Genomic DNA, 55,141 nt, shown 5'->3' with positions numbered 1-55,141 from the left:
GCGTGGTGAGCGATTTTCCTGGCAAAGCCGGAGCCGCAAAGAGAGAGAGATAGAGAGAGAGAGCCGAACGGCAACCGTCGACCCTGATGTGATTATGAAATCGAGCGCGGGTCCCGCGACGGGCAGGGTACGGTGGGTGGGCCGATGCGAAAAGCCCGCCGCATAAGAACCGAGTGGTTTTTCGGGCGCATTTTTGCGCAAAGGGACACGGCGTGCGGTCCCGTTGCAACGCAGCAGCAGCAGCAGCGAGTTGAGTTTTCCCGTGTTTTACCCTGTGTGATCTGTGCGCGTGACTGTGCGTGTGTGTGTGTGTGTAAGTGTGTCAGTTTTTTCTTGGCTAGTAAGTTCACCACCTTCACTCCCTCCCCCCCCCCCGCATACATTTGAAAAGTCGCCGAGTCTATTTATGCAACCGCTTTACGCAGCCGAAACGAAAGGGCTGTGCGGCACGCATCACACACGGCTGGCGGCGAGAAAGAGATGGCGCAGGCGCTAGCAAAGAATCCACTGTGAGTGGAAGCAAACGAAGAGAGAGCGAGAGAGAGAGGGCGCGCGCGAGCGACTTGGTGCGGGTGGAAAAAGAAAGTGGAAAAACACACACACACACACAATGTTTGAAGTTTTGGGCCCGAAAGACAACCTGCTCTTGAAGGTTGCCTAGTGTGCGTGTGCATGTGTGTTTCTAACGCTGCAGCGTAAAAATTGGGGTGAGCCGACAGTTTTCCACCTGCTCGTTTTGGGGGAAAATTCGGGAAAAAAAAAACGCAACACACAGCCGCGACGTGTGGTCCGTTCGGTTTGACCGGCTGCAGTCGGTCGCTCGTAATCGAACAGGGACCCCCGGGGAACGCTCGAAACCGAAAGATTGTTTGCGCTGTGTGTTGTTGTCATTACCCTGCGTGCGTGTGTGTGTGTGTGTGTTCTTCAAGCGTCAGACGGGTGGAAAAACGTACGCTTTTCCTCTCACACATCACGCGGCGTGCGGACAGTCGTGCGTGTGTATGGTTGGCCGTTCCGATTTTGTGGCCTGCTTGCGATAGGTAATGGGAGCACAGTCGGTGCATCGACCCTTTTTTTTGTTCCATTCCACACACACACACACACACACACAAACACACGCACAAGGACATCATTTTGTGTATGTGTGAATGTGTGCCGTTGAAGTGGCCACGTGATCGTGATTGTAATTAAACGTTTCAATTATTTAAATCCAGCCCCGTAGGGTGGCACCGTGCCCGCTATTGTTTTAAACCCTATTTCCGAGAAGAAGAAGAAGAAGAAGAAGAAAAGGAAGAAGAAAAATCAGAAAACATTCGGAAAAATAGCAATCGAACTGGCGAACCTTTTTGCTCCGGAAAAACATCGAGCCGAGCGTTCAAAAATTTAGTAAAAAAAATATACAAAAACGGGATGCCATGCAAGTGTGTGTGACTGTGTGAGTGTTGTGCAGTGTCAGGTGTGTAGTTATAAGAAGGATTTTGTGCGAAACAACAGAAAAAAAAAAATCGAAGAAGAAAAAAAGCGCACGAAACCACGAACCGTTGGTGGAAAACTTCTATCAAAAACCATAAAACTGAAACAAGAGCAGTGGAATGGGGGGGAGGGGGGAGGAGGTGAATGGAAGGATAATGATTTCTGGCGGTGTCCCTGCTCCATCCCACACGTACCCTGTCGCGCTTTCTCCCTCTCTCGCTCGCTGTTGCTCCATGTTTCTCTCTTCCTCCCCATTCTCGCTCCATCAACCAAGCGAACACAATCAAACGATTAAAAGGTGGAAATGAAGGGAATTTGGCAGGTGAAAACCCGCTTCTCATCCCATTGCTACCCCTCCCCCTCCGGCTACAGTGTTCACGACCTTCCTTGTGTGTGTGTGTGTGTGTTTTTTTGTTTGCTGTCTCGATCGCGTTAAACTTTTTCGCGCAAAAAAGTGTGCTTCACGTGCTGCGTGGGTGAACTGGGGTGGAATGGGGGGGGAGGGGGGGTGGTAGAGGGAGAAGTTTTACATTACCACCGTTCAACGTACGGGTTGCCTGGGCAATGGAAACCCCGAGCCGAAGCGCAGTCAAGCGCTCCCAACGCTGCCGGTCACACCATGCGTGTGTGTGTGTGTGTGTGTGTGGGCAATTTAACGTGTTTCACTCAAGTGGCACTTAGTTGCATTATTGTACGCGCAGCGTTTTTCTCAATTTTTTTGCCTCAAATTCGGGAGGGTTTGGGTGGAGTTTTCCTTTTTTCCCATCGTTTTTAACGTTATTAGTACTCACACACACACACGTTGGATGAATCGATCCCAAAAAAGGCGAAGAAGGTATGGGGTAGGGGGGGGGGGGAGTGAGGACAGACGAAGAGAAGTGAGGACGGAGGAGAGGAACACACAATCGATGATTGACAAACGATCGAACCGTGCGTAGCGCCTGAATGTATGCTATCAGCTGCTACCCGCGGCCATGTGTCCTGGCGAGAGGCGAGCGAGAGAAAGAGAGAGAGAGAGAGAGAAAGAGAAGGATAGAGAGAAAGAAGAAGAGAGAGATAATGTATAAGAGCGTGCGCGCGCGCGCTTCCCTTTCTTCCTCTCCCACAACTCTTCCTTCGGTTTTCCCGTGGACGATTTGGTGCGTGTGTCTCTGTGTGTATGTGTGTGTGTGTGTGCGGACATTTCCATCCGTTTTCCCGACTTCCCGCACCCGACCTTCTCCTGCCCCCCACCCCTTGCTGCCGAGGAGCATTCCGCAATGCAGTTTTGTACGGTTGGTTTTCCGTTTTCCCGAGCTGCGGGGGCCTTTTCCCTCTCATTCCCTTGACCTACTCCTTCTACTTCATCTCCTCCTCCTCCTCCTCCTCTTCGCCCTGGTACCCACGCTGTGTAGTATCGGTTCCAACTAAAATCAACTCACATACACACACACACCAAAAGAAACAGTGTGGTTAAACTTTTACTCGTCCGCCTGTTCGCCCCGTGGTGAAACTCCAACCATTTCCCGCTGCGAAAGGTCCTAAGGGAAACTCTTAAAAGAAAAATAACGAAACAATAAAAATCGTATGAAAGCGCGACACGCTACATCAATCGCACTGTACTGAGAGAATGATAATGCGCGCTCTCTCTCGCTCTCCCTCTCGCTCTCTTGCCCTTATTGCTCAATGTCAGTGGTGCTCAACTCTCTTTCCTTAGTAACGTTTCGGTGATTGTTATTTGTACAGCAATTTGATCTTTGGAGACGTTGCAGCTCTCAGATACAAATGCTGTTACTTGAAGTGATGTATGTAGGTCCCGAAGGTGTTATGACTCTACGTAGGTGGATGGGGAGATTCACTGCACATGAAAATGGAGCTTTGGTTTGGAGCTCTGGCGCTCTCACAGTTCAATTCCTCTCCGTACAGAAGCTACCCAGAGCATGCACGATTTCATTTTCTGATAAGCTTCCCTAGTCGTGTGACATAACGCTGTCATCCAAATGACGGGTGGCGTGGCGGTCAGCGTGCTAAAATTTCATGCTGTACGGAATAAAAACCAAAAATATACCTAAACTTAAGACAGGCTCTTCGACAATACCTTATCGCCGTGTGCTGGGTCTATTCATGTTTTCTGACTTGAATAGCACGAGCGTCGCTCTGCTTGCCCTGGTACAAGCTTGATGCATGATGCAAGAATTGATACACAATTTTGTCTTCAGGTAAAATCAATTCAAGCCAAACGCTATTAGAGCCGCTTTGAATCTCCAATACAACGAATGGTATGGTCATTGCATTGGGGTGAATTGACTCTATAGATTGAAATGTTGATATTATGTTTTTTTTATTAAATAAAAAGAAGTTATAAATTGCCATAGGAAAAAATACTACAAAATAGATAACAAACGCTCATAAATAACCAAGAGTTGAACTTACGCTGCTTTGGTTCGAAACCTAAAACGCTGTCACTGTTCTATTTGGTAGTTACGTCCCGTGCTGCAAAATGTCATGAGCATCGCGAGATATTCACCAAAGGAAACAATGAACATATGCGTGATAGCTTGATGATCATTACTGATATTCCGACTGACAAGCTGAGCTTAATGCCGGCGCAAGCATAATCTTGATGTTTTCTGGCTGTGAACAGTGCTGCCAAAAACCACTGTTTCAGTCACCAACACTCATGACTGAAACGAAGCTCAAATCAAATCACGTACACAACTGTGATGATCGGGGGGTGAGACTCATACAGTTGGTGAATCAATCACATATTGGATGACATTTTGGTTAGCACTCAATTGTTGATCACTCACTTAGTCATGACATTTTCTCCAAATTATAATCAGCGTATGGTCCCAAGCAGCAAATTGAGCATGCTTTCTCGCTCTGTCTGCTTTGATTGTCTGTCGGGTCAAACAGAGCGAGAAACCATGCTCATTTTGTTTTTTGGAGCCACTCGCACGCACCAAATATCTCCTATGACTATTGTGATGATCACCGACAGAAAATGTCGCGACCAAGTGTCACTCACTTGGTCAAGAGTTGGTTGCACACAATGTCACCAAGCATGTGATGGTCGCAACAATTGTTTGAGTATCACCTCTGATCATCACTGTAGAGCTCGTGACGCTGACATGATTTTGTTTCAGTCGGAATTTGTCATAACTATGTCAGTGACATTTTGCAGAATTGATCACAATAAAAAAATCTTGACATAGTGACTTACCAAGCGTTGATCGCAAAAACGTCACGAAGCATGCATTGGTCACACCAATCGGTTTTGAGTATCATCACTGATTATCACAATTGAGTACGTGACGCTGAGATGCATTTTGTTTCAGTCATATATTATTTTTATGATATTGGTGATATTTGGTGGTGATATTGTGCAGCACTGGTTACGTCTGTGTTCGGGCCTGCAAGTCCGTTTAATTCTGATAGGGAAGGATCCGGTACTCTTACATTTCAGGAAGTTTAAGAGAAGGAGACCTGACCGCTTATCATGGTCACACACGGTGGGAAAGAGAATTACCATCAGTGTGATTTGGAATTAAAATTTACTTTAAAACTAAAATGTCCTCAAGCAGTGCGGTAAGATTTAAGACTCTCCTGAGAATTGAAAAACCTTTAAAAAACAAAAAATACCTTAGAAATACGTTTTTGACAGCCCCTGTTTTTGACTGCTTTTCCGATTCCGGCCGCTTTTCACGCTCTCCACGTTCACTCTTGCTTGCGTGCGTGCGCTCTCTCGCAGAACCTTTCTCTCGCTCTCTCGCTCTCTCTCTCCCTCTCTCTTTCTCTCTCTCTCCCTCTCACGCACACACACACAATATCTTGCTTTCCCACGTGGGCCCGTATCCTTGGCGCACACACACATACACACATACGCAAACACACCGTGCTGCAAACAGCCTATAACAGGCCGCTGCCGACGCTCGTAAGGATTCCCGCACAACCCCCCCGCGCGCGCATTTCTATCCGTGTGTGTGTGTCTGCATCGGTGGTACGTGCGCGCGCGAGCTCGCAATGGGGGAAACAGGCACCGACGGCGGTTATTATTTAGTTGGGTCTTAGCAACCGAACCAACGCTCGTGCGAGGCAGAATCTGGCGCGGGTTCCGTTCCCGTGCATTCAGCGGTCGGTCCCATTTTTTTTTCCGCAGACACCTTCACAGCAATCGGAGCCATCGGAGTCATGTGTGTGAGTGTGTGTGTGTGTGTGTGTGTGTTTGTCGTGTATCTGTGTGTGATGTAAGTGTGTTGCCTCCTACACGACACCCCCGGGCCCAGCAAAACGCAACCTTTCGCTCAAGAATAGCTCAAAGTTTTGGAGTTTGAAGACACTAACCCACATCCCTTCGGTCCCAACGATACTGGCGAGTTGGTCCAAAAAAGAGTGGATCAACATAATCACAACCTCCTTAAAAAAATAAATCATAAGAAAGCACACACTCACACAGAGCGAAAAGCAAACAGCGGGCTCTAAAAGTGTTCCCCCACGACAGCAATCGGGTCGCAACACACGCTTGACCGTCCATCGTTTCGGGTGGTCGTCAAACTTTACCAAAAACATCGATTGGGTCTTGGGTTTCCCTCTCTCTCTCTCTCTCTCTCTCTCGGTGCGATGCTCCCACTGTACCGGCCAAGTGGTCCCGTTTTTGTTTTCTAGCCCCAAATCGGGACACTATCAGCGGCAGGGCGTTGGAAAGAAAACACTCGAAATCGATTTCTTCGGCCTGCTGCTTCGGCGGGGTCCCTTCGCTTCCCCACCAACCGACCGCCGACCTTAAGTGCGTTCTTGACGGTGGGGTTTTCACGCCACCTCCCGGGAGGTGGTGGAGGCGGGGGGGGGGGAGGTGAATTGACTCTATAGATATGTGTTTATATTTATATTCGACGCTGACGCGGTTTCGTAGCCCTGACGCGGCTCGCGTGGTTGCGGATCAGCGGCAGCGGGTTTTCGGGAGGAGTAAGTATTTTTAGTGCCCCCACCGCCACCAGAGTAGAGGGACCACTCACTCGCCCTCACCCGTTGCGTTAGGGGGGGTTAAAAATCCCATATCGAGTTCGGAACAGCCGAGATGCCAGAAGTGTATGTTTGTCACTGGCTCTTTTTCTCTTTCTCTCTCTCTCAAACACACACACAGAGGCGTCTTACTTCCTATAGGAGAGGGGAGGGGGGGGGGGGGGGTGAAGCGGCTTCCTGAAGGGTTTCTTTGGCCCTCCGAACGTTGCGCGAGCTACACACACACATTAATGGCGCAGTGCGTGACACCGAGCAGGCGAGAAACCCAAACTCCGTCCAACACATCCCTCAGTGTGTCAGGTGTTAGACGACTCCAACAATGTGTTTGTGTGTGTGTGTGTGACCATCTCCTTCTCCCCCCACTGGTCTCTCCGAGACGCCACATCCGTGTGTAAATTATTAAATTTAAATCCAATCCGCCGTGCAGTCGAGTTGCATGCCAAGTCGTCGCGGCTACGGCGAAGGCGCTGGTCGGTGTTTCGCTCTTGGCCAGGCAAGATAGCAGGCGTCAGCAGTTCGGCGGGGTCTCTATGTGTGTGTGTGTATATATAGTTTATCGTAGCAGTCAGGCCTATACAAAGCTTTCAGCCACAGCACGTCACACCATCGCCGCTGATTATTCAGCAGTTTCAGCAGGGAAAGAGTGGGCATGTTTTGTTCAGCACGATCAGCCATAGCCTTACACCCCCCCATTCTAGCAAGCAGAGCAAGCATAATCGATCCAATCGATAGTGAACGGTTGCGGTGGATATCTTGAACGCGAGACAGCGACGCTGGGGACGCTCGTGACGTCCGGTGCCTGCTCCAGAAGATCTCCCGGTTCTCCGAAGTCTTCTAGCTACAGAGCTTTGTTTACTGCGGCCTCACACAACTCCCACAAAGCAGGTTTGAAGCATTTCGGTTGCATTGCACTGGGGGACAACACATTTTGGAGAAAAAAATGTCCCAAGGCGCAGGACGCCCTCGTGTAGCTCTGTGCCTGTTTGCTGTTGTTGCTGGGGAGACTGAAGCATCGGAAGCATTAGAAGTGTGTACGCTACACAGAGTGCAGTGTGCGAAGGGGGAAAAAAACAACTTCAAAAACACTGCAATTCCCGGGAAACTCGATCAGCCTATCAGGAGTTTCTATCAGCAAAAAAAAAAACCCCTCGGCCCGAAAAAAAGCCGAACCTTCAATAAAACCCTGAACTCTGAGGTACGGCGGCGTCTAACGAGATTTGGAATGTGCTGTAGTTTGCAGGCTCGCGGGGGCGGGAGCACAGGAGGGCTTCGGGTTTCGGAGTTGGGGTGACTGGGAGCAATTGCAGCAAGCGGTTAGGCCTGTTGAGCCTGGGAGAGCACAGCGCTCGTGCACGGCGAGAGTGAGTGCAGTCGTGGACAAAACGGTTTGCTGCCGTGTCGTGTGTTTTCGTGTGTCCACCGTCCGGCTGCACTGGTGTGTTCCTGGTGGTTGTGATGATGTAATGTATCTCTGTGTGCGTGTGTGTTGGTAGAGTCCTTGCGCACCTATAGCGGCGCGATGCAAAAAAAAACCCCAAAAAACAAGGCATTCAATGCTCCCCATATTTCAGCTGATCTGGGATTTCATTGGGACATTTGGAGTAGACGCTGGCCGAAGCTCAACTGGTTGTTGTTGCAAGCTAGCTACGAGTTCCCAGATTTTGAGCAATGCTTGGGGAGCGAAGTCCATTCCCAGAACTAACAGACACTGGGAATTGGGAAGTTCTCAATATTCTGTGATGCTCCATACCAACAAGAATCATCAAAATTTCGCAAACTTTGAACAACTCTTCCTAATGTGAACCTTCTACCTTGCCATTGCAGGATGCCTGAGGACTGATTTGCAGTAAAACCAGACACGACACCACCGGAAGCGAACTCCCCGTGTGCCTAGGTGGTGAACATTCTCGTAAACAAAAACCTGTGCGTGAGTGAACAGTGTGCTCCAAAGAAGACAGCCCCCAATCGTTGTTTTTGGGACAAACAGGTTGAATGGTATTGGAAATTGCCTGTCCAACATCGGTACTAGGGAACGAGAACGTGTGATAATGGCAAATCGCTGGTAGAAGCAGTAGTTGGGAGCCGGGAAAGCAACCACCAGCAGCGGAAAAGTCAAACAGCTGCCCGGAAGATAGTTAGTTGGCGGGTCTGCGAGAGACAAACGAGACAACGAACCTGCGACAACAACCAACCAACAAACCGGGAGGAGGGCGAAGAACCAGAATATCCCAGTGTGATATTGTGTCCCGTGTGTTTGTGTATGTGTGTTCCGTAGTGCTGTGAATGTGACGTGTCTGGGAAGGACCCTTTTTTGCTGGAACCAGGGTTGTGCTACGCAAAACAAGCAGTGCTACGGGGCTAGTGGCGCTAGTGCACCGTTTGGGGTACTCGCGGGCCTCAACTTCAACCACACACACTGCGAGCTGCCTGCCGTCAACCGAGCTTTGCCTCGCAACCGCAACCACCCACACACCCACACTGCCACACCATGCCAGTGAAAAAGCAAGGTAAGTGTCGGAGGACCTCCACTCCCGATCGCTAGGGCGGATGCGTTATTTATTGAAACCCTGCACTCCACCTACACTGGTCGGGTGCGCTTTCTGTTTGCTTTTGTTCTATCACGGGAACCGGGTATGGTGGGTACTTTTATTATGCTGCTCTCTATTCTTTTTGCCCACACACTGCCCCTTTGGTCCGTGGCTCGAAACGGGGTCGTGGAGTTGTCAATGCGCGTTAGTTACCGTTTGCTGTCTGTTCCCGCCGTGCTGCGGGGCGGATAAAGCTGTTAAGGAGCAGGGTGGGAGGGGTCGGCAAAATTAGATTACATCTGATATGGAAATAAAATCAAGTGCTTCATTGTGTACGTGGGTGGGTGTGTGTACATGTCCGTGCTATAACCCCCAATCCGCACTCTTTCTCCGGGAACTGCTCTGGGAGTGCACCGGGCGTGCAAACGGTGGCATTGGGAGGGCAAGGGTTTCGCTAGAAAAAGATCAGAAATTTAATTATGCAGCATCCATCGAGTATCCCCAACACAACCGAAACCACATAACCACACACACACACATACACACACGTGTTGTGGTGTTAAACTTTCTCTACCCCAGAACCGTGTTTTGGACCTACTCCGAAAGCAGACCCCACGATGTCCTGGCTGCTTGTGTACCGATGTATGTATAGTTTTGCTGCTTTGTTTTCATTCGGACGACCAAGTAGGCAAAGTATGGCGCATAGTGCGATGCACGATGGGTAGTGCTGGGGCAGGCCTGGGCAAGTCATCGGTATCCGCTTTTCAAGGGAGTCACCGGATCCAAAGCTTTTAACTACAGTTCAGGCAGCGAGATATCGACACTTCGCAACCCGAAGAGGTGTGGGAATCATGGCAGGATGTTTGTATTGGAGAAAGAGAGAGAGAGAGAAAGAGAGAGAGAGAGAGAGCAAGAGAAAAAGAGAAAGAGTTAAATCCAGTGCAGGCTGTCGGATATCTTGCAGAACCGGTGGTGCATGTGTTACACCCACCTTCCAGCACCATAAGCTGGCTTATAAACGCATACACAAACACACACACACACACATCAGTGCAGTCGCTCGTATGAAGTGTTAGTTAATCCCACTACTGGCTACTGTTATGTAACTTGTCGCTGCCATCATCGTACATCGTTTTACGGGAGTGGACTGTTTTGAGTCCGACGGGGCGGTCCGATGTAGGGTGTGTGTTGTGGGTTGCGAGGGGTGTGCAAATTATACACAATTTTGCTGTTTGAATGCCAACCCACCCATTCCCCTTCAATGACAGTACAGGATAGGTACTATATATGGAGCCCTTTAATGGCCGGAGCCTAGAATCCATTGCTTTGGCACACTCGAAACGATATGGCTTTGTCTGTGCAAAACACCCGTGTATATGAACCCTTTCGAACACATACAAACACACACACACGTATATCCACCAGTGTACGACATCCTTGATCAATTATTACCCGGCTGACAAAGGCTGGGAGTTTGGGGTTATTATCACGGGCTGGCGAGAATAATAAACGCCTTCCGACGCAAACTCGACCGAACCATTTCCCCGTTTATGACCCAGTTTGCTCACTCAAGGATCCACTCGCTCCCTGGTCCCTATTTTTGGAGCGGGGGTTGTTTTTCGGGGAGGTCCTATCAATGCACAAACTGTGGGAATGCGCAGCCAACAAACGAACAAGGTGTGCAGACTCCCTATCCGATACGAAACGCCTCTTTTCGAACTCACTGGAATGTAGAATGATTCGAGAAACGAAACGGCACCATTAGCGGGCAGAAAAACACTTCCCGCGGCGGATAAGCGGCTTGCTGGCAGATATGATACATGAGACTCACGGGCAACGCTATCGAAAATCTGGGCCGTGGTAAATGGGCGTCGCGAACCAATTCCATGTAGGAGGAAGTTGAGTGCTGCCGGGAAGCGATTAACTCCTGCTGATCCCCCGTCAGTCTGATGTCAAAAACTATCTGAGTGTTGGAACTGTTTGAATTGAGGTTATAACACCACTATACGGGAATTCCGATCTGCAGTGAAGCTATCGGATGACTTTAAAATGTCGGGCACGTTAATCCAAAGCTTGTTTGATTGTTTTTTTAATAAGCTTTGTTTGCGTGTACAGAGCACACTAAATGATCTCATCAGTGTACGAAAAGATGTTGATTGTCTTGTGGCAGAAGGTTGGCAGAAGAGAGTTGCTGTTTTTGTCCTCATCTTCAAGGATTAGATTGCAGGAACATATTGATTGCCTAAACATTGTTTCTCGAATACTTCTTAAAATTTTTAACTCAAATGCTTCTAATGTCTTACCGGATTTCAAACGTAAGTGCGTCATCTATGCTAGGCAAACTGCACACCGTCAACTATGTGTAGTTGTCTTATGTCTGCTAGGTAATGTGTAACTGCAGTTGTCATCACGATCTTGATGATGATGATTAGTTTCTCAGTATATATGAATATAAGAATTATAAAAAGAAAAAAAACCTAAGTTTGAGACGCTATAGGTGCAAGACACGCACATGTACAAGTAAACATTAAAATTCTTCTTGGGGAAGTTAAATAAGATACATCAGGTTATCCTGCTGGGGAAGATAGTGCCCTGGAATTACCCGTTGATAACAGTGGAACTGGCCACATGCATGTCGCAGTTGTGTCCTGATAAGTGGTGCGACAGATTAATCAGTTGGTTCTTGGTGAGATCAATGTATTCCTGAATGTAGCTATGTTGGTCGTCTTGGAGGTGTGCACGACTCACTGGGTTCTTCTGAGAGTTATCCAATGCCACTCCTTGCTCGATTTTTGTTTGATAAACCAACCCTTTTTAGTATCACCTTTGTAATACTATCTGCAAAACACTTCCGTCTTTCTCAAACTTCTATTGGGGTAAGAGGTGAGACTTATCATCATCATGTAGGATAAGGGACAAGTGTATTTGTAGCATAAGTCAAATAATCGACAGTTCCTATATCTCAAAGTAGACCCGATACTGTCAGCTTGTGGATTGTTCAGTTGTTCGTGAAACTAGACGTTGAATCCATTCACCAAACTGCAACGCAGACAGGTCTTCTATAACCAAACCCTCTTCTCGACTGCTCAAATTCAGGATTCTTTCTGTAGGAAGTTCTGATGAAAATGATCCATTATATCATACTAAAATTGTAATAAGCTAGTACGTGCAAGGTTCACAGGATGGGCACAACACTCAGCTTAAATTCGACTTAATCGCCGGCGGAGTTACGAGGAGTTCATTTGCAGTGGTACAACAGCACGCACCGTACCGTACTGACACCGTACTGGAAGTTTGCTCTAAAAATGAGCTTGTACTAGGATTGCGCTAAACCCCATCGTCTCCCCCCCCCCCACGTTTGATGTCGAGCAGTGCACCGTACACGAGACTGAAGCGTTCATTCGAGCGTCATCCTTTTTCCATCACACGTTCAAACAGCCTGAACGGTTCTGAATGGGACAACTCTTTTCAGTTCACAGAATCGTTTCGTTTACGCCTCACTTTGAGCATGTGTGTGTGTTTGTGTATGTGCTGGTACATTTTTTTTTCACAACGCAGAAAACTTTACACTCCACAGAGAGTGAACATTGCTTTTATGAGACACTTCAAACCATGCACTGCGCTTCCCGGCTGTCACAAAGTGCCCACATCGGGCGATCAAACGGGCCGTACAGAGCTTCTCCCATGGAACGTTGCACAAAGCCAAAGCCAAAAACAATCACCCCGACAGGACACCAGCGATACTGGCGACACTCTGTTTGCCAAGCGGGGTGGCAAACTGGGACAAGAACACTATCGATAGGTGTACAAACGAACACACGCCTTTTATATCCATCGATCCTACCGACAGCACGTCAGCCGTATCGTCGTATTGTGCTGCCGACGGATACGATGTCGGGGGAAGGAAGCTGGAATGGCAACGTCATGCAGCCCCGAGTAATCAATGACCACCACAGCCCGCGAACGTCCATCTGCCGCGGGTCGTCGTGCAACACTCTACAGGGTGAAGCGCACGGGAAGCGCCACACCACTACCACTGCACCTGCTGCACAGTAGCGCCCCCTGTGCGAGAGTGTGCTTGAAAAGCTGCGAAGCTAAAAAGTTGTCACGTTTCGCTGCCGGTACGCCGGTACGTACAGTGTGCTCGCTGGCGTAGCGTAACTGCTTCCTGTGCAGTTCGTCGTCGTTCGGTCGTCGTACCCCAGTGTCTGTTTTATATTATTATTATTTTTTATTATCATCTTGCACTGGTTGCAGGTTTTACCGTGCACCGTGCAGGCGGAGATGCAGAGCACATTGGTTGTGCGGGCGACCATGATGGTTCTAATTTTAAGTTTAACGAAACCACACCACACCTCCGGGAGCGGGTTAGCACCTGCACACCTGTTGTGGCCGGTGGGAGATATTGATCCCGGGCAAAAGGGATCCGTGGCGGCTGCAGCGTGTCCCTTGTCAGCCTACTCCTAGTGACAGATTCGGACAGGTTGGGTGGAGTCAGGATGTGAGGGTAGACGAGTTTGTTTGTTTCGGCAGAGTCGCCTCACCTCAGACCTTTGCTTGGATCGATATCTGCCATCCATCCGTTGGGAATGCCCAAAAACTTTACTCGCCCTTTCACATGTCCCAGCAGCCGCAGGATTGCTCGGGATGTGTGGCTGCCAGTTTGTCACGCTACGTGTTGCTTTGTAGCGCGAAAGGTTCAGGTCCTTTCCTTTGGCAAAAGTGAAACCGAAAAAATGCCCCCATTAACCTTACGAAAGCGACACTAGCGCACTGCATCTCGGCTCGCTTTCTCTCTTCTTCTTTTCACGTTGGATTAGTTCCCAGCGTGCTATATACGTCGGACATGTTTGCGCTCCTTTGCCTAGACGTTCGTGTGCCGAACCTTAAACTTGGCTAACGGATAAAAATAAATCTCTCTATCTCTCTCTCTCTCTGTCCCCCTAAATGACCGCATTTTCGTTATGTCCAAGACATGCGGTAACTTCCTCCACATACACACACGTAAGAGTGTATTGACGTCTGCGCCGTCCCGCTGCGGCGTTGCGTGCGCTCGTGTAGGTGTAGAGTGTCCAACACTAACGCTAACGTGAATGCGTTGCTATTTTTGGGTCCTCTTCGCTCCCCCCTTAATACTCAAAAGGGACCACAGGGAGTGGACACAAGAACATGACCAGCATTAACCAGTAAAACGGTGGACGAGGTGGTGCGGACGCAATGCAAGCCCGGATTACAGCGTGTGTTGTGCACCGAACAATAGGTAATAACGTTGAGCTCTCGGGAGGGGAGGGCAGGCCGACGAAGGACTAACACAGAAAAACTTCAACAAAAATCCACTCGCTGCTCGATTCCTTCCCGGCCTTGAGTGATAGGTTTGTGGGTGAGAGAGATTGAAAGAGAGCTAAAGAGGAGTGCGAGCGTCCAACGCCAAAAATAGAACCTCCCTCCTCCGCCTTTGCAACCGTACCGTACACACAGCGAGCAGAGGCGGGCAGAGCTCTAGACAGGTGGCGTGTATGGGCGGCCTTCGTGTTAATTGAGCGCATTAGCTACGTCACTCGATTCGCTTTTTCGTTCTATTTACTGTTCATGTTCTCTCTGGTTTCACGCGTCTTTCCCCCGTCTTATCGGCTACATTTTGGAGGCAGTTTTGTGTAACCGATTTCTTTCCCGTTTTCGTTCCGCAGAGGCACACCGGGCACTGGAGCTGCTGGAGGACTACCATTCCCGTCTGTCGACGCCGCAGGACCGGGCCCTGCGCAGCGCGATCGAGCGCGTTATCCGGATATTCAAATCGCGCCTATTCCAGGCGCTGCTCGGTAAGTGGTGTTGCGCACGTTGCCTACCTTGCAGGCGGCAGCAGGCAGCAGCCGCAGCGTGCAAGCTGTTCAATTCCATCTAGCTGGCTGTCGGTGTTGGAGCAGGGAAAGTCACACTAGATAATGGAATGCACATGTCGTGGAAACGGCCGTTGGAGTTGTTCCGAGCTGCACAACAATCGGTCCTATTTATAGCCCTGCAATTAGCCTGATAGAAAGAGAGATGTACTCGGCCATGGCAATATAGGCGTGCGGAAATGGACATCACTGTTGGAGTCTCACACAAACACATAGCCTGGTCAAGCCAATTGAGGCCATCGTCGGGGCCGGAAATTGGGTAGAAGCATCGTGTCATGTGAAGCTGCAGCATCAGCATCCTCCCCCACCTCCTCGAACGGACAACGGTACATGGGACTTCATTTGCGTCATTAAAAATAGCCCGTAATGTTGGTCCAATTTCTTCGAACCTTCGACACACAAACGGCGTCGTGCTTTATCATGTCGTGGGAGGAAAATGCATTACAAAAAAAAAAGAAAAACTATACCAAAACTCCTACTTCCTCATTCGTGCGATGGTTCCCTCTTCATCTCAACCAACGTGAAATGAGATGCAAAAAAAGAGCACAGATTGAGGCGCTCCGAGCATCGGGGACTAGCACATCCGAGATGCCATCCGGTTGTTTGTGATCGATTTTTTTTTCTCTACCCCATCTAAGGGCTGTGAAGGATCGAATGGCGAACGCGCAAACACTGCACTGGATGCTGCCCGGTGTCCTAGATACCGAGCGGAAACCGGAAAGCAAGCGCAACCAAGCAAGACTCCTAAAAAGAAGAACGACAACGACTCACAATGTGGAGCCTGCCATTCGACATTGTGCTACTGGAGGGAACTTCTGCCTCAATCCTATTACCCACACGCACACATGGGCCGCCTGCCTAGTGAGGGAGATAAAACTTTCTCGGAACATCCATCCGGTCCCAGCCTTCAACTGACAGATGCAAACTCTGCCGTCGCTGAAACAGTCGTCCGAACACACGGAACTAAGTGGATGCCGCATTGTGTCTGTGATGATGTAGTACAACTGCTACCTGCTGCTAAGTGTTCGGTGAATGAATTCATATTTCCCATGCAACGCGAAAGAGACATCAATCCATCCTGCGCCAGTGCCTGCTGTCGGCTTCGTCTTGACGTTTGCTCCACTGTTCTGCTACTACTGCTACTACTGCGACAGTCGAACTTTCACGCTGTTTTTTTTTTGTGTCTCTTTTCTGTTTTTACCTCCACGCAGATATACAAGAGTTCTACGAGCTGACGCTGCTGGACGAATCGAAAACGGTGCAGCAGAAAACCGCAGAGACGCTGCTGATTGCCAGCAAGTGGGAGCAGGACAATGCCATCAAAGCGAACGAAGTAAGTAGTGGTGGTGCTAGCAGTCATATAGCAGAGTTCAGTCAAGGAGTGCGCTGTTGCACACGCAAAACAAAAAAAATGGGGACACCCGACCAGCTCGATCAGAACTCGAATGTGTTTGCTTTTATCTCGAGCAAAACCGAACCAGAAAGGTCGCCAAGCAATTGTTATAAAATTAGAACCGTGTTGGCCAACAAATGGAGCATGGTGGTGGTGTGGCTTCCCATTTGCTGGCTGGCTGGCTAGCTGGTGCGCGGGCACGGGACGGAGTGTGGGCCAATGCTTGGTGCGCTAGCTCGTCTGCTACCGATCATTATTTAAGCCCGTGTGTGCTGTGTGTTTGCGCTGCAAATTAATAACAAGCTCATATGTCTGTCCGTACTTCTGCACCGTTTCGCTCTCCGTCTGCGTTCTACCCGGCTGCCGTTTCAATTTCAGCCCAGCCCCAACCCAGATTGGGGAGCAGTGAGCGGTAGTTTTTGAGGGCGATATTCTAGCCGAACAGTTTCGCTAGCTAGCAGGCCGACCCGACCCGAGAGCGAGCCGCAGTCGCCCATTGCACTCGCCGCGGGGTTGCTTACGGGCAGCGCAACACAAACAAATCACGCTGCCGCCTCTTTGACAGCAGGGCTTGGCAAACCGTTCTGCCTGTAGAATTATTCAATGCAGCTGCTCTGCTAGATTTCTACCAAAAATGTGTTGAATGATATTTTAACATTCTTTTTACAACAATTTACTTGCAGTCAGATGGACAAAAATTGCATAAATGCATTAAAAAAAGAAAAACAAATAATTTTGAGCATAACTTCAGGCGCTCAGAAAGGCTGATTAGTTGGTATCCGTTGGTTTTACACTCTTTTGTTGCCTGAATACTATGAAGAGGATAGAAAAGGTGCTGGGCGGGAGGAAATACGACATCTAGGAGGAGAGCCTAGCTTTTTTTATAATAAATATTATTGTATAGTTTTGAGTTGACATTCGCGCCATGCAAATATTCATTTGGGACTTGTTAGTCTAATGACACCATAAGATTTCATTTTATGAAATCTAATACTTATGCAAGCGGAAACATATAGACTTATTTTAGACTTTATCTGGAACTTTTTCTTGATGATTATAATTTCTTGATAACTAGAAGTTTTTGAACAAATAAAAAATGCTCCATTCATTCTTCTGTTCCTTCTAAAGCATTCTAATTGATATGAAATAGCATCGAATGCTTTTAACATGGTTGCTTAGCGTTTAACGACAGGGTTGTCTATCCTGCTTTAAAAATCTGTATTCTATATCTATATTTAAATATCTATACAGATTGAACCAACTCACTGATAGCCAAAGATCATTAGTGAATATGTGTATAAATGAGAAAAAAATATTGAAGCTGCACTTGCCACGTGAGCCAAACTCCCTGTAGCTACTACGACTAAGAAACAACGACATGTAGACTAAAATTGTAATGTGACTTTATCATCATCAAAGGGTTATCAATGCTATAATCATATCAAGGTGAATTAATTCTCCAATCTAAATATCTTGTCTTTTCTGTGAAGCTTCAACGTGAAGCCCAGTAAAGGTTTGAACAATTTCACTACACAGACGTTCCGGGCATTGTTTTGAATGTTAAGACATTAGCAAACTGTCGCAACTTGCTATGCGAATAGGTATCAATAAACCTTTACGTCGTAAAGCATCCTCTCAGGCACTCCCTCAATTGTGCGTGTTGCTGTTGTTTGCGCCCAAATGGTAGCAATAATGCTCTTATCTTACTCTGCTTACCAAATAGTAGTAGCTTGCCAAACCCTGCCCGCTCGCCCGCTCGCTTCACGAGTAGTACGCGTTTCAGGTTCGGATGCGCACCAAAAATGCCAGCCGCTATCTCTCTGTGCGGCAGGCGCATTTTATGATGAACCTGCGCTGCTCGTCGCACCGCGCAGCAGGGGCAGAAGACGAAACACGCGGGCCGACGGCAGAGCAGTACGGTTTGCAGAAATGTTTGGCGTGAAATATGAGCACATTAGTGCGCCGCTAGGAGCGGTCTAGGCACCGGCTAGCTGGGATCGTAAACGCACACCGGCTAACGCTGGGCGGGAGAGGGAAGGGACGTGTGTATGATCGCGCAACGCAGTATCGTTTCCTGACCCTGCCGGAGACGTGGTGTGTAGGTAGCCGATGGTTATATTAAGCGGAGTAGAATAATAGTGGCACCGACAGTAGATGACAACCGAAAGAAAGAAAGAAAAAACGGCACAGCACAACCACTCGACACTTGCGCCACCGGCAGGGGACGCGCGCGCCGCCATCTTGCCCGCCCGTGATGGCACCTACCGCTGTCAGGTACAAGGTTTACGAGCGTACGGGATACACTTTGGTGGTCTCTCGCTCTCTCTCTCTCTCTCTCTTTCTCTCTCTTTCTACCTCACTCAGTCTCTCGGTTTGGTACGTTTAGCAACGCTTTAACTTAATTTCGGACGAAGGCAAAGGAAATCCCCCCAAAATCACCACATTCAAGCAGCTCAGCCATGTTTGCCCCGACCCCGGCAGAGTCAGTGGCATTTTCGCTCGATTTTCTCTTTGTGTGTTTGGGCGAGGTTTGGGTGGTGGTTGGATCCACTGGGTGGTATCGGTCTCGCTCGGATATTCGCTTTTTTTGCTCCTTGCACACTTCCTTGCTTTCTTCGCTTGGTATCATGTGCATGGTGGGGTGTTATTTTTTTACCTCTTCTGTCGGGACCCGCATGCTCCCGCAGCTGCTGCAGGTAGCGCGTCCCGGGATCCACATACACAAGCGCGCACCCCGTTCAGAGCGCCCCCTGGCGGACGCCAAAATGGTTTGCGCGACTCTCCGCGCCACTCTGGGCGGGACACGGGACTAGTTGAGATTGATTTGTTTTGGACCGCGGACGCGTGTGTGTAGTCGGATGTTTGTTTTGTGACCGTTGTTTTTTTGACGCATCGCGTTGTCGGGTTGTCATTACTGTCATTAGATTCGTACTGTTAGTTTCCATACTCGCTGGTACTGAGCTGCATTCGAGTTTTGGTGTGGTGCCCGGTGCCTAGCGACGCTAAATCTTCTCTGCGCTGTGCCATCCCCCCCCCCCCCACAAACCATACCATCTTTTGGGTTCGAGAGCTGGTGTCGGTGGCCTACAAAGTATTGATCTTTTTTGAAGCCACCTGCCGGCACGTGGTTTGCCTGCCGAGTAAAGCTACAAGCGTGTCCTTCTTTTTAACCCAAAGTCCTAGCAGCAGAGCGTTCGTACGCGTTCCGTTTTTCCGAAACCAGGCAGACATCAGAAGTTGTCGTTTGGTTTGTTTTTGTGTGTGTGTGTGTGTTTTTTTTTGCCGCCTCAAGGCGACTAGTTTTATTTTTATTTTATTAATCCCATAAAGTTCACCAGTGGGGAGTGCTGCCCTCAACGCCACACACGCACACCTATATCTGTCAGCGCGACACGGCCCCTTTCCACGTGCTTCTAATGCTGCGTGTCTAGCGCGTGCCTTTTGGTGGGTGGGTTTAAACATGATGAAATTATGCTGTCCGAAATGAAGTGGATGGCAGTTTGAAGGTCTCCCTTAGCATTGATTAGATGGTGCAAGGGTATGGGGATGTCTGGGAAGAGTGGCAAACCCTGTTCAGAATACTACCACACAGGAATTACAGCTGAAGATGTCTCGTCTGAAAACCCTGCAGGATCTTTCAACATTCTGAATTATTGACTGATCTGATATCTGCTCTGATCTGACAAACGATCTTGAACTACCTTCCCTGAAGTCTAGAATGACACCCTGTAACTGCTGCACTAAATACTGCTCTAGCTATCAACCGATCAATCTCAATCCCACTATCAAATCCAATAGCCACCCAGAGCACTGATTGTGCGACATTGAATACGCTGTAATATTGTAGTCCCGCGGGTACATGTGGTCGTGGTTGTTTCAGTGTTGAACGTCCAAACATCAGAAAGCAGAACTTCTAGAGGGAGTAGTATGCCAGTGTGGGCAACTGTCTAGCCCAGGCTAACTGCGGTATCTTGTTCCCCGGTGTGAAAACATGATTGACTGGGTGTCGATCGTGCGCCATTCGCGGCACCGCATATCTTCGTACGTGTCGCCCCGGCGTCGCACGGACAAGCCGAGCGATCGGTATACGGTGTGCACCGACTCAATACCGCTTCCGCACCATGCCGCCAAGTCGAAAGTGAGTGTACGTACGACCCCCAATATGGCCAAGCCTCTAGCAGGAAGGCTCACCCATCAGCTCCAGGCGCGCACAGAAGAACCTCGAGCGCATTACTCTCTGGAGCTCATACTAACACGGAACTCGTGTCTTCTCGTCCACAGGCCAACCGCATCAAGCAACAGGAACAGGAGCAGCAGCAACAGCTGCAGCAGCAGCAGCAGTCACCGCCACAGCTTCAACTCCAGCAGGAGATCGAGAAGCAGCCGATCATTGAGCTACCGTCGCCCCGGCTGACGACAACCAAAGTGAGTCGTTAGTGACCGAACAAGCCCCCCCCTCCCTCCTTCCCCTCATATTCTTCCCCAGCTCTACGCTTCCCGTACATCCGTGCATGCTGTTCGTTTGTGCGTTTTTCGCTGTCCTTATTGGTTTTGTTTCCTGCTGTGTTTAAACATTTAGTATTACCTAGCGAGAACCTTCGCAGAGCTGATGCCCGAGCTTTGTGCAGATGAATCTTACGTCGGCGCAGCAGGCTGCAAGCATTTTCGTTTTTGACAGAAGACAGAGAGCTCTAGGCTGTTGTTGTAGAATGTAGAACAGCTGTGTAATTCCCACGAATCTTCATTTTAAGACGCCACAAGTACCACCAGAATCGTTTATTAGTGTCCATGTAGTGTTTTTAGGGCAGTACATCTGCCGCCTTTTAGTAGATAAAGTAAATAGAAAAATAAACAAATACACAAACACAAACCCCCTTCGCGTTAGTGGAAGATTGTTCGTTCGCGTGGTAGTTGGAGTAGTTGTCACCACTTTTAGTCGCCAGCTCCACCTCTGTCCAGCCTGTCTGCCTGTAGGTTACCTGCATGGATCCCTCGTTTTTGTGTGCTTGTTTTTGTATGTTGGTGTGTATGTGTTTTCATTAGAATTTAGAGTGTGTTTGTATGTGTGTTTGGTTTTTGATTAAACCACGATCCTGTGATGCCGTGACTCGCTCACAATAGCAGCAACCAAACACCGACTTGTGTATCCTTCATGTTTTAAGTGACAAAACTGCGATAACCAGCCATTTGCCAAGTAAGTAAACATTTCGAAAAACCAACCAAACCAACCAAAACAACTACCACGAACAATTCCTCTGCTTTCTGAACCGGAGACGGAACAAGAGCAACAATGATGCACTATTTCAAGCTCAAAGCGAGCTGGGGACCGTTGCGTTGTTAAGCGTTTGAAGTCTTTGCTGTTTTTTTTTTGTTTTTTTTTTGTCTTCTTCTTTGCAACTAAGAACGTCTTGCGGGCGGGTGAATGAAAATATCAACAATTATTTTACGACCTCGGTTCGCCTTCCAAGCTAAAAAGTACTGCTGCCGGCTGTATCACAGCAGCCCATCGATATGTGACAGTGATTCAATAAGCAGGCAGAGAAGAAAGAACGCACGACGCCGGAGGGAAAGAATTAGTAACACGAACAACAACAAACAATCATAACGTTTATAATTCATCATCCAAGTTTGCTGGGCCGCGAAAACGAAAAACGCAACGCTGTGGGTGGGTGTGCACATGTTTTTTTTTTTTTTTTGTGCCTCCCCTGCCCCATCAGAAATGCGCTGGGGTTAAAAATGTTTGGATTATCGCTGGGGGCGCAGCGAGGGGCGAGACACATTCACATATCACCTCACTCGGTAATATTTTTTTTTTCAGAGCCCCAGCACCACCGTTCTGCGTGCAATTTAAGACGTGTGTAGCGTGTGAATAGCAATCAAGGGGCCAAAAATAACACAATATAACGGGCAGGGGCTCCCTTTTTCGCTGCCTCGCTTTCCGTCTTTTGCGGGCGAGATCTAATCACGACTGTATAAACCATCCTGCCCGAGCTAGCGCCGCCTGGGTGGGAGGATTGAGCTCAATCTGCCCGTTTGGCAATCGTCAGGCGTGGGGAAATGGTCGTTTTGTTTGTTCTTTTTTTTTAATTTGCTTTGTAGAACGATCGTATATTGTAGCGAAAATGTTTAGCAGCGGTGTGTACCACGTTAACATTAACGGGGAATATGCAATGAAAGCTGGAACAGGAGGCTAGCTTTAAAACATTTGCTACCAGATTGTTGTTTATCGTATATATAATTGCTCAAACATTGTTTGAAGATTCATTATCGACCCCAATGCATTCTTACTTTATCTCTAAACAGAGATAACTTTTCTGCCAACTGTTGTGTCAGCAAAATGTAAAAAATAACAGAATAAAAGAATTCGTTACTGCGTCCCAGCTATTCGAGCAAGAGATCCATCGTGTTGAAATAGTAGCAATACAATCAATTATTACTTGCATTGAACGTACAATCTGAATTAATTGATTGATTTCCGATTGCAGTTGATGTTTTTTTTTAGCTCTCGGTACGGTTGCAAGTTTATATTTCTGTACTTTTTGTAACAGACGATTGCTGTAAAAGGTGGTTTTGATTTGATTGATTTTTCCATGAAAAAACAGCGCTTTTTGCGTCCAATTACCATCATTCCAATTACATTCTGATAGAAGCAGCCTGCAACTGTCATATTTTATTCCATGCTATTGGAAAACAAAAAAGAGTTTTGTTTTTCTTATAATAAAAATCCGGGAACACAGTCGATTGAGCTAGTTACCTAAAATAAAAATGAAAGAGCTATAGTGATCTTGTTACCTTTTCTTGTAGTAATAAAATTCACATGATTCTTTAGGGCAAATGCGAAATGTTGCGTACGCTCAAGAAATGAAACAATATTCTGTATTTTGTGTGCATATTTTAAAATTTATATGTTTTTATATTTACGTTTTATATTTTCAATATTTATGTAAAATATGGTTGAATATTTTACATACTTAAACAGGAACAAAATAATGCATATCTCCAACAAAAGCAACCTAATGGAACATTCTTTTCAACCCATCAGCATTGAACAGTTTTTACAAATAAAACAACACGAACTTCACAGTGACAAACCCTGACATTGTGCGATGACAATTAAAAGATAAAAAGAGAGAGAGGAGAGAACGAGACAGACATAAAAAAACGGAACCAGTGGCATCACACACTACGGGCAAAGGATCACGGTTGCTTGGGTCCTGTGTTTATCATTGTGGAAACTTTTCTCATTCACCTGTGTGCGTTTTTTTGCTGTTGTGTGCTACCTCTCCCTGCCTTGTTATCGACCTTGTCAGGCTGCCAGCCAATTGATAAGTCGTGTGCGGACGAGCTATCCATTTTTTGTCTCGCTCTGTGCACTATTTACTCCACCGTTGTTCGCTCATTTTGCTGCCCGTTGTTTTGAGTTACACTGGCGTTTGTTCCTCTTTTACGAACAAACTTGTGCTGCATAGATGGCGCGTCATACTTTTGCGTGTTTCTGTTCGTTATTTCCCCCCCATGTCCCTGTTTAGCTGCCCGGTGCTTGCTTCTCTGCTGATTGCTGGGTCGCTCGGTCTGACAACTTTTATCTTCTGCCTGTTTTATCTGTTCTCGCTGGTCGGTTCTAATCGTTTTCGCCGGAGCAACTCCCGGTGCGGTTTATTTGAATTTGTTTTTTTTTTTTTGGGGTATGTGTTAACTTTCCTTCTGGTTCGGGTCACTGGCAGAGTTTTGTTGCTCTTCTGTCACAGTGAGATTTTGTTTTTGTTTTACTATGTGTTTATGTCTTTGTGTGACCACCCGCGCGAAATGTCAGTCCTTTGCGTTCGTTCCGCACGGAACGTGTGGAAATGGTTTGTAAATCCCACTGCCTCGAAAAGCGGGAGATTAGCATCCAACCCAACGCCCCGCTGTGGTGCCGTACAGCGTTTTCCATCGGTTCCTGCACCTCAAACCTCAGAGGGGGAGGCACTGCATGGTTTACTTTTTACGACTCCCTCAACTCGTGCTTGCAAGTCTGCAGCCAAAACGCTACAACAGCAACCAAATAAATAAATAAATACAATAAAAGCAAGCAGCAGTAAAATTTAGTGCAAACAGCGCCCGCTATCCGTATCGCTTTTTGGCAGAGATGGTTTTGGCAGCACAGGTCCTCCCCTGCATTTGCATCCTCCCCCCCAGGCCAGAGAGATCTCAAGTGGTGGATCTCGTTCTCACTGAACGTCTCTGCCGGCTGGTGCTGAAGTGGCAAACGAATCCGATTGTTTCCTGTTCCTTAAGCCCCTCTGCCGTACAACTAAGCCCGATCTGAGTATTCTTCGCACTCGGCGTGAAGGAAGGGGGTGTATGTGGCACAAGGAAATTATAAAACCGTTCGCGACGATTAATCTGTTCGCGGAATTGAACTTGAAAAATGAGGCCAGGCCTGCCGGACGGTCTAATGGGGTGTAGCGACCCTGGCAAGACATTGGCAGGCATTGCGGCCATTTGGAGCTGCTGGAGCTCTGTTTTTAGCGTATCGTCTCTAACTCGTCGCTGAAATGATCTTGCGCTCACTGGGGCAGACAGAGTCGTCGGGGCGTAGAACTGTAATATTGACATTGCGCAACAAGGTACAAACAGTTGCCGTCCGTTCTCCAGTGAAGCTCCAGGTAGCGCAACAGCGATCAGAAAAAAAGCTACAATGCATTTCATTCATAGTAGTAGAAGCAAGCCTTTGGCAGCACGTCAAGCATAGCTGCAATGGATGGCATCGCTATCATATCTACGACATTCCATCCACTTGTTATGCGTAACAACAACAATAAAAAAAGCACACGCTCGATGACAGATAAGAATAAGGTCAGCCGTGTATGAAGGTCGAGCGTGGTGGTGACTGTGATGGGCAGCGACACGACTACACCTGTGGAAGATGTCGCAATGATGTAACATTCGTAAGTAGGAATATTCATCTGTTTAGATTAGAGTTGGGTAGCTCTGGTACTGAAGGCGTGAATTCAAAGTGCATCAGTAATTCTCTGGATCTGAAAGCTGCAGATTCTTGAATCCTTAAAGTTTCTACAAATCTATGAAGATTCATAAATGCTCAGAGATTCAAGAATAAATGCTTTGGAGATTCGGTTTATTTGTGCACATTTGTGCTACGACAACTTATTAAGCTAACTTATTGTTAATCTTCGGATTAATACGAATCAGTCGAGAGATTGAAATCAAAATGATTCATCAAGACGTTAAATTGCCTTGCGATTGATATTAAAAGATCGTTATTTCCTTAGAGTGTAGGTACGGTATTCTAGGTATGATTTAAATCAGAGTTTATCAATCTTATGTAAAGATTCCTGAAGCATCAAACCAAGCCGTTATTCTTAGATGTTCCAATCTAGAGGCGAACCTTCAACAATGACATCAGCAATCTTTCAAAAAAACATAAAAACTCAATAGCAAAGATTCTTGATTGTGGAAGAGTTTTGTGAAACAAAAAACTCATCCAACGTCTAATAAACATCCGCCAAGAAATAATACAGTAACATAAAACCGTGGCGACCGTGGTAATTTAATCTTTGGCTCTGTTTATGTCATAACCGCTCGGCGCTAAAATAAACAACGGTTTCGCATAGTCGTCGCAGGCCTGGAAGCTGCTCGCAGGCCTGTGCGATGACTCAGCCAAAACCTTCCGAGCGGTGCATGGTTGCATGCTGCCTGGAATGCCCGGCGGCGATGATGCCTTCCGGGAGGCCCTTTTTATAGTCAGGCATTTAAAGATTCTGCCACCGGTGCGCGTAAAATCGCGGTTATCGGGGATTGTAAATGTCTCCGCGCGCAAGGTCACAGCTTGTGCGCTGCAACCGGTTTATTTTCATGCTTGTAAGTTGCGCTTCCGATGTAGTGTGACGACGACGAGTGTCCCCACTATCAGCGTAAGTGGCCAATAAAAGGTCGTCGGGACTTTAAACTCAAACTGAACCCACTTGCGGCAAAGCGGTGGGAGCGTGAAACAAAACAAAGCAAAAACCACACAAACTATAAAACTAAACTATATGAAATCTCTGAAAACAGTTAAACCACCGATAAAAAAAAATTGCAATCGTTCGCGTAGATTGCAGCTCCGTTGTTCTGGCGAGCGTTCCTCCGGAGTGCGAGCTGCGCCAACAAAACAAGCTTCCAGCTGCCCGGCATCGAAGATGCCATCATTTTACGATCGCTGCGAACTCCCCCTGCACGGTTGAAGAAGCGAGGGAGTGCAAGAAATTGATTTGCTGTGTGGCGCTGGCTGCAGCTGCTGAAGATTTTTATGGAGAATTTATGAGCGTGTCGCTTAATTTTACTGCCGGGGGACGCCCGTAGTCGCCGACGGAAACTGTCGTGCTGAAGCGTTTCCAGCCAGCCAGCCAGACATCCAGCGAGCTGTTTGATGTTGCCTGCACTGGTGCCCTGGCGCCCATAAAAAAGCCGTGTAAATAGCAAATATTCGCACTGATGTGCAAATCCAGCTCGATGGCGTGTGGGGTCAAGCGTCGAGCGGCAGTGTCCAGAAGCTGAGGGTTGAGGTCTGGGCCGGAGACGCGATTCGCTTCATGGCGGGTTCTCTATTTGCGCACAGCATTCCATTACGGAGCGGATGTCATGTTTAACCTGACGATGAATAGCGGGGTAGTGGAATGAATCGATTGAATGCATGCTTTCGGCTGGGAATGCAGCTACACAAGGGAATGCAAGTACAAAAGGGTGATGCTGTCTATGGTGCCATCTTCTTGCGAAAGCGGCACTCTGAGCATTTCCATTCCAAAGCGATGGTTTGCCTTTGGGACTGCCAATTTGATAGGAAATTGGACATTGATCTTTAAAAAGCAGTGTGGAATGCGGGAGCCTAGGAACTCTAGAGCACTCCTATGCTTTGTTGGGCCGTTCCTTGCTGGTGAATTGGGTCCCCCAGACAAGGTCTTATACCGGACAATGAAAGCCCGAGCACCAACTGTGCCTGTACTTCATTCACACCTCTCTGCCCATCAACATCTCAAATTGGAGCTGGAATTCTGTTGAGAAATGTCTGAGATATCGATGTCATCGAAGCACAACAAACAAACCCCTTTGCTGCTCCCGTTCGGCGGGCCTACAGCACTCTCTCTCTCTCTCCACCACGGGATAATGTATTCGGTATTTGCCCTCTGGGCATCTGCAATCAATTAGCGGTGTCCAGCGAAGAACAAACAGGCAGCAGCGTAGCGTCGTCTGCGCGACCCAGCGTATCCTTCAAGTCGGACAATCCTGCTCGTTAGCATCCACACATATACACACATAATTTTTACATGACCTGCCTTAAGCACATGCGTATTGTGTGTTGTTCACGCGCGCTCTTCCACTGCCCCCAAGGCCAACGCAGATGACAGGTAGCGAAGCAAAGAAGAGCAGATCGTGTACCGAACAGAATTAAAAACGGTTTGCCTTGACTGCACCGAGTGTTTGCGGTAAGAGTCTGGAGACCTGTGCCTGGGCGATTCGAACCCGTATCGAAATTCTGAGTCAAGTGTAGCGCGTGAAACTCTTTCGCTCTCTCTCTCTCTGTTTCTCTGTCTCACTCACCTCGTCGGATACGCTAATGAGACGTAATTTTAAACCCTCGGAAAGGTAGCTTGGCTGGCGAGTGCGGTGCGGGATCGCTTTTTATGACACCCGATCGTAAATCTGGATGTGTCCGGGCACCAGACGGCGGAACAGCGCCGTTAATGGCGCAATCTGCCATTGCGCTAAAAATGTTAAATTACAAATTACCATTTTACTGCTCCATCCCGAATGCGGTAGGAGAAGCTTCAATGAGGTTTGGGAGATTTGATTTGCTTTTTTTGCCCCGACCATTCGATGGCCAATAATCAATCGCTTGTGTGTGTGTGTGTGTCGTTAACGTAATGGCCACCCTTTCTCGCGCTGACATGGCCACGTGTATCGGTGTGTGTGTGTGTGTGTGTGTGTGTGTGTGTGTGTGTGGTGGTGTGTGTGTGTGTGTGTGTGTGTGTGTGTGTGTGTGTGTGTGTGTGTGTGTGTGGTGTGTGTGTGTGTGTGTGTGTGTGTGTGTGTGTGTGTGTGTGTGTGTGTGTGTGTGTGTGTGTGTGTTGTGTGTGTGTGTGTGTGTGTGTGTGTGTGTGTGTGTGTGTGTGTGTGTGTCTGGACTGGTTGTTGTGGCGAAATGTGTGAAACGTGACTCTTTCAACACCCCGCTCAGTCCGTGTTCGTTTGGGCAAAAGGGGGCAGTCAAAATTATCACTACGCATTGCTGCTCGCTGCCGACTTTGCCCTTCGCGATCGTCTGCAGTGGGGGTTTGCGCTTATCGCACGTAGGAAGGGCGTGCCGGTGGCCTGGCGCGGCCCGGTGAATATGATTTAAATTTAAACACCCAAAACCCGCACCCAACGCAAAGCGGGAGGAGGAAAGGGAAAGGTTACATTCTGGGCAGCAGGTTGCGCTTGAACTGGTTCACTTTTGCTGTGTGCGTGTGTGCGCGGTATTTTTGCATTCACAAACCAGTTCTAATGGTGCGGGGCGAACCGGGAACCGGTAAACGGTCATTTCAAACGGTCCCGATAGGTCCCTCGGGAATTTGAAGCGAGATGGAAAGATGGCGAAGTCGGTTATCGCAGTCACTCGTTCCGTTTCGCTCCTGCTCATTGCTTTCGTTTCGAGGGGGCTTAAAGTGCACTATGGTCTTTGCTGTGGTCTAAAAAGCAGCGTTTATTATTTTTATTTTCTCAAAAATTTTGAAATGTCCAGGAGACAAACAGATCGAAATGTTCAGCTCATTTTGGCTAGTAGAAAAATTTGACGGGCTTTAAGATGTATGCGGTATCTGCGGTACAACTGTCTCGATGACCACTGTTGTACTCGATGATCATCGGATAGTATGACTTCATCATTTTCTGCTACTAAATTTGTCATCTTACGCACCCGGATGGAATGAGAAAAATATAAAAAAAGGAAATCCCACACTTTTCTACTGTTTCCTCATCCGCCCCCCAACCGCAGCAGGTTTATCCGGCTGCTGATTTAATTCAACAAAACACAAAATAGATGCGTGCTCGATGGAAGGTTTGGTTTTTTCCCCCCTTTTTTCCTATTCCATCGAAGAAATTCACCTCTGATGTCATGTTTGGTGCTGTGCGGGCAAATGTTCGCCACCGCGATGCGCGAACTTAGTAAAACCATGCGCAACTAAACACCCCTCCTGCGTTTCCGGTGCGCATTAAAAAATTGAATTAACGCTGACAAACAAGCTGGAATGCCGCTCGTTCTCCCTCTCTCTCTCTCTCTCTCTCTCTCGTTCATCGATTTAAAGTTTTTGTTCGTTTTGTAAAAAAAAAAACATTTTAACTGCATGGCAAAAACGCACACACACACGCACGCAGCAAGCACGATCGGTGCAAATCAGCACCCGCGGGCCAGTTCGAATGTTCGGCGTTCGATAAAAATACATCTATTCCAAACGCCCGGTTTGCCGTGTGCTTCCCGGACCGGCCGCAAGTCGCATGCGTCAAAATACGCGCGCCGGCTTAGCCTGAGGGGTAGGACAGCGGCACCGTCGAAATGGAAACGGACAGTGTGTCTCACTCGCTCGCTCGTTCGCTTTCTCGCCTTAATTTTTTTTTTCCAAACGAGATGCGTGCGTGCGTGTGTGTGTGTGTGCCTTTTGCGCCCATAGTTCGCGCTGGGCCGGTGTCGCGCGTTCGTCGTGTCAGTTGGCTGCACTCCGGCATTGCTGTACGAAGCATCGGCGAGCGAGCGAGCGAGCGCGCGCGCGGCCTCCGACATTAGCAAACTCTCGTACGGTGTCGCCGCTTTTTTTTTGCGGGCGTTTGTGTTCTATTGTTTTTTTTCCCTCTCGTCGGGTTTGTTCCAGCAAATAGTCGGCGGGCGTCCGCGCGGCCCTTTTTCGTGATTCGTGACGTGCGTGTGTGCATTAGTTGCGGCGCGCGCGACCGCCTGTGTATTTGTGTGTGTGTGTATGCCGTGTTTGTGTACGTGTACGTGTCATTGAAAAATTTCAATTCCCAAATCTCACCAAGCAAACTAAAAAAAAAACCCAAAGCGCATCGTCCAATTTTTGAGTGACGGAATAGTGGCGGTGTGTGTGTAGCCGGGGGAAGGGAGCGGAATGACTTGTGTCAAAAAAAAAGAAAAAAAAAAAACGGTGTCAAATCGGTCTCCAATACTCGTGCGGTGTAGAATCTGTGTGTCGCTTTTATGTGCTCTCTCTTTCTCGCTCTTTCTCTCTCCCTTTCTCGTCTCGTTCGCTTCATTTCATTTGTTTGCTGGAAGTTTCTTTTTTGATTCGAAAACTGTTTCTACATTTCATTGATTTGACCCACACACAAACACACACACACACACACAGTCACAACAGGTTGGTGCGGGTGCGGGTGGTACGCCCTGGGTCACTGTGTGTGCGTGCGTGTGTGTGTGTGGGCGTGTGTGTAACGATCTTCTTTGGTGTTTTTTTGGTCACTGGTCTTTTTTTAATTATTATTTTGAAACGAATGATCAGTCTGATTCCTGCGAATTCAAGGGTATTGTTTTTGTTCCGGCCTTACAATTCAAGCGGATGGATTAAAGCCGTTTAATTGTGTGCGTGTGTGTGTGTGTGTGTGTGTACGTGTCCCGTTAGCGTTTTACATGAATGATGTGCGAAAAGGAAGAAAGCGATGGAAAGAGAGAGAGAGCGAGAGAGCAATAATGCATCCCAACTTTCCGGGGCGTGTGTATGAGTGTGTGTTCGTGTTGGCTGGTGTGTCGGTATGAGAGGAAAAGGTGTGGGCAAAAAGCAAAAAGGCAAAAGGGTCTCCTCCCAAGCAAAGCCGCAAAAGCGAATAGAATAAGAAGAAGAGGAAGCAGCAGCAACAAAAAAAAAGAAAAGAATTGAAACTGTCGCGCTCGCGCGCGCGCACACACAGCCACAAATCAACTCCCCGCGCACCAATACAACTGTCCAGCAACCAAGCGAAAGCAAGTTACGAAAGAAAATTCGTCCACAACACAACAACAACAACAACAGCAACAACAGCGTATGCACAGCCTGTCTGTACTGTCACCATCATTATCAACCGAAACGGTGTGCGCGCGTGTGTGTGTGCAAACATTTTTTTTTCACTCGTGCTTGCGACCCTCTAGAAAAGGGCCCCGTTGTTTGTCTAGCCTTGCACCGCCATTCCAGCGCATTCTTTCTCTTGTTACGCCTTTCTAACCCGTGCGCGCACACGCACACACGCACATACAGGCGGTGCGGCTGCGTTGCACACTCACACAGCTGCACGCGGGTCCCGTTTCGTGAAAGGGAATGACGATGATGATGACGATGATGATGATGGTGGGAAGAAATTTGGCTCGGGTGAGTTCTCTCGAGCCCAGGCGGCGCGCGCCTGTATAATCGAGCAGCTGTGGCGTGTGTGACATTCGAGCAGCTCGTGAAGGGGCTGAACCGACCAAAATTGGGCGTTTTTTTTTTTTTTATAAAACGGACACAGTGGCACTAACCTGTGCTTGAATTTTTTGTATCTCTTTCTCTCTCTCTTTCTGTTGAACTCGGTGCATTATTGGATGATGATGTCGAATAATGACGCACGCCTGTGTTTTCTGCCTCCGAAAATTAGACCGAGCATTTTCGGGCCTGCATTTCATCCTCTATTTTTGCAAACATTCCCTCACTATGATGCTGTGTGTGTGTGTGTGTGCGGGGTTGGGGTCGAAAAGTAAGTCGAAGCGGTGACAAAAATATTAAGTCACCAAAAAGGAGTGTCGGCGCACGCGCGCCATTCCTTGCCAAAACCTTGGCTTTTTATGTGTAGCTTGAAAAGAAAAGGAAAATACTTGCACACACACACACGGAGTGTAGAAAAACGCACGCACAACAATAGAACAAAAAAAACTGCTCGAAAACGCGCAGTCACACATATGGCACGCATCTGGCTGGAAAGGAATGCGTCATCAAACGTTGCAATGGGTACAGTTGTGTGCGCAACGCCCTGTGTGTGTGTGTGTGTGTGTGTGTGTGTGTGAAGAAGTCACTCGAACGGTTTTAGGTTACACCACCGTGCATACACACATACATTGAATGCCGTGGAATGCGGGACAGAAAAGACAGTGGTTAGAGCGCGAGCGTGATGAGAGGCGTCACTTTCATGCTCTCTCTCTTTCTCTCTGTCTCTCTCGCCGCCGTTACCGTTGAATTGGCGTTCCACCGCAGAACGGGGTTTCTTCATTCAACCTTCTTCGATGGGAGGGGGGGGGGGGATGGGTGGAGAAGAGGTCGCTTTTCTCGGTCGATGCGTTGGAAATTTGGCTGCCGCGGGAGTGGGTTTAAACACAAAAGCATTTAAACAATGGGAGCGTGCGTGGGTGGGGGGGGGGGGGGGGAGGAACTGACACTCCGAATCGAGCGTAATTCATGGACACACGGTGAAGGTTTCGTCGTGTGTGTGCGTGTGTGTGTGGGGAAAACAGAGTGATGTGCGCAACGTGCCACAACTGTCGTGCGGCTTTCCGCGTACATTGCTGGCCAGCACACTGCTTAGCACCCCCCCCCTCCTCCTCCCCCCTCGAAGACTACCACTTACCGGTGGGAGTGGGGTGCATTAGCTGGAAAGGTGCATGTGTGCGTGTGCTGTGCGTCGACACACGCGTTCCGGCTTTATCTTTCTAACCTCTCGCGATCAAACCCATCCCTTACGCCCTTTTCTTTCGAGGGACGGAATGCCAAGCCCTCGGCTAGACTCGGTGACCGGAAATGGTTTCCGAGACACCCAAACGTGGCTGGCAAGTGTGGCAAACACAATAAAAACACATTTTGCAATGCCTTTTGATGTTTTCTGTTACAATAATTTCAAAGTTCTAAGACCAACGGTAGTTCAAACGGTCCGATCAAAGCCGGGTTTGTTTGGCTTGAGAAAGGGCCATAAAAGTCAAGAATAGACTGTGACATCCTGCCTGGCAGGGTAGCTCTCCGGCAGCATGGCAAGCTCTCGTTCTAAGTTCATTCATATTCTAATAAAAAAAAAGGATTTAATTAGTGGCATTTTTAGCGCATAGTTAGCGCGAGATAATCCTCTGAAATGAAGACTGCAAAATGTCTTGTCAGCTCAATCGTGTTGGCACTGCATCCAAGCAATTTATTGTTTATTATATTAGACACTTTTGCTATGAAAAAGAGCACGAAAACTATTGAACTTTTTCTTCAAAGCAGTGAGAGCGAAATTGACACATTTCGTTGTTCTTGTTGTTGTTGTTGTTGTAGTTATATCATCAAAAATCAATTAAAAAGTGATGATAGACACTATCTTTTGCTGGGACACTTCAGCAAGTCGTGGATGAGTTAGGGCTTGAACACATACACCAAGTACCCGGGACAGTGTAACTTGAGCCCGCGAATGTGATACATTTTCTAGCGCAAAAGCAGATTTGAAAGAACGACGCAACTATGACGTCAGCATTGATGTATGTTCTACCGTCCCTGGGTAGAACACTATTAGTCAGACGAAATGTATTCAGTGTCCTTTTTATTGGACACTAAGCGCTCTAGGCTGAGCCTAGTCCCGGTAGTGCAATCGGTAAGTCGTACGCGACCTATCGACACGCGCCCGTCATGGAAGCAGTTCTCGTTTGGACCTCTCCGAGTCTATTAATTATACGTTTACGCAATATTCTTTCTTTGGGATCCAGATAAGATAATATCCACAGATAGCGGTAGAACAAAAAGAAAAAGAAGAAGAAGAAGAAGAAGGTTATTCTATATTCTATCCAATATCATCCTAATAAGTGAAGACAAATCCATGAAGAAGGATTGTTTCAAGTTCCCTCAGTATTGATCGATAAGAGGATCAAGGAAAATGATACAAGATTTTCTTCTCGCTTTTGATCCATCCTTGCTTGCGAATATCTCGAGGACCATCTTCTCAAAAGGCAGTACGAAAAAAAGCAAGCTCCGTGCTTGTGCACTTCACTTACGCATAAGCCAACCCCCTCCCCCTGGGTGGAAAAATCAAACCTAGTGGATCATCCTTTTGAAAGAAGAAGCGGGTGTCACCCTTGATCCTAGCAGCGCATCACATCTCAAGCTCATTCAATTTAATCAATCTTCTTAAAACGGTTCTCCCATCCCGATATAAAAGGATCGATCAGTATTTTTTGTTTCTTTCTTCTATTCCCAATGCTCTGTCGTCTACAAAACCATGCACCATGGTCGTGCTGAAAGCGTGTCAAGGGTAATGTTGGTACAGACAGAGAGAAAGAAAAGGGAGTAGAAAAGAAGACGCTACAGCTTTTAGCTTTTTCCTAGAGATTTTATCCCTAAACAAGTCGTGTGTTATCGTGTTTTGCCTCTATACTCTAGCAATCCTCTTGCGGGTGTGTGTTTGTACTGCGTGTGTGTGTGTGTTTATGTGGAGCTTGTACAGCGTAATCAACCGAATCAACAATCAACCGGCCAAGTTCTATCAAACGAATCAATCAACCCGTGCACAATCCGATTCTCGACCTTGTCGACGGAAATTGGAACAAAAAGAAGCAGAGCAAACACACACACCCACACACGCAAACACAGACTCGCGATTGTAAATCGAAACCTTTAAGCAGCATTTCAAGGTTATTGCAGGAAAGGGGCAAAACAGTGTGTAAACTGATTCGATTTCAAAGAGGCATCTAAAACTTAGTTTCTCGAACAAGTGTTTTAGTTTTTATTTTTCAATCGTATTTATCATCAGCTTAGATTGTTCACACAAATTTTCCCAGTGAAAAAAAGCTTCGGAAATGCTTCTTCGAGAAAATTCGAGTTCGAGAATTGAACCGTTGTTTAGCAGTGTTCAAGAGTCGTGCATTTGCAGTGAGGGCTAACGGCAGCAGTACGTTATCGTTCGATTAGGAGCGGTTAAAATGCTACACCGGGTATCGTAAGGCATGCAAATTTCAAAGTATAACTGATATTTTGTTCCATAATTGTACTTGTATCTCTAAAGCATGGCCCTTTTATACTTTTGAGAGGCTAAACAGATGATAAAGAATCATAAAATAGTATCTTTTTCTTCTTTAATCTTCTGCTGTAAAGGATTGCACTGTAATTATCCAGTAATCAGCGCATTCTAATACCTACATTCCAGACACAAACAACGCCAAATAAGGCAAACAAAATGATGGGTATGGAAAGGTAACCGAGTCGAGTCGGGGATTGGGATTTTGTGCACGTACAGCAACACAATTTTGTCCGAAGCAAATGCGAAAAACCGCAAAGCAAATCTAATGGCTCTTTTTTTTCTTCTAGCATTAAAAACGTTGCTCATATGGGATATTATTTTTAGCAACATCTTGCTGCTCCGCACGCACAGAATTTAATAGATGCGCGGGTGTGTGTGACTCAACCCCGGGGCCGAGGTGTCGAAACAAGCGAACGCCACGGAATGGTGGGAAATGACTCACGCGGCTCATTCTGCCGCGGTTTGCGATTATGTTTAACGCCCGCTGACTCGCGTCCCGATAAGTGGTCTCGCCTTGCAGGAACAGGCTGCCAGTCAACGTGACGTGGAAGCGTGTCGAGATTAATCGAACGCATACCGATGCCCACTGCCATTGTCTCTTGGGTTTGTTTAGGAGTTACGGAGCAATGCGATCTGTATGTGTGTGTGTGTCTGTGGCGTATCGGGATGATAGATATAGGGTGACACGGTTTGCATATTGAATGCACCTTTTTGCTTCCTATGCGCGTGTTTGTGGTGGCGAAATTCTTCTCCCCGTGTGCACATTTCTGCGTTGTGTGCACACGGGACCAGCATCTCAATCACGGCGGGGGAGAAGGGGGAAGGGATGGGGGAGGAATGGGGACATAACATAGAATCAGAAATGACGCCGATTAAAATCATTCGCGACGGTTCCATTTCAACCCGTTCGGCTGTCTCGCGCTGGGGTTATCAAGTTCGAGCGGAAACAAAATTGTCTCACAGCTTCATCTGAGGGCGGTAAACACGTGTGTTTGCAAGAGAGAGAGAGAGAGAGAGAGAGAGAGAGAGAGAGAGAGAGAGAGAGAGAGAGAGAGAGAGAGAGAGAGAGAGAGAGAGAGAGAGAGAGAGAGAGACATAGAGAGAGAAAGAGAGACAGTGAGGGAGAGAGAGAGAGAAAGAGATAGAGAGAAGCTAATTTGATTAGAGAAATCGATTGGCGGATCTTTCAATCTGCTGCAAAACAAGTAAGCTGTACTAAATCAACCCCAAAAGCACGAGTTGGGCCTCACAAAGGGGGCATCCATAAATACCGTAACAGGGGAAAAAGGGTGTTTTTTTTAAATTCCAGGCAGCCTCCTTATTTTCATATTACATCTCATGCACAATACAATGAAATGCGGGGATGCACCTCGTCCATGAACTACGTAACGATATTTTTTTCTTCGATTTTTTTCCTTGCCGAACAATAGAAACAAACAATCTGATTTCGGTTTATTTGTCCCGATCGTTTATCTCCGTCTTTTTTCGTTTGACCTTGGCGATTTGTTGTTCCCCTTTGGTTGTGTTTGTTGACCAAAAAATAACCATTTGCAACTGACTTGAGCTAAAACTGTTTAAATAAACATCCTCAATCCCCCTTTCCCATGCCCTTCCCTCTCCCAAACCCAAATGGATTGTGCATTTGTTTTTCCGGTGTGTGTGTGTGTGTGTGTGACTGCGTGCGTGCGTGCTGTTTTGCCGTTTTTCCTTTTACTGTTGTTGCTGACGTTTTGTCCTTCTGTCCCAGCTGCCTGCCTGCTGTGCCCCCTCTCTCTCTCTCTCTCGATGGGTTGCGCAATTGGGTGTGACAAATTTCTTTTGTTTTCGGTTTAGCCCCAAACCCCCTCCCCCCTCCCCCCTGCCTGGATGCTGGTGGTGTTTTTACCATCCCTGTTGTTGCCCATATTTCCATCAAACCCACAGCCACAATCCCGATTGTGTATCGCCAAAATTTAATTTAAATTTCTCTCTCTCTCTCTCTCTTTTCTTTTTTTTTTCTTTCTATCTCGGCCCTTACGTTGTTATCTGTGCGACTCGTTGCAATTATTTTCTTTACACTTCTGCTACTCTCCCACACTCGCACAACGCTACTACCTTTTATTATTTTTATTTCCCAACATCTTTTGCACATTTTTAGGTTACTATCGTTTGAGCGAATAGTTGAATGTAGCCGCGGTCGAACTTGTTAGAGATAGACACAAAATGAAGGGTATAAAGCGGGGAGAGCCGAAGGAAAATTCCCGTGTCCTTGTACTGCAGAGTAGATAAGCGACGACGTTTTTCATTACGCCCGACGTCAGACGTCAGCAGCGAAGCGCAAAGGGATGGAAAGCACACTTGATGGTGCTTTGAACGGGTTGTTTTTGTTGTTGTTGTGTGTGTGCGATTTGAAGTATCTTCGTTTTTATTTTTCACGCGCTCGAAAAGCCAAGCGTTTGCAAGGAGCCTTTTTTTTCCACCACCAGCACTCGCGGCAGGCTTTTATTTTAATTTCTTCCGTTCGTTTTGCTTTTTGTTTTCTTTCCTTTTTTGCATTCGGCGCTCGCTCGCTGTCCTTCAATCGTCCTCCAGTGCGAGTCAGCGTAATCCTAACCGTAGAAAGGCGATAGAGAAGGAGAGAGATAGAGAGAGAGAGAGGAACATCGACTATCCGATGTTCGTTCGCTTATGGGATAAAGCACGTCACTCAAGGAGAAAGGGAAGGAATCCTCCTTACCCTTACCCCTTCAATACCGATAACAGGGGGAATGTATTGGCGGAAGGCAAGGGCGTAATGAAGAGATGCTTTTTGTTTAGTTCCGTCGAAAGAAGATAATACAAAAGCCCCTTCTACTTCCCTTCCGTTTTTTTGTTCTTACTGGAATTGAGTATTGTTATTGTCGAGTAATAGGTTTCCGCCAGCGCTTGGCCCGTTTGCCCACACATACACACACAAACAATTCTCTCAAGTTGAAGTATGATGCGCTGATGGATAATAGAAAAATCCCGTCTAATAATTGTTTGTGCTGTTATAGTGTGGAAAGCTAAAACGAAAAAAAAATCAGATTTCACTTTATATTGTTATTTTTTGTTCACAAAATCTAGGTGTGAGTGTGTGAGTTTATTTATATGTTACTTGTGTGAGTGTGTATGTGTTTGTGAAAAAGAGTATGCGCGTACAGTGCTTAACGATGAAGTGAAATAAAGTTGTTGAATCTTAAAAAAAAACAAAATAAAGCGTACAAAACTACATTTTTGTATACTGTTGTCGACTTTCTTCTCAAAACATATGATAAAAAAAGTCCTCGTAGCTTTACGGCTTTAAGGAGTAGCATTTTCCGCACCTCCTTCCCAGGCGGCGGTTATTTATTTATTCTACCCTTTAAATGTGTTGCTAACGTGTGTGAAAGACTGCTCGCGGTGGGGCACGACCGGCACTAGTCGATTGGTGTAATAGTAGAAAATATAAAACAAAGAAGAAAAAGAAGAAGAAGAAGACGACATTACACATATTCAACAAACTCACAAAAAAAGCAAACTGATTCCAAAAAAACATAAGTGACTGATAGAAACAAAAAAAAAATAAAATAACACAAACAAGATAATAAAAAAAAGAAAGAGAGAGAGAGAGAGAGAGAGAGAGAGAGAGAGAGGAGTGAGTAAAAGGAAGCAAATAATCAAAGGACAAAACAAAGAAACAAAAAAAAAGTATGACCACAAGGAAAAAGAAACGTCAGCAGGACGGCGGCGGAGGCGCAGGTGGTGGGGGATTCCTCAAGAAGGTTTCCTCCTTGTTCAGCCTGGACACGGTACAGTACACAGTAGTTGCTAGCGCAAGTAGTTTTGTAATTCGTTGTAGTTTGCTGTTGTTTCTATGTATGTGTGTGTTAACGTTTATCAGTTTCTTTCACTAGTTGCTTGGCGTGTTAGTGTTGTAACAATTTAAATATTTTACTTTAAAAAAAACGATCCCCACTGTCTTTCCAAAATAATTTACAATAGACGAAAACACATTACAAATTAATTGATTATTCTTTAATTTCCCTTAAAATCATTTTATTTAACTCCCCACGAGCGTTCGAGCTATTTCCTGCGACCAGAATGCTAAAAAAACTACTTTTGTCCCACCGGATGCATACATTTAGGGGCCTTACGTTATTAAAGAAGAAAAAACGCCTGCATGTATGCAATCTTTATATAGGGGAAAATTGGTTTTGGGGCAAACGAAAACAAACTAACACCGAGCGAAAGGATTACAAATAACCTACCCTAACACTTACCGCCGTGCTTCATCCCGCACCAGCTTGAACTGACGAATGTTTTTTTTCTTCTTCTTCTTTTCCGTGTGTGTGTGTGTGCGCTCATTCTCGCAACCCAGGTTCCCACATCGAATGCAAATGACACCAAACAGGTAAGCTCGTTTCTTTTACACCGGTCGCTTTGCCGCAAAAAGCTGAGCGTTACGCTAGCGTTACGCCACCGTTACATCCTCAACCTTACTAACGCACCGTTTCCGGGCTGTTTTTTTCCTTTCCTGCAGCTGAATGGCGATTCACCGTGGGAGTACGACGAGATCACGCTGATCCGTGGCTCGACCGGGCTCGGCTTCTCGATCGCGGGCGGCACCGACAACCCGCACATCAATCTCGATGCGTCGATCTACATCACCAAGGTGATACCGGGCGGTGCGGCCCACGTCGACGGCCGGCTGCAGGTGAACGACTGCATCGTGGCGGTGAACGAGGTGCGCGTGGTGAACGTTACGCACGGCGAAGCGGTCGATGCGCTCAAGCAGGCGGGCGATCGTGTAACGCTGGTAAGTGGCGGGGCTGTTCTCACCAAAAATCTTGAAAAAAAAAAAGAAAAAAAACATACACCCGCTAACGCACACACACACTCTTCCACAGCACATCCGGCGCAAGCGGCCACCGGCCCAGGCCCCGAAGCTGGAGGAGATCGAGCTGCTGAAGGGCAGCAAGGGGCTCGGCTTCTCGATTGCGGGCGGCATCGGCAACCAGCACATCCCGGGCGACAACGGCATTTACGTGACGAAGATCATGGAGGGCGGGGCGGCCCACATCGACGGGCGGCTCGCGGTCGGCGACAAGCTGATCGCGGTCCGGACGCCCGACGGCGGAGAGCGCAATCTCGAGAACGTGGTGCACGAGGAGGCGGTCGCGACGCTCAAGGCGATCACCAACCGGGCGACGCTGATCGTGCAGAAGACGAACATACTGCAGGCGCTCGCCAACTCGATCAGCAACCTGAACTCGCTCTCGACGAACGCGATGAACAGTGTCGGCGTCAGCATGGTCGACCATGCGTCGCCGGATGCTGGCGGTGGCGGCGGCGGCGGCGGCGGTGGTGAGGCCGGCGGAGGCGATACCGAGATGGTGGCGTCGACGGCCCGCTCCCATTCGCCGGCGTTCGGGCTGGAGAACAGCTCGTCCCGGTACGCGTCGTCGAACGTGCTGGAGACGGGCATGCCGATCGGGACGCCGCGCGCCGTCAGCAGCGAGGACATTACGCGGTAGGCGGAGGCGGAGAGAGCGCCATGTGTTGTTCGCCAGCTTCGGTACTGAATTTGCTTCTCTTTTTTATGCGTTTTAGGGTGCCGCGCACGATCGTCATTCGCAAGGGAGCGTCCGGGCTTGGTTTCAACATCGTCGGCGGCGAGGATGGACAGGTACGGGGCAGATGCAGCAACAGATTTAAGGGAAACGAGATTCCATCCTACTTGAAAGTATTGATGGCTTGGGACGAATAACTTGTTTAATAAGGGTTATGATTTGTCAGATTGTGAGGCGCGTACTTTAATTTGAAAAATTACACACCCTCTGTAGGCCTATCTGTTAGTATCTGACACATCTTAGATCTTAGATATCTTAGATATCTTAGATCTGTATCTGTGAAGAAGGATACTGTTAGGCGTATCTAGCCTTCTGAGCTAGTCTTCGGAGGGAGTTAGATGAGGCACATTCCACGCAAGTTTGGCACGTTAATACTAGTGATGCGCATTGCTTCTTCGAACCTGAAAGGTGCGCGATTCGATCCAGCAGGCAAGCTACATTATAGATATAGCTATAAAACGACAGTCGTTCTCTTCTCTTTGTGTCTAGTATGTATCTTTGTTCTTTGCGCCTGGAGAACTCTCTCAGTCACAAGGATCGGCAAAATTTAACGAGACAATTTGGCGCTGCTTGTAAATTCAATGAAATAATTGCGCCACGGCCTATCTTCCTATCTTATTAGTGTTGGTGCGTCATTTGGAATCGATTGTGGCAACGAACCTTATGCATAAGTATTTTGATTGAAGTTTTGCCTTAGATCTGTTTTGTACCACTAAATGCGTGCGGTGCACGATGCATTGAACCTTCCGCAAAACTAAAACTAAACAACAATTTTTAATTGACACTTTGGTTGTGAAATCCATGCACAAAGTAAGCAAGCAGGTTTGTTGCGTTTCTCAATGTTTCGGGCATTTCTACGCAAAAAAATCAATCTTTGTCGTAGCTACTATTTCACGAACGAACCTACTATTTCACGAAAAACTAAGCCCTGCTACACGCTCATCCATTGCCGTCATTCAACTCCCAAACGCTCAACAAAGTGGATCATTTGTTGTCTAAGAAAAAACAGCTGACTTGTGCGTGAAGGACCATTTATTCGGGCAAATGAATCATTTACGAATGAGGCATGCATCTTCAGCGATGAGTTATTCGAATCTAAAATCGAATTTCCAAAGATTCACGAATCTCCAATAAATCACGAATCTCTTAAGCAGTGCTGCAAAATGTCAAGAGTATCACGAGATTTTCACCAACGAAAACAATGAACATATCCGTGGTAGCTTGATGCTCACTGCTGATACTCAACGAAAGTGTGTCATGGCATGCTGAACACAATATGCGAGTGCTTGAGTCACCCGCGATACTCTGATTCACAAGTTAAGCTTAATGTCGTCACAAGCGTAACCATTTTTCTGGCTGTAAACAGTGCTGCCAAATGTCACGTACACAACTGAGATGATTAGGAGGTGAGACTCATATAGTTAGTGGATCAATCACGTGCTTGATGACATTTTGTTTAGCACCCAACTCTTGATCACTCACTTGGTCATGACGTTTTCTCCCGGTGATAATCACGACATTCTTGGAATATACTTGGCTTGTGGTCCCAAGCACCAAAATGAGCATGCATTCTCGCTCTGTCTGGTTTGATGGTCTGTCGAGTCAAACAGAGCGAGTAACCATGCTCATTTTGTTGCTTAGAGTCAGTCGCACGCACCGCATATCTCCCATGACCATCGCGATGATCACCGACTGAAAATGTCACGACCAAGTGACGGACCAAAAGTAGGTTGAACACAATGTTACCAAGCATGTGATGGTCGCACCAACTGTTTGAGTATCACCTCTGATTATCACAGTAGAGTTCGTGACAAGATTTTGAATCAGCTAAAATTTGTCATGACTATGTCAGTGACATTTTGCAAAACTGATCACAGCAAAAAAAAAAAGTCGTTACATAGTGACTGACCAAGCGATGGTCGCAAACATGTCATGGGCATGTATTGGTCACACCAACTGTTCTGAGTATCACCTCTGATTATTATCATAATTGAATACGTGATGCTGATATGGATTTTGTTTCATTAAGATTTTTTTATGACATTGACAGTGACATTTTGCAGCACTGCTCTTAAGATTCATCAATCTCCAAGAATTCATGAAGGTCAAGAGATTCATGAATCCTAAAACATGCATAGCTCTCCAGGGATTCATTCATGTTAAGAAAAGTATGATTTTCAAAATATTGAATTTACACGATCCCATGGTACAGTGGTTAACTTGCACGACCTAACAACATGTCCATCGTGGGTTCAAGCCTTGCATGGGGGGACCGTCTCAGGCTCTATGAATCTTTGCAAGAAGCTCAGGCTCTATGGATCTTTGGAGAGATGTACAAATCCCTGGAGATTTGTGAACCTGTCGAGAATTATGAAACTTATGAGAGTAATGAATTTTTCTAGTTTGATTCTTCTTTCGAGTTTCATGAATCTTGCCAATTGAGATTCAGATTCACTCAGATTCATGAATGTGAATCAGATTTACCTAAGACTACACTCAATGCCCTTGAAAATCTTGTTTTGTGTTTGGGCAACCTAAAACTACACCCAGAGTTGTCCGTTGACATTATGCAGGGCACAGGGATAAGGTCGTGATACAATTTGGAGAGACTTTCACACTTTATACTTGAATTGTTTATGATCTTCCGGCGCCTTGAGCTGAAGCTTGGAGTTTTCACGAAGGTCCTAATGATGTTTCCGTGATGTTGGTTGGAAGAAGTGTTGGAATAATACATCACAAACACAAAGTGTGGGAGAAATGTTCTTTGATATCGAGCAAGAAGCCGCCCGAGTGCTTGTGTGCATTCTACTCAATCGCCTTTCAATTAAATCTCTCTCTCTCTCTCTGCTTATCCTTCTCTCCTTCGACAGGGAATCTTTGTGTCGTACGTGCTGGCCGGCGGTGCGGCCGATCTCGGCGGCGAGCTAAAGCGCGGCGACCAGCTGCTGTCCGTCAATGGCATTAGCCTGGCGAATGCGTCGCACGAGGATGCCGCCCAGGCACTGAAGGTAAGCTCTCTCTCCTTTCTTCCTGCTCCACGTACTAATCATGCTTTCCCCCCCGTCTCTCCGAAATAAATCCCCAGAACGCCGGCGGCACGGTCACGTTGGTTGTGCAGTACCGGCCGGAAGACTACAACCGGTTCGAGCAGCGCATCCAGGAGCTGAAGCAGGCGGTCGCAGCCGGTACCGGCACGCTGCTGCGCACCACCCAGAAGCGCACGCTCTACGTCCGGTAAGTATCCGCCAGATGTTGGCACCCGCTCTAGGCGAGTGTGGCAGGCCACTAATCGTTCCGCCCTTGCAGCGCCCTGTTCGACTACGACCCGAACCGGGACGACGGGCTGCCGACGCGCGGCCTCCAGTTCCGGCACGGCGACATACTGCACGTGACGAACGCGTCCGACGACGAATGGTGGCAGGCGCGGCGCGTGATCGGCGAGGACGAGGAGGAAAGCATCGGCATCGTGCCGTCGAAGCGGCGCTGGGAGCGCAAGCAGCGGGCCCGCGACCGCAGCGTCAAGTTCCAGGGGCATGCCGGCGCGAACAACAACAACAACAACCTGGAAAAGGTATCGCCAGCGGGCGGGGAGGAGGTGAATGTCGCCCGTGACACTCGCGGTCGCACGGCGCAACACGTGGATGGAGGTGGGCAGGCAGCAGACGACTAATCGAGAACCGGGGGCGGCCTGTGCCCCGTTTGTTTCTCTCACCCTTTCTTTCCGCAGGTGTCGACGCTGGATCGCAAAAAGAAAAACTTCTCCTTCTCCCGCCGGTTCCCGTTCATGAAGAGCAAAGACGACAAGAACGAGGACGGATCGACCAGGAGCGTAAGTTGATGACCACCCCACAAACCCCCCCCCCCCCCCCCCCGTCTTTCGATCATCCCCCTGGCTCCCGGGATGCTGTGTGACGATTGTGTGTTGCCACGGGCTGTTTGTTTTCTGTTTCGATGTTTTGTTTTTGCTCTCTCGCCCCCCCCCCTCCCCCCTCCCTATAGAGTTGTATGTGTGTGTGTGCACCGTGCACCATCGTCCTTCCTTGGAAGCCGTCACGCCCCGTCACACTTCCGTCAGGCTCGCCCGCACCGCACCCTGCAGCTCATGCGCCGCTATTTACACGTGTTTCTTTTCTTTTTCCCTTTTTTTCTGTGTTTCGTTTTTATATGTATGTGTTCCCCTTTCGTGCTCCTTCATACTCATACTCCCGCTCAACTCCATCTGCGTGGCCACCGGGTCAAACCATCTGTCTGCCGTGTCCGTCCCCGGCGCCGTGCTCCCACCAACTCCCACCACCCATGCGCCACGTGTTTGTTTGTGTGCGTTTTCGATTCGCCTCGGCCAGCCAACGGCAACCTGAGCGATCCCAATCACCATGATACCGAGCAGCGTAAGTGATGTCCCCAAAAAACACATGGTCCCACTTCCCATCTCCACCCATCGTCACAGTGCTCCATTTCCCTTACCCCTCCCCATAGCGAGCTGTCATAAGTGTTTGGTGGTGGTGTTTTGTTTTTGTTACGAGCCTATTCTATTTGTGTTCCTTCTTTATTGTTTGGATCCAACGTCTTGTAGCTTCTGCTTGAAAACTTGTGTACGCACGCTTTTAAAAATCTGCACACATACATACAAATATTTAAAAAAACGAAAGAAAGAACTTTTTCGTTAGGCGACGAACCTGGTACGCGCGCACAAACAAAAAAAAATCAAATAACAGTACAGACAGCGCTCTGAACGGGGTTAAACCCCTCACCCCTCTCCTCCGCTCAAACGGTAGCTCTAATAATTCTAGGCAACACAACAACACTCCTCTGACAAAATCGCAACAAAAAAATAATACAAAAAAACACACACCCACACGCCGTCTCTGAATACTCTAATCGTCATCTCCAATCCATTTCCAGCTTTCATGCTTTGCTACACACAAGAAGACGCGAACGCGGAAGGTAAGTTGTACCGGAGTTTTTTGTTTGTTTGTTTGTTTTGGCTTTTGTTATCACGTTTTGTCAGCCTTTTTCTTCGTACCGTCCGATAGGGAAACGCTCATTGAAACGCTCGCCCGCCCGGGCTCGTGTGTTTCACCACCCTCTCCACCCCAATGTGCTTCGCAAGTTGTTTCTAACTTTGCTCTTACCATTCGAGAGGAGCTTCGAATCTTCTACGTGTGTGCGTGTGTGTGTGTGATGTGTTATAGTTTTAATATTTGGTTTTTAGTTTTTCCTTTTAATTTCGTTTTATCTTTGTTTTTTCGACGGTTGGGGTTTTTCTTTGCTCCGATTGTTACTCCGGTATTTATAGGCGACCTTTCAAGTTGATGGTTTGCAGATGTGTTGTGCCACCATTGGTTTCGGGGCATTGAGGATGCATTGAGCGGCCAATCTAGCTCTCCGTACAGTTTATCAGTTACCCTTTTGCTTTCTTATTGTTTTCCGGTCTGTTTTTTTTTATTTGAATACGTGTTTTCAGTTTTGTATGTAAAGTGTTTCCAATAAGATTACGGTTGCGGTTTGATTGTGGTGATTGGTGTACTTAGGCGGCGCTCTGGCCAGCCATCTAATGGGACAAACAAACATCTGTCTGATAAGTGCTCTGCCCTCTATTCGATGTCTTAAGGCCGGGGGACATTGCCCGTACTCGTTAGTGTAATTTTTATTTTCACTAGCGCATCTGGCGACGACCAGCGCAGGCTAGATGTCGGTATAACTTATGTGTCAAAATCATTCATACTTGGTGTCTCATCAAGCTTCGACCAAGCTACGTTTGAAATGTTGATAAACGTTCATAAATTGCAACAAAGTAGACCGCTAATTGTTATTGTTGAACAAATCGTCACTCATATAAAGTGCTGGGCAACATTTCTCCGCATCTTCCAATATCAATCCATCGTTGGGTAAAATTATAGCCTCCTCGACCCAGAACGTGTTTTGGCAGATACATTATACCAGCATCTAGCTACAACCCGCCGCCACTAGAGGGCGTACTCGTTCACAAAAATTACACTACGGAGTACGATCAATGTAGTCCGGCCTTAACATGTTTATACGTTTTAAGCCTGTATATTTTACATTTCAATAGATTGTGAAGCATTCCATTCATTTGTAATCATTATTTGTTAAAGCAATACGTAGTTTACACGAAATTTTATGAAGAAAAAAAAAAACAGTCAAACTACGTACACAAACTTGAAAATATTCCGAATCGAATTCTACCCACCGTAGAATGAACATATGCATGGTAGCTTGATGTGCATTGCTCATACTCAATGAAAGAGCGCCATGACATGCCGAAAGCGACATACGAGTGCTTGAGTCAATGCTGCCGCAAGCATAATCCTTTTTTCTGGATGTGACTGTTTTCATGTGCGTGCTGCCAAATGCCACTGTTTCAGTCTTCTTCTTCTTCTTTGGCTCAACAACCGATGCCGGTCAAGGCCTGCCAACACACTTGTGGGGTTGGCTTTCAGTGACTTATTGATTTCCCCCCATAGCAGGATAGTCAGTCCTACGTATGGCGGCACGGTCTATTTGGGGCTTGAACCCATGACGGGCATGTTGTTAAGTCGTACGAGTTGACGACTGTACCATGAGACCGGCTATTGTTTCAGTCACCAACACTTATAACTGGAATGTTGAGTTCAAGTCAGCTCACGTACACATCTGTGATGATCAGGGGTGAGAATCAATCAGTTGGTGGACCAATCACACGCTTGGCGATATTTTTTTAGCACCCCAACTCTTGGTAACTCACTTGGTCGCGACATTTCTGTCTTGTGATCATCACATCATTGGAGATATGCGGGGCGTGCGAGTGGTCCCGAGCAGAAAAATGAGCATGCTTTCTCGCTCAAATTCTTTATCGTTTTCGGAGTCGGAATTTGTCATGATTATGTCAGTGACATTTTTGCAGAACTGGTCACAGTAAAAAAAAGCCATGACATAGTGACTGACCAAGTTGTCACTCTGACCAAAATGTCACGAAGTTTGCATTGGTCACATCAACCGTTTTGAGCATCACCTCTGATCATCACAATTGAGTTCGTGACACTGACATGGATTTTGTTTCAGTCAGATTTTTTTATGACATTGACTGTCACATTTTACAGCACTGAGTGACAGGCTCGTGAATTTGTTTGTTGGTGAGTGTCTGACGGTGCACCTCCATACATATACGTTCGTTCGAGTCTGATGTCTTGTTCGTTTGCTGTCAGAGCACCGCCTTAGTTGCGCTTCCCGAAAGAATACAGAGTTACTCACCTATCCTGATATCGGTCACATACTTTCTACCGTCTCACGACTTCACTGTGCCTGTGCCATCTCTAGCTGATAGATGGTGCTGACGAGATTTAGGTCCACTTTCAGTTTTTTTTGGGACGTTGTTTTCTTCTTCATCAGTATCTTTTCTCATCTCGCTCTTTCTCTGTCTGTCTTCTCTTGATCGCTCCTCTTTTTACTCCGTGTTTGGTTGTATTTTCTTTTTTTTTCTTTCACCAATCTCTCACTTCGTTTCTTTTTTGGTTCTTCTTTGCGTTTCACCTCTTCTTTCCTCTTTCAATTGTGCTTCTGTCTGTCTCTTTCATTTTCTATCTCTCTCTTTCTCTCTTTCTCTTTCTCTCTCTCTCTCTCTCTCTTTCTTTCTGTTTCTATACACTTAATCTGTATCTCTTCTTCCTGTCCAGGTGGTGGTGAAATAATCTACCGCGTGGAATTACCTGACATGGAGCAGATAACTCTTATCTACCTGGAGAATAACTATGCTGACTGTAAGTCTGCCATCCAACGGGCACGCGTGTTCGGCCAGATTTTCTGACCGTCTCTTCCTTTTCCTGATGAGGCTGTCTTTCTCTTTCTCTCTTTTCTCTATCACGTTGTTGTTTTGGTTATCTCATTTCCGTTCCGATTTGTGTTTTTTATTGTTGTTCTTCTTCCGTTGTTTTGGTTCACTGTTCAACTTCCCTTTCTAGAGTTGCTTCCCTTTTCGGCAGTTGAGTTTCCATTTGTTTTTTCTCCATTTCACCGCTCGTACCTTCCCTCTTTCTTCCATCGCTCTGGTCGCCCACGTTCACCACGTTCATTTTACTGCATTTCTACCACCACTGCTCACTGCTCCACTTCTCCAGGCGTTACTCCGTTCTGTTACTTTCCCGCTCTTGTTCGCTCATTTTGCTCCCATCCGTTGTCACCACCGTTGTTGTTCTTGTGGAGTTTTGTGCATCTCGCTGATTCATCGCACATGTGCTGTGTTTTTTGTTCGTTTGTTTGTTTGTTTCTTCCCTCGCATCCACCTCCCCACGTCCCCAATTCCTTTTTTTACGCCCCTCTCTCTTTCTCGATTCGGTTGGCAACGTCTCTTGTACGGTCTATTTACGCAAAAAGGGCAGCTTTTTAGTCACAGACCAGGAGGGTACAATCATCGTTTTGCTTGCTTTTAGTATCGAGTTGTTCCTGTTCCTGTTTCGCGATTTTTTATTCCCGTTTCTTTTAGTTTTTATTCTTTTTCTCTTAGTAGCGGGGAGTTTTACTGTTTTATTTTCTCGTCCCATCACAAAAAGGGATGTTACGTTGCGTTATGAGGGGGGAAGGGATTGGCTTTTGGGGTTTTGCCGAGGCAGCGATTCCGGTGTCCGTTCGAGCTGAAAAGTTGCTACGAAAACGATACACTTTTTGTTTCGCCCCGTTGTTTGCTGCTTCCGCCAATTGGAAACATCTTACATCGTTGTGGATGTGCGAACCGGTTTAGTGCATGTTTGTATTGTGTTTGGTTTCGGCTTTTGAGTGCATGTCTGTTGGAAGTGTGAGCAAATATTTTCTTGCTGTAGCATTTAGTCCGATTAAGCGAGACGAACCCTGTAAATGCTTCATTTTGTTCAATTACTCGTTGTAGCTCAATTTGCCTTGAAGTAAAAGGTATATTTTTTAGTAGAAATTCATTTACAGTGTTTTCATTTCAGTTTCTTGCTTCAATTTCTCTTGCTTTTTTCGTTGTTTGTTAATTTTATTTTCAATTTTATGTTTAGATATTATTCTTTTATTTTATTTTTAATATTTTACTCCAGTATCTTCTCGCATGGTTCTCCGTTTCGTGGCTTTTTTCTTCTCTCTGTTTTTTTTTGCTGTGTTTTTCTTAAATGAACTGCAACCTATTCCCGGCATGATGATACGCCTCACGCGTCTGTTCGGTGTGCGGATGGCTTTGGCTGTTTTGTTCGTTTCAAAAATCGTTTCTCGTTGCACTAAAGCGGTGTTTGTCGTTATGTGTGTGTGTGTGCGTGTATGGCTGTGTTGTGGGTGGCCCACTGTTACTTTCGAGCACCGTTTCGAGCTATGTTTTTGGGCTATCGAAGCACCACGCAAAAGCAAAAGGAAAGCCACGTTTCACCTGTACTATTTCTAACGCCTTGTTTCTTTCTCTCTCTCTCTTTACCATCCCAGCGGAGGAAAATATCCTGTCGTACGAGCCGTTGCAGCGCCTGCAGATCAGCTACACCCGCCCGGTCATCATACTGGGCCCGTTGAAGGACCGCATCAACGACGACCTGATCTCGGAGTATCCGAATAAGTTCGGCTCGTGTGTGCCGCGTAAGTTGCTTCCGAATGCTGTGTGCGTGTGTGTGTGTCAGCTAGCTGTGTAACACTGTTTCTTCTCCCCCCTACCCATAGATACAACGCGCCCGAAGCGCGACTACGAGGTGGACGGGCGGGACTACCATTTCATCGCGTCCCGCGAGCAGATGGAGAAGGACATCCAGAACCATCTGTTCATCGAGGCGGGCCAGTACAACGACAACCTGTACGGCACGTCGGTCGCGTCGGTGCGCGAGGTCGCCGAGAAGGGCAAGCACTGCATCCTGGACGTGTCGGGCAACGCGATCAAGCGGCTGCAGGTCGCCCAGCTCTACCCGATCGCCATCTTCATCAAGCCGCTGTCGGTCGAGTCGATCATGTACGTTTGGTGGCCGCGGTGGAGCGAAACCGTTCGAGCACAAGTGCAATCTAACCATTGCGTTTCCCCTTCCTTTTTTTCTTCCCCCGCAGGGAGATGAACCGGCGCATGACGGAGGAGCAGGCGAAGAAAACCTACGAGCGGACGCTTAAGATGGAGCACGAGTTTGGCGAATACTTTACCGGTAAGGTTGCTACCGCCGCCGTGCTGCGGCGTTGTTCCACCGCAAGCTAATGCTTCCATTTCCCCCTCTACCCCTACACTAGCCATTGTGCAAGGCGACACGATCGAGGAGATCTACAGCAAGGTGAAGAACGTCATCTGGTCGCAGGGCGGCCCGACGATCTGGGTGCCGTCGAAGGAATCTCTATGACCGCAGGCAAGCATCACCTGGACGCTGCCACCAAATATGCGCGCCCGTCCCGTGTCCCGCACCTCCTCCTCGTCGGCCACCGCCGGGCCCCATTGACCGCGTTCCGGGCGACCACAAGGACCTCCCGACCCCAGCAGCAGCAGAGCGGAGGGAGCGAGTGCGCGGGTTGCGTTGTGAGCATGGGAGTGGATGCGCTTAACAAACACACAGAACTACCTATCCCCCCCATCTCCCCTCCCCAAATATGACGCTCCCTGCCCCCCCCCCCACCCCGGGAAAATGCGAAGAGAAGCGAGTCGAGGGAAGGGGAGGGCAGAAAGTAGAAAAAAAAATTACACCCCCCTCCCCTCACACACATCTACACCCAAACACACATTGAGAGCGAGACAGAGAGAGAGAGAGAGAGAGAGAGAGAGAGAGAGAGAGGGAGAAAGCGCGGGGGAGAGCAGCATCACGTAGAAAAGCAAGAAAAAAAGCAAAAAAAAAAACCGGGCAACTATTACATAAAAAGAAAAAATCGACACACACACACAATTGTTACTAAAAAATAGATGTGAAGAGCGAGCAGAGCGAAAGAGAGAGTAAGCGGCAGAGAGAGAGAGAGAGAGAGAGAGAGAGAGGGGAAGCCGTTTTTTATGTTTTCTTCATACTTTCGTAAAACGTATCGAAGGAAGCGTTTTGTCATTTAGCACCCATTAAAATTAAATTGTATTGTAGCGAGAGAGAGAAAGTGAGAGAGCAAGAGAGAGGCAGAAAGAGGAGAGAGAAAGCGCAAGTAGGAAGGAAGAAGGTAGGCGAACGGAGGGCGACCGGCGTCTCAATCAAACCACACTGAAGTTTGTGTGAAAGAAAGAGAGCAACAGAGAGATAGAGAGAGATAGATAAAGAGAGAGAGAGATGGTTAAAGGGGTGCAAACTGTTGTTATTTAGTGAAGGTTTTTCGGATGACGAATCGAGAGGGGGGGGGGGGGGGGGTGGAGGGGAGGAGGCAGTAGCTAGCAAAAATCTTAACTACACAGTCAGAAAGAAAGAGAGAGAGAGAGAGAGAGAGAGTTGGGTCAGCGAGTCAAAGAAACAAAAAAAAAAAAGGTGCTGAGGAATGGGATAAAAAAGAAAACACAAAACTTCAACAAAAAAATGCAAAACGGCAAAAGCGCAGCTATAGCGGCCGGACATGGGCAGCCTCGGAAACCCCTCCACACACACACACACACATACACACGCAGAGTAATAAACTTGAACGTATTTATATCGAATACTTAGACTACTTAGAATCGGAAACTGTGCTCGTGTTGGCTGTCTGTTTTCCCGCTCAGTTTGGTCGCAGGAGCAGCGGCAGGGGCGTGGGGGGTTAATTGTATAGAAAGAAATACAACTGTGTGTGGCTGTGTGTGTGAGTGTGTGCGTGCGGTTACGTTTGTAAAGGGAAATCGGTTTACTATTAGAGAAAACAGAGCTCGAACCAATTGTTTATTCCTTTTTTTTTTGGCTTTTGCACAATGAGGAAAATCGCAAACAAACCAACAGAAGAGAAAACAAAAACACACACAATATGCGCGAAAAAGAAGAAGTAGAAGCGAGGGAGAGAGAGGGAGAGAGAGAGAGAGAAGCAAAAGGTTGCAGATTTGGGAAAAGCGCTCTATACATGGCAAAGGCATCGTTTCTTAATTGCCACGCCATGCGGCGTTATGCGTATTCTTGGGAAGCTAACACACACACATACACACACACACACACGAGAGAGAGAGAGAGAAAGAGAGAGAGAGAGAGAGACGAGAGAGAGAGAGAGCAAAAGAAAAGAAACGCGCAATGTGTAATTAGTGATTTTCCGTTTTGTTTTTAGAAAAGCATTATTATTGAATAATAATTTTATTTTAACTGTAACACAGGCCAAGCGGGGCCCGAGCAGAGAAGATTTTACCCGTTACGTGCGTGTGTATGTGTATGTGTGTGTGTGTAGGAGATGTGCGTATAGGCGTTCGTTTTTATTTGTAGTTTGCCCGGCGGTGGCGGCGCTGCCGCGCTCCGTTTGTTCGCCACCTTGGTTTTTGGGCATGCTGTTTCAGCTTTTCGTTCTTTTTTTTTTTTGGTGGTGTGCCGCCAGGTGGTCAGCAAGTAGCATGTATTATTAGTAGCAGAATAAAACACAATAAACAAAAAAAAACACAAACCATAACACTTGACAGTAATATAAGCAAGTTAGCGGATCGAAAGCGTACAGCGGGATCGTTCCTCACTGCCACAGTTTCCCCCAGCTGCCTGAGACACCTCTCTCATAACCACCCAAGAGCATGGCAGCCGAAAAGTAAGCGCCACAGACAAAACCAAGGGCAGGCATGTGTGTGTGTTGGGGGGACAAAAATTAAAAATGTATGCAATAATGCACACGATCGAGGTCAATACTAAAACAGCACAGAATTCACACACTCACACACACACACACTTCTATTAGCGGACAATCATGACAAAGAGCTGGTGGGAAGACCGGGTTAACAGAAAATAGGGAAGCAAACGGAAGTTCCGTTCTGGGCAAGCTGGGAATGAAAAACGGTCGGAAATTGTTGCACAATTTTTGGCTGGAACGTGAAGTGTGAAGTTGGCGGTTCTCAAACAGCCAACCATTCAGTATTTTGGGATCCTTTGTGTTCGTGTGTACACGAGTGTGTGTGTGTACATACCACTAATTCGTAACGTAAACATACTAATTCGACCAAAACGTTGGACCAGAGGCACGTGGAAAGCATCATTTTGAACCGTTTACCGTCGATCGTAGTGTAAAGAAATATCCTTCCACCCCACCTCACACCCTTCCCCTTCTCTCGCTCTATCTCTCTCTCTTTCTCTCTCTCTATCCCTATTTAACCCACCCCACTTTGTTCCGTCCCACCCGTCCCGCGCCGAGGGACAGTGTGCCAAAAGCTGGTAGGAGGTTGTTTCATTTCCCGGTGTTTGCTTCTTCTCGCCCGACTCGCGCCGTGTCTCGCCATAAGCCTCTGGCGAGCGCCCCACCCGCTACAGGGGTACCGTAGGTTCGTTGTTTGTTTGTGCAGCCAAAGCGGGGGAGGGAGGGGGGCTCACCACTGTGCCGCTCAAACAGCTAGGCCAAACAGGGCGAAGACGTTGAAGTGCTAGAGCAAAGCTGAAGAAAAATAATGACAAAAAAGAAAATAATAATAGTAAAAGAAAAACATTGCAACCCGCGCCAGCAAAGCGACACTGTTGAAAATCCACAGTTATTGTATTTTGGGTTTTAAATCGTTCCTCATTCTCGTTTATTGCAAATTGCATTGTTTTGTTTTTGTTCTCTCCTCCGCAAGCACCCGGTGCCCCAACGCTTAGCGCCTGGGTGAGCGCAAGCAGATGAAGCAGCAAGCAAAAAAGAGGGAAATAAGAAGAAACAAAATGGAAATTGAACGAAACAAAAAGAAAAACGAAAACACATACAATCGATTCCCGAGAAAATTAAGTCCACAACACTTTTAGACCTCTTTAGACGAAACAGCAAAAGCAAATATATATATATACACACAAACACCCACTCACACACATATATACAAAAGAAGAAGAAGAACACAACAAAACAGTAAAAAAAAAACACAAACAAACAAATGACAAAAATAACAAAGCGAAAAAAGGAGAAAGCAAAACAAGTAAAAGCAAATGCAAATCCAACGGTTTAGATAGTGTTTGCGTGAGTGTGTGTTTGTCTGTGCGTGTGTGTAACAGGGTAAGAAGTGAAGCGAAAGTATTACCAAATATTTAATTTTCCATGGTCACGCTTCGCTCGCACGCTTGAGCGTGAGAGCTGAAAAATAAATTAACACAAACACGCACGCAAGCACAAACACACACAGAGCAAAGAAAAATGTCTAAAGCCCGAAGCGAAAGGTATATATAGAACGCGAAAGTGGAAAATTCATCGCACTGT

At 47.2% G+C, this 55,141-nt stretch overlaps 1 protein-coding gene across 1 annotated transcript; it reads left to right on the top strand.

Moving 5' to 3' along the window:
* The first annotated feature begins 14,177 nt into the window (after nt 1-14,177).
* On the top strand, nt 14,178-52,469 carry LOC121597080 (disks large 1 tumor suppressor protein). The gene is made up of 18 exons (XM_041922595.1): nt 14,178-14,262; nt 14,690-14,821; nt 16,111-16,232; nt 20,574-20,717; nt 39,652-39,684; nt 39,814-40,089; nt 40,181-40,803; nt 40,884-40,959; nt 43,774-43,911; nt 43,989-44,137; nt 44,210-44,498; nt 44,631-44,736; nt 45,247-45,291; nt 48,577-48,660; nt 50,330-50,476; nt 50,558-50,840; nt 50,933-51,024; nt 51,107-52,469. The coding sequence occupies exons 1-18, from the start codon at nt 14,220-14,222 to the stop codon at nt 51,211-51,213; spliced, it is 2,889 nt and encodes a 962-aa protein (XP_041778529.1). The 5' UTR covers nt 14,178-14,219; the 3' UTR covers nt 51,214-52,469.
* Nucleotides 52,470-55,141: the final 2,672 nt, after the last annotated feature.

This window comes from Anopheles merus, chromosome X, assembly GCF_017562075.2.
Source record: "Anopheles merus strain MAF chromosome X, AmerM5.1, whole genome shotgun sequence".
Taxonomy (NCBI): Eukaryota; Metazoa; Arthropoda; class Insecta; order Diptera; family Culicidae; genus Anopheles; species Anopheles merus.
Note: the sequence above shows the minus strand (reverse complement) of the source record. Positions and strands in the feature narration are given on the sequence as shown.

Coding starts and splice junctions, on each gene's coding strand:
- LOC121597080 (XM_041922595.1), top strand. CDS start 14,220: ATGCAAGCCCGGATTACAGCGTGTGTTGTGCACCGAACAATAG. Junction 48,661..50,329: donor GGAGAATAACTATGCTGACT/GTAAGTCTGCCA, acceptor TTACCATCCCAG/CGGAGGAAAATATCCTGTCG. Junction 50,841..50,932: donor CTGTCGGTCGAGTCGATCAT/GTACGTTTGGTG, acceptor CTTCCCCCGCAG/GGAGATGAACCGGCGCATGA.